The 72017-nt window shown below is 39.7% G+C and overlaps 2 protein-coding genes and 2 long non-coding RNA genes across 7 annotated transcripts; 3 read left to right on the plus strand and 1 right to left on the minus strand.

Moving 5' to 3' along the window:
• The first annotated feature begins 8309 nt into the window (after positions 1–8309).
• Positions 8310–29205, plus strand: tmem161b (transmembrane protein 161B). Its single transcript, XM_086314072.1, has 12 exons — positions 8310–8537; positions 15153–15256; positions 16783–16863; positions 18047–18144; positions 18244–18400; positions 21104–21255; positions 21330–21390; positions 21494–21634; positions 23640–23753; positions 24735–24909; positions 25848–25944; positions 26059–29205. The coding sequence occupies exons 1-12, from the start codon at positions 8535–8537 to the stop codon at positions 26340–26342; spliced, it is 1467 nt and encodes a 488-aa protein (XP_086170198.1). The 5' UTR covers positions 8310–8534; the 3' UTR covers positions 26343–29205.
• Positions 29206–36023: 6818 nt separating this feature from the next.
• LOC147317267 (uncharacterized) lies at positions 36024–42449 on the plus strand. 4 transcript variants are annotated; one of them, XM_086314071.1, is made up of 11 exons: positions 36024–36106; positions 37038–37135; positions 37296–37430; positions 37663–37811; positions 37912–38048; positions 38144–38237; positions 38373–38493; positions 38612–38829; positions 38910–39093; positions 39329–39453; positions 39625–42449. In XM_086314071.1, the coding sequence occupies exons 2-11, from the start codon at positions 37042–37044 to the stop codon at positions 39958–39960; spliced, it is 1593 nt and encodes a 530-aa protein (XP_086170197.1). In that variant the 5' UTR covers positions 36024–36106; positions 37038–37041; the 3' UTR covers positions 39961–42449. The 4 variants fall into 4 exon arrangements, with proteins under 4 accessions (XP_086170197.1, XP_086170196.1, XP_086170193.1 ...); XM_086314070.1 differs by lacking the exon at positions 37296–37430 and having other exon boundaries at positions 36039–36106; XM_086314067.1 differs by lacking the exon at positions 36024–36106 and having other exon boundaries at positions 36870–37135.
• Positions 42450–45759: 3310 nt separating this feature from the next.
• Positions 45760–53846, plus strand: LOC147317268 (uncharacterized). The gene is made up of 2 exons (XR_015131819.1): positions 45760–46270; positions 52274–53846. It is a non-coding gene; the product is annotated as an uncharacterized LOC147317268 (long non-coding RNA).
• Positions 48493–49817, minus strand: LOC147317269 (uncharacterized). The gene is made up of 2 exons (XR_015131818.1): positions 49681–49817; positions 48493–49169 (listed from the first exon to the last, which is right to left on the minus strand). It is a non-coding gene; the product is annotated as an uncharacterized LOC147317269 (long non-coding RNA).
• Positions 53847–72017: the final 18171 nt, after the last annotated feature.

Genomic DNA, 72017 nt, shown 5'->3' on the forward strand with positions numbered 1-72017 from the left:
ACTCCACATTTTTCTAGAAATAAAATGAACAATTATTGCAATATCTATAGTTCGTTTTTTTCATGTTGGCACACATAGAAGAATCTCTTGTTTTGCAGACACAATATTTAACAAAGCAGATAATGATATTATATAATTGTTTATAAATGCAACGCTCCAGTGACTAGCTTTATATGATATCGTTTGTTTTAGTTTTGTTTTTTTATAACAGATATTTTAGTCATCTATCTTAATTTCAGTATATAACTAGTACTCATGGGCAAGACTGTGATAGCCATATTTCATTCTGATTCAAAACAACCCTTAAAAGCATCACCTAGTGTTTCAGTACTTCTTGTAGAAAACCCTACTTCCTGTTCTTTGTCTTCCATTTTCTACCACCAAGCTAGCTGAGAGCTTTCAAGTTTAAATTATACACTAACCCTACCAATGCAGGGTTTTGCTTGCTTGCTTCCATTGTTCCGAGACTCCTTGTCCACCCCTTTCCATCTTCTGCCTCCCTATGGAGAGCCATGAAGTGTCTGAGTCATCGTCGATTACAGTTTGTATTTATAGATGAGAGTCAGGACCCGGGCCTTGCAAGCAAGTATGGATGTGCATGTGTGGGTGGATAGGTCTTTCCAGCTCACACTGCCTAAAACCAGTGCCCATGACTCACCTTAGCTACTGGACGCTGCCACAGGAGAGCTGACGTCACCTGTCCTGAGACAGAGTTACTGCTTGCAGTGACCTCACTCTGATCCAGGTTAGAGAAGAGTGCCAGAGGATGTCTGGTAGGTCAGTGCTTTAAGGCACCATCTCATATCCTCCTTTCTTGAGCACATGTCAAAGTAAACATGTAGCATTTCACTTTGTGACAACAAAGACTGTCGAGCCACCACTGTTTCAGCGCTCACGAACAGTCAGGTGAAGCTGTGCAAGAATTTTGTCTCTTTGTTTATCTGTTCTCTTTTTCATATCCGGATATTGAAATGTGCTAACACGCTTCAACACTCAAATTTGGAAATTTCAGTTAAATGAGCAGCCCATAATCGTATATTTGCACTCAAATGCACACACATAGGGCCTTCGGGTGATTGATGTAGGAAAATTTCTGATGTGTAGACTAGAGATGCCTGTCTTTTCCACTTGAATAGGAGGGACTTTATCTAGACGGGAAGGCAAGAAGGTGGTGAATGCTTTCCCAATGAGAGGTGAGGCATATTGAAAACTATATTAAATTACCCTGATTAACAATTTAACCACGATCAGGAAAGCCATGGGGGTGCTCTGTAGGGAGGCCCAAAGACTATTCATCCCCACAGCGCCAGGGTCGTAAGGTGCCCCAAGTTCACAGGCTCGGGCTTTTTGTTATGCTAACACCTTATCCCAAATCAGCTGCCTCCTCCATGGTCAGACACAAGCATTTCCCTGAGAACTTTCAATGATTTGTCATTCCACCGTTCATCTCACCCCCACCCCAGCACACATATATGCACGCTCAGGCACTTCCATGCACAAGTCTGCATTTTTGCAAGTAAGGAGAAAAGAGATGTGGGTTTTTGAACCTGTGCGTCCTTGAGAAAGCCATTAAAAGATGTCTTTTTATCTTTTGTATAATGCTAAAATATTCCACGTACAATCACATTTTTTTTTTTAATTTCGAGAAATCAAGCGTAGTGATCAGCATAACCTTACTGTGCACTCAACATACTAAACATAAAACTGAAGATGTAAAAGAAAAAAGAAACAAGACAGAGGATAACATGTTTCAGCATTTCTGTCTCATGGGAGAGCTAATCAATACACATTAAGAGGGGAGTTGATAACACATGTATTAGAGGTCAGGAGTCAAACTCTGGTCAAATACCCTTGACCTAAGGTCAAAGTCTTTAGCATGAACGTGCCTCTGGTGCATCATCACATAGGTCCCAAATCTGTGTAATCACAAAAATCTATTTAGCCAGATAAGCATTTCTACAAGAAGATGTCTTAAAAAAGGGGTTTTATTTTTTCACTTCACATTTTGAATTCTTAAAATTGTTTTGTCATTAACAAATTCTAATTTATGAAAAGGCTTGAACTGTATTACAGTTGCAATAATAAAAGCATACATCATGCACAAATACGCAAAATGCACAATACAGTCCCTTATTTTAAAATCTTTAGACATTGCCAACAATCACAGCAATTCACATCAAAGAAAAGAAAAGAAAAACGCATGCAATATAATGATATACCACTGATTGGAAGACAATTATTTGTGTACAGCCATGGTCCTGAGTTGTAGGCGTGTATGACTGCCCTCATCTCACACTCAGCCAAAACTCAACCAGGAGAGAAGGAAAAAAAAATCTCATCAATGCAAATTAGAGCCCACAACCTGAGGAGCCTTGCAGGACCCACCAGTTATCAAAAAAAAAAATAAAAAAATCACAGGCTTTCATTTCCAAATCTTGTTGTCACAGATTCTCCATATTAACACAGGATAGGCAGTCATATCCATGGATTAGTCTGCAGTTACTTAAAAAGCCGTATCCACACTCAGGCTGCCACAAGAGAAAATAAGGATGCTTCTAATTCTGCCAGCATAATTGCCTGATTATAATGAGCTTCTCTCTCTCGCTCTCTCTCTCTCTCGCTCTCTCTCTCTCTCCAGCACTGCCTTTATTTCTCAGTGTCTGCACACACACACACACACACACACACACACTGCAGCCTAATTCTGATATAAATCAGTCTTCAATTGAATAGAGGGGGGAAAAAAAATCAGCATTATTATTTTCTGGTGTTGCAATAGTGCTGTGCACAGTGAAACCTGGCATGAAACCTAACATTTTCCTGCGATTTCAATAGATAATAGAGTTTTGAGCAAAAATAAAAATAAAGCGCACAATAAAAACAACAATTTATGTTCAAATGAGGTATGCTGACATACCGCCTGACATTCAGTTAATTAATTTTGTGGAATCCAGACACAGTGCCAGTAAAGCAGGCTAATGTCATATCAATATGCTATAGTGCCTTATGTTTCCACTTTCTTTGTTTGAGATGCATTACAAGAAAAACCACTGAACATTTAGCTATGGCTTGAAATTATATATATGTATATTTTACCAGAGTTTGTAGCTCAGTATAATTTAAATATGAAATATCAGTATTCTGATAATTTTTTAAATTAAGCCACAAAAACCCCTGATATTTATTTAACTTATATCTGACTGCTTGGCTTAATAGCATTCAACTCACAGGTTACATGTCACCTCAAACATAATAATGACTTAATCTTGAGATTTTATTAGTCAGTTATTTTCAAATGACACCATTGCTTTAAGCTGTGTATTTATTTATTATTTTCATAGTGTTGTGCACTATAACCTCATCCCAAATCAACACCATGAGCAGTCTAAGCTGTCAGTTCACTCTGCACCAAAGTGACACTTTTAGTAAGAGCAGTAATAAAAATACATGCATCATTTTATACCTTTAGTTGTAAAAGTAAGTAAGAAGGATTAAGCCACACACACACACACACACACACACACACACACACACACACACACACACACACAAACACAGAAAGACACGCACCAGTACAGACAAAAAAAATGATATTCAATTAAAAACAAATAGAGAAGGCATTATAATATAATATTTTCTTTCAAAGTAAATATAATGTTACCACTCTTCTACTGTCGACAGAAAACTGCATTTGTCAATCATTAAAACACATGCACTCCCCATGATAGAATAGACGGGGAGGAGAAGAGGATATGGTGCAGACAATATAATGTCACTAACTTTTCGAGTCGTTGTTATTCTGCCCGCAGTGTTTTCGCTTTGGCGATAGCATACATCGCCTTGTTCCACCAGGATTTGTTCTTCCATCCCTTTAAAGCTGTCTAAACCCAAATGCAGGCTAAATGAGCATGCCCACTCATGAATGCTTTTGCTTAATTACAATCCCTGATGGAAAAACTGCTGAGGGAGAAGCCTGAACACATCCACGTGTTAGGATGGAGACAGAAGCTTTTTTTTCTCCCTTTTTTCTTTAAAGAAGACAAAACGTATGTGTTCAAGTGTGTATGAATGTCATTAATTAAAATAGGGGTATTCCCCCCCGCCTCGACACAAAAGACAAAGGCAAGCTGTATGTGCTTGAATTTCATTTAGCGAAATGATATTGATGTTTTGAATAGAGATCTTGAAAGGCCTTTTTCCTTTGTGGACTGGATGTGAGTTTTTACTTATCGGAGAACAGGACCTGACATCTAACTTGCCAAATGTGTGAGTTATTTAAATATTAGCTGCCTTAGTTATTATGGTTAGAAAAAAATATCATTGGACAGTTACTGGCTGTAACAGACTAACGGTAAATAATATGTCTACTATTCCTGTTTTGTGAAGTCATAACGAGCCAAAAATAAACTAAAGAGGGATGATGAGTGTAAATTTATATTTATGTTTTTTAACCAATAAGATAAAATGTTTCAAATCTGTGGTTGACTCTGTCCTGGATTCAGTAGTGTGGAGAACAGAGAGTACTGTGTTACATGATCCCAAAAAAAGGAGACTCCATCTCAGATATTAAATCCTGATTCGTGCAAACCTTGACAAAAATGTTGAACAGAATTTTACATAGTAAATTTCTGTGGTATATTCTGTGGTTAACCAAATGTGTGCTTCGAATGTCACATTGTTCTAGTTAAGCAGAAAGCGCCCGGTTTCTGTAAAGGAAGTCTACACTACATATAAATTATTCAGGAGTATTGCATTTGCATTGTAATTTGCATTCATGTAGATTACAGAGAATGAAGAAGGAGGCGCTGCACCAAAGAGAATTACATTCTGAACCATTTTCAGTCCTACTGGTGAGGAGTTGACATGGATTTTTGTTCTATTTTCCTCCTCTGCTTCGAGGTGTACTGCCGAGATCAGGGACACACATTTCAAACTGTTGTTTGATTAATAAAAGAAGGAAATGATGTAAAATGCTCGCCAGATCTCATGCACAAGAAGCCCTGCCATTAAAAATGAATCTTGACATTCAACAATGAGTCTATTTGATTGACTAGGCTGAGGTTTTTACTGTAATATTCTCATCATCTTTATTTATACTGTCAGGATTGTGAGTTGAAACTCAAAAGAACCAGTAGGCACAGAGGAGATGTCATATGGATTAAACACTAGGAAAATGTGTGAAACTCTCACAGTACACTGAAGATCCTGGCTATTATGTTTCATCTAAAAATAACAAGCCTGACTAAAAAGAACAGACAACACTGAATAAGAAAAGAAGAAGAAAAAAACACAAGCTCCAGAGAGAACAGAGTTCAAACAGCAGGAGCGATAGTGCTGAGTGTGATATGGAATACAACAGGGAGAATGTACAGTACGAGACTCCCTTCAATTATAAATGAAAAGGAAATCAGTGTGAAATGTATGGAATAACCCAGATTCTGAAAAAGCCCCCAACCCTATTTAAAGCTGCTTTAGCTGCTTTTGTGAAATGCTGATGATGAATTTCATGGGCATATATGTGTGCCATCATATGACTTCCTACTGCTTTAACGTGATTGTATTCATTTATATCACTATTAGTTTAGCAGCAATTATAACACCAATTATCAGAGAGACATTTCGGGGCCTTGGCCGAATGGAAAACGTGCCACAGAGTAGGCTGAGCCAGTGTGCCTGTACACCACTGGATTGTGTGTATCCATGTGTCGTGCCACGAGGGGCTAGCACAATGCATCAAGGGGGTGGGGTATGTATCCCTGCAATAAGAGAGGAGGGCTTAGTCAATATATGCGCATGTGCAAATACACCCTGGCTCTAATATACCCACATGTTGTCATACACGGCATTCCATATGTAAAGGTGCGCAAATGCACAGTTGTGTTATGTCTGATCACGCTACGACTCATGCCGTAAATAGAAAGTACCAAGTGTGTTTTATTTAATGATTAGAGCAACATAATTACATTTTGCACGTGGTATGTCTTGCTTATACCTAAATACTGTATGTGAAAGAAAAAAACTTAAACAAAATGTTAAAAATAATAAAGAAAAATGCTCTTTTTGTTTGATTTGACAGGACTGACAGTCTGCACCTGATTCAATTGTTTTTTATGTATTTATTAATATTTTTTATTGGGATCTATGCTATTTACCACCTTGGGAGGACTGTCAGCATTAATTATGAGACCAAATATATTTAAAGTTGAAAAAGCACTCTTTAAAAAATTCTGCATTATACTTCAAGTCCTGCATTTACAGGTGACCATGTAAGTTTATCTGCAGTGAGCTACAATTTAAGAGTGATATTGTGATCTATGGAGGCGAAGTAATGGGAGGACAACAACAACACCACAGCAGAAGAGACCTGTGGAGAAAAAAGTGTGCTATCTACTTGCACCATCCAGAAGAAATCGCCACCAAAAGAAAAAGAAATACAAACAGTTAGAAAACTTTGAGGGTAAACTTTCATTACAATTAAGTAAGTTAAGTATAATATTCACCTGTGCTTCATTTGAGACCAGAGAATTCTCTTTTCACCCATTATAAGTATTGCACAACAAGAGACTGTGACTTGTCCAGGCTGTATCCTGCATTTTGTCCTGTGACAGGTGGGATGGGCTTCAGCCTCGCCAGGACACTGAATCTGGAGCTGAAGAAAATGGATGAATGGATGTATAGATAGTCCCACCTTCCCAGATTAAGATAGCCAGCCAACGAATTGAGAACTCTAAAATGGCCTGGAAAACTTTTCAATAAATACACGTGTTGTTGTGTAGAAAAAATGGTGCAATTCATAGATTAAAAACTATATTTTGTTACTGAGGGCTTGCCCTCATTTGCAGTGTGTATGAGTACTCTTTATTGTTTACTCTTACCTATATTTAACTTCATCACGCAGCCACTATTCAATCAAATTTCAGAGCCTGCCAACTCACAGAACTCATTAAAAATTTGTTTTTGAGGTCTTAAAGCACAAGATTACCCAAACTTCAGACAGGTGAAGGGCGACATAATCTCTGATATGTTTTAACTTAAGAAATTAACTTATGTAAAGTTATTTTTTTTTAATTAATATGTGATCAATATTCACTGCCTAGAGATGGTACTTTTTATTTTTAAGTTATGAAAAGCACAATTTCTGAAAATATTCCCTTTTTAAATGTTTTATTATTTATAACAAACTTTATACACAGATGGGGTCAAGCAGGAGTTTGCAGATGATAAAGTGATATGTAGTGAGAATAAGGAGTCGATGGAAGACAGCCTGAAGAAGTGGAGGTAGGCACCAGAGAGAAGAGGAATGAAAGTTGCAGAAACAAGACAGAATACATATGAGTGAATGATAGGGAGAGAGTCAACACACAAGGAGCAGAGGTAGGTGAGTTTAAATACCTGAGGTCAACCATCCAAAGCAATGGACAGTGCACAAAAGAGTTGCAGAAGAGAGACGTGTCAGGGGTGATTTGTCACAAAAGTGTAGCGGCAAGAGTAAAGGGTAAGATTTAAAAGATGGTAGTGAAACCCGCTATGATACATGGCTTGGAACAATGGCAATGACACACAAAAAAAGACTGGAGTCAGAGCTGAAGACGCAAAAGTTTTTACTGGAACTGAACAGAATGAACAACATATGTAATATATACATCAGGGCGACAGCTCAGGTCGAGCACTGTTCCTGCCAGGCACGAGAAAAGGAGGAACAATGATGTAGTAAAAAAGACATGCAGACATGTTGGTGTGACAGAGGAGGATGCTAGGGATAGAGTGAGATGGAGGCAGATAATCTGCTGTGGCAGATACAATTTTCGCTGAAAAGAAAGACCCATACGCACGACACACATATTAATTATGAGTTTTATGATGTAGTTTAGCAAAAAATGCCAGCATAACTAAAAGGCGTGCTGATAATCTGTTGCATTATTTACCCCTCCTTTCATTCACTCATTTATATTTATGTAAAAGTAATAGGTGTAGTCTGCGAAGCTGTAAACGTTCCTCTGTTAACCTTAAACACAAACACGGTGTCCTCAGTTTCTTCTGTCCCGTGTACTACTGATTCTTTGCGCTTTTCCGGTTGGGGCGGTCCTGATATGTACGTATAGTCGCCTTGTCGAATCCTACAAAAAAGTACGGACTTTTTGTAGTGCTTTAGCGAAAGCTAAAATTTGAATTCACAATTATATCTTAGCACTTTTATAGTTTCGTTTTTATTTCAGTTTGTGATTATGTGAATAATTTCAGTTTTCCTACTTTACGTTCGGCACACAGGCACATCTGTGGACACCTCCTTACCCAGAGTTTTAATGTGACCTCTACTGCAGTTGAAAATACTTGGGAGCGGAGGCAGAATCCATTGATTTTTCTTGACAATGTAGGGGTGTATGAACAGATACGGTGACAAATTGAATGAGAAACCTCTTCTTTTTGTGTATTAGAATCGTAGGAAGCGCTTATGTGCTCCTCGCCGCTTGATTTCCGAGTCGGAGAGCTCAGTGTTGCCGGGGTAGAGTTCGTTTTAGCTGCACTGCATCAACATGGTGAGTATGACAGCGAGCACCTGAACGCAACGCTATATATGTTTTGTCTCACTTCTTTGATAGGTCTCCAGCCTCTAACATCAGCTTTCATGTAAATGTTTACCTTGACTCTGAAGCGTTTTACTTTTTGTGCCGTTTGCTATTGTGACTGCAGTGGGATGTTAGCTTAGCTTGCTAGCCAGAGCAAATGCTTGTAGTCGGCAGGTCAGTGTAGCTTGTAAGTTAAAACGGTGACAGCAGAGTAGTGAATGGAGTAGTACATATTATATAGTATATACATATATGTTATGCTGTTAAGTAGGGTCCACTCACATACACTGTTTGCAGTTATTGTCATTTACTAGTTTTGCATATGGGACTTTGAAGGTAGGTCGTATATACCATATAATTAGCAGTTAGCTTACCATTCAGCTGGCAAGATAATTTCGGGAAGGAGATGAAAACTACCCCCCAAAACATTTTTTTCACATTAAATTATAAATTCAACCCCGCTGTACGTACAATTGTAATGACATTTATATTTATATAAGTCAAGCGATTGGGCAGTCCTTATTGGATCAATAGCCGTGGATTTATAAAAGTATCTCAAGTTCTAACACAGCATCACCTAAGTAAAAGTAAGATGGAGTGTCAAACATGAAAATGTATTTCCTATTGAAAGCTATTGAAAGGATTTTGCCTTCTTTAAAAAAGAAACAGAGTAAAGGAAAGGTTTTTAAAATAATAGAGATAGAATTTGCATAACCTCCTGCAGGTACAATTTGTATCTTCATTGGTTAATGCAGCTGACTGTATCTGCTGTGATGTGCCTTAAAGGCACAGAACTGAGTCTGAACTTCTTGAACTAACCGTTAACAAGTGACTGACTCATTAAGTATTAACATGCTTATTAACAGTTCTATAACTATGTTTATCTATATTTGGTTAGTTGATAAGTTGTAGTAACCTTCAAAATACTTTCAAAGGTTGGCTCAAGGTTAAGAGCTGAATTGACTTTTACGCCCCCCCCTCACCACACCAATTTGACTTACAAGAGTCAACTTCCCGTCTCTTCATGATGGTGCTTACTGATAAGGGGAGGTAAACGTAGTGGAAGTTTACTTGCATGAGTAAAATGATGGACACCAGCATACAGGAATAATTAATTGGACGCATAATTAAAATTGAATATAATGACAACACAATGCAGCAAATATTGAAATTCACAAATATATTGCAGTGTATTATAGGTAATCATCATGTAGTGCATCAAGTATTGTGGATTTGCTGTATTGACACAATGAATAGGCATTGTACCGTCCTTGTATATTGCATTCTGTAATTCGCACCCTGATTCATTCATCAAGTATCTAGTGTTACTATTAGACTTGTTTTTATAATCAACATATGGAACATCTCTATCATATGCTGCAATGTTTATATTACAAACTTTGTTCTTGGACCTCTGGAACCCTCACTAGCTGAAGATTTTAAATACACCCAGCAGTATACAGTGAAGATGAATGACACTGGAGAAGTGCTGGTCAGTACAGGGTTTCACTGCTTCAAAGTTAGTTTCATCTGTAAAATAGTAGTGAGTAGGGCTGGGCGATATGACCCAAAATTCATATCTCGATATTTTTTAGCTGGATGGCGATATAAGATATATATCTCGATATTTTTTTTTAAAGCCATAAAGTAAGAACAAAAAGAGAGTTCTTAGTCAAAGCTGTGTCCCAGATGTCACACAGGCACTTTTATTAACATAGAGCAGATGTACATAAAATTTACTCAAAAATAAATTATGAGCATTTATTAAATAATAATGCTCCATAAATAAAAGAAAACAATGTTGTTTTTGTGCATAACAAAAAGCTCACAAATGTGCAGTCAAAATGTAAACTAAAAGACGAGCACTATAACAAGGACAGATTTCACAGCTGCTCTGTTCCCAACTTGTACTGCGTGACTGACAACCTGGAGTTTGAAATCCGCTTCGCAACCACGTCTCTTAACAGGTGCCATTTATGGTCCTTATACACAGTAAGGTAATATTACGTTGAAGCACAGTACGTATCACTCCGCGAGGCTCAGCCGTAATGCTCCGACAATCCATCAAGCGCTGCAGCTCCGTAGCTTACTAAAGTCGTACTAAAACATTTTTTGACAGATTGCTGAGCGCCGTGTTCCACATAAAATCGGTGCGCGGCCATCAAGCACAACCAGAATTCATACATAAGGCGCGCTGTCAACTTTTGAGAAAATGAAAGGATTTTAGTCCGTGCAGCACCTCTGGGCTGCATGGCGTTAGCGTGGTTAGCTCGTTAGCGTGGTTAGCTAGCTAACACGTTGACGCCGTCCAGCCCCACGCACGGGGCGATGCGCAGTAACTCGTTAACGGATTTGCCGTGTCCATCTTGTCGCTTCCTGCAGGTGAAGCGATGGGGGAGGAGGGGGAGTTGTGTTCAGTGAAGGAGAGGCGAGGCCGAGTAACGTTGCGTAAAGACGAAAGTGGACGAAAGAGAGGCAAACTTGCGGCTCCGCAAGTATAATTATAACGTAACATAGACTATATCGATATAAAGGATATGGTCACATCTTATATCTCGTATAAAAATATATCGATATTTTTTAAAAACTCGATATATCGCCCAGCTCTAGTAGTGAGGTTTTTGAGCTCTTACAGATAGTGTTTATCGCTGCAGTTCCCACTCCCCACCCCCTACAGATTTCATTTGGTTGTTCTGTGGAGGGGGTCAAGCGGACTGGGCAAGATAAGGGAGTCCATGCTGGCTCAATTTCCCTCAGGCCTGAGATCCTTGCAGGTCTCCCACAGAGTGTGGTCAGCATCCACCAAACTAAGAGTGTGTGCTTTTGACCTATATAGCATGACCATTACTCACATGAAAAAAAATGTCCCGAGTGAGAGAGGTTGTGTTTGGTCACGCGTCACATCTAAGTGAGAATAATTGCCAAATAAATGGCACCCACTCTCCTCTATGTGAGTCCAGAAGAGGTATTGACTTCAGCTTTTGAAGCTTACCCCATGCTGGGTGACACTAGGGATTCCCATGACCAATATAAAATCTAGGTCCAATGTATATGTCTGCCAGTATCACTTGTGCTGTCAAGGTGTTATTCATTTCCTCCTTACACACCAAGTTCACCCTGACATGGGTTTAACCATCACTCAGAGACAGGTGTGTTGCTATTTAGTCCGGTCCTGCTTGGCGATACATTTACTAGTAATATGTGTTGCTTTTTGTCATTGTGATAAATGTTTGTCGTCCAAACTTGGAAGCGGATGTCTGTTTAACACTTTCAGCTAGCTGTAAACAAAGCTCATCAAATGCTATTTATTTTCAGATACTTACATTGAGTTGTAACATTGCAGAAATTGCATGTTTGCATGTTTTGAAGGTTAAAATATAAAGAGAATCAGTTTGTTGTCATTGTTGCGGCTAAAACTCTTTGACCATTAGTATGTTAAAATAATCTTTATGGCTTTATGTAAATTTTAAGTGGATTCCAATCAGGGCACAGGGTTATGTTTAGCCTTAAATTGTTGATAATGTAAACTCAGATGACTTTAAAATATTTGAGGATTACCGTGTAAGCCCAAATGTGAATTCTTTGTCATTCTTAATCTCTGGTTGTCTAGCTATCAATTTCTAGTTGTTTTTCAGCATGCAGTTTTGTAAGTGAAACCTATTTCAAATTTAGTTTGAGCTCATAATATTTTTTTGATTTGATGTATTTGATACCTACAGGCCATTATAAGTGTATATAATGCATTTTTCTTTCTTGCTAATATTCCAAGTACATTTATTAGAAACTTTATTAATTAAAATATTTGAATGCGCCAGACAAAAACATTTTGGTGGGGAACCCCCTTTATGCTGCATCATGTTTGTTTCTACAAAAAACAAAAACAACACACAAAAGTCCCATCTGTCTGTGAGAAGAGACACTCGATTAGAACTTGGCAAGTGTTTGCAAACAAGTCAGTGTCTTCTATGTAAACTACTTTTTAGTCCCGGCAATATGTCAGTAACCAACCCAATTACACTCTTTTTGACCAGTTTTACCTGGCAACCACCAGCAGCCACTTGCCAGCTGGTCAAGATGTTATTCTGGAGATTGTATGTTGTCAAGGTTCCTCTTCCTCTAAATTCTCATCAGGCCTCTCATCTTCTTATTGAGTGTAGATCACTGAAAGATGTTAGTATGGTGGTTCACATCGTTTCTCTAAATAAACTGTCAAAGATTACTCAGCTCTGTAGATATAGTGCATACATTCATGTATGTATTTATATACATTATTCTTAGGCCATTAAGCGTACAGCTGATCTGTATAACTGTGACTTGCATCTCCATTTAATAAGTCATCAATACATCAATCGTGATCATTCCAAATGATTCACAAATCATTTGTTGTGAATGTACTTATAAAGTGATTGCCTATATTCTTTAGCAGTGTGAAAAAAGATATGTATTGGAAGAAAAATCAATAGGAGTATTGGTACAGTGGTGACAAATATTGACATTTTTATTGCAACAAGCAGACACTCCAAACAGATTCCCATTCCAAGTTGGATTATCAGAGTTACTGCTTCATAATCTACAATTTAAGTTATAATAAATTATCTTAAAGTAAACATTAAAAAATACAATAAGAGTAAATTAATTGCCACTTTTTCTGCACCATTTGTCATAATGTCTGTGTTGCCATGAGCCTTTGCTTCTGTGTAAGGTATCCAAAGATTAAGCAAGAAGCTTAATAGCAACCTGGCACACTTGGATCAATATTCACTTAGGCTTAAGGAGCCAGAATCGTTCCCATCATGCTGCGCTTTTATCCTCTCAATGTAGGCTTAGATCAGTGGGTTGGCTTCTCTTTGGCAATCAGTAGGAACCATTGATATCTGTGCCTGCACACGCTTGACCGCAATGACCCAGTACAGAAACTAATCTCAAATTAAATACCTTTAATAAAAAAAATGAAATGTCTGGAGTAGGCTAGCACTAATGAACCAAAACGCAATAAAATTCAACATCCGGCAACTAGAGCAAGAATTCAATAGCTTGTTGTGTTTTGTGTCAAGATAAAATTACATTTACACTAATATTATTATATTATATATTATAAACCTAGTAAAATATTAAAAAGATATCTGCTTTTAGGAAAATAAAATGTTCTAAACTGCAAAATCATTTTAAGCTTAATTGTGCATTCTTTGATTTTTACCATGTTCTGCACTGGGCTGGTGAACTATTGAGGGTGTACCCAGTATTCTGTAGCATGTGACCTAAATCAGCTAAGTGGTTAAGAAAGTGGATGCATGGATGATTTTTTCTGATTGGATGTTTAAGTAACAAATTAAAGAGTAACATTGTTTTGTTTTGTTTTTTATATGTTCCAAAAAGTGCTGCAGTTTTATGTCAGTTATTTTAAAATCACATCACAGTGAAGTAACCTAGGTTACTTACAGAGTACAACACTTTGTTAAAATGCTGTAAAACAAAATATTACTATTTTTGTTTTTAAATAAGCAGATATTTGAATTAGCCAGCCAGCTGGGGATGTATGCTGAAGTTACGAGAGTGCTTGAAGTTTTATGGGCTGGTGACTCTATATAAAACAATTTCAGTGACTTCCTTTTATTTCAGGTAAATGGTGGGGAACCTTTCATAAGGTGTTGATGCCATGAAATTACAAATGAGCAGAGATTTCAAAGAAAATACATATTTTCTTAGAAATCTTTGCAGTTTCAATTGAATTGTTGCCTTTGTGCTGCTTTCAAATAAAAATAGGCTTTAAAATTGTATCTGAAAAATTGTATTTGGAGTCTGCTTTATTTAAATGTTACACATCACCCCATATTTTTTATACTCTAGCTTCTATGTTCACTTAAGACATTACAAGATTGTGTTTAATTGTGATATAGAAGAAGAGACAGGCACAGTAAATGACTAATCAGTTCTGGTCATTATAAAATGTTTTACAAGCTTTCTTACAACCTTTAAATTTGCATAAATGCAATACATTTCTCTTTATTTCCTGATCTAATGAATTAAATAAATAACAAATACTAAACATCAAGCAGTACTATGAAATAATGCAACTGACTGGCTGGTTATGATGGCCTAATACAACCAGAGTTGTACATAAAAGGACTACTGCTTAGGTGGTAAACAGAGGAAAAAAAGGTTTTCAGTAACTATAAGATGAAGATTTCTCTGTCTGTCTTTACTGTTCCATCACATCTACCGCTGCTTGCAAATTGTAGCTTTACCAATCAAACAAGTGTTGAAGTAGCATTAACCAGAGTGTCAAAAAAGACACATAAATCAAGGTGTCAATGATGTTAAAGCACTTACGATGTCAGTATTCTGGTTTTAATGAACAGTAAAAGACTGCCACAGCGCCCCTTTGGTTGTAAATTTCTGTTGGCCTTTTAAATGATGTATTTTCGCATTCTACACATTTTGTAGCTTTAGGTGTAGCTTGGCTTGTCTAAATAATACTGAAGCGATGAACCTCTAGGTCATGCTGAGCTTGTTTTGTAGCGGCTGTATGGCATGCGTAATTATTCTTTCTTTAAATGTGATTTAAATCCAATCCTTTTTCCACAGGGTGTGATCGGTGTGCAGCTTGTGGTTACCATGGTAATGGCCAGTGTAATTCAGAAAATCATACCTCATTATTCCTTGGCAAGATGGCTACTCTGCAGTGGCAGGTAATGTAGACTCTCTTACATGCTGTTTCTTTAAGTGCTGCAGGCAGTTTAGTTGCCTCCTGGGAAGTTTATTTCAAAAAGGGTTCCAAACAATCGGGATCAAAATGTTTACTCAGACTCTAAAGCTTTCGGAAGCATTTTGATCAAAGACCAAAGGTCGGCAAAATATTGGGGTGACCTGAAAGGACAGAAATAGGGTGCGCTTCATTTCCTCTAACTAGTGCCACATATGTTTTTGAGAAAACTGCTTTTTGGAACATCTTTAATAATTAATAAGCTTTTTTTAGGGCACCGTTGCAACATTTTCAGAACTGTTTGCCCTAAGCAGAGCGTTGTCCCCTCAGAATATTTTGCAATTACTTTTTTCCATAATAAGTAAATAAATATAGAATGTAAAAAAAGCAAGCTTTGCTCCTTCTATCCTCCTCCACCTCACAGTAGTTCTCAAGATGCGCTAACAAGAGAGTTTCTAAACAAAGTTAAGGAGGGTCTTTGTCTTTAAAGGGATGCTCCTGAATTAGGTCTTATTTCAAGCTTAGTCCTTAAGGACAAATACTCTTTCTGTTGTAAAAGCTCTTATAAATGCATTTTAGATGTGTATTAGCGTCGCTTATGTGAAGTGAATCTTTGCGATATGTCTGGTTAGTGCGCGCTTTTGTGTTCTCTAAGTTCATCATAAAGCTTAGAGATGTTATAAATTGAGGCTTTGAGTCATGTTCATACAATCTAGACTTAATGTCACCACTTAAAAGAGCATTTTTGAAGAGTAATGTAAGGCAATTTAAAGTTTTAACAGTAGACGAATCGTCTTTGATTGTTGGGAAAGGGAAATGAATGAACAATTGATTATATAGTCCCCAGTTTTCTTATGGTACATGTTTAACCCCAAATTACTTGCCTATGCCTTCCATAGTTCATAGTCAACATATACTATTTTATGCTGGGTGTCTTAGCAAATGTACATCAAATCTAGCAACAGTCAGTCATTTTTTTTTCCTTTGTGCGTGCTTTTTTTCTCTTTTTCTTTCCTTTTTTTAAATCCTGTCCTGTCTGGCAGCTTTTACAATCAGAATTATGATTTAAATGTGCCAAACACATTTTGCTTTTGCAAGAACAGCAACATGTGAATCTTTTATCTGTTTATTTATTTCTATTTGTGTTATTTTGGTTATTCATTATATGTGGTATAGTATGACGATTTCTAAGGCAGGACAGGCAGGAAAAAAAGAAGGGGGGTATACTGGGGAAATTAACAAAATACAATAAAAGGATACATATAGAAATACACAGTGTAGCACCAACTGTTGCTCCTGTTAGAAAAAAAACTAACATACTGCACCTGGAACACATAAATTAGAAAATACATAGATACATAAATCAACAGTCTTCTTGTAGTGTGAGAGAGTGTGTTAGAATGGCTGTGTCTTTGTCACAAATGTACTTTGCACGTGCTTTAAAACTGTCTTTTTTCCCCGTCTACTACTCTGAGTACAAAGTCACATGGCTGTTCTTTTCTTTGTTCGCAGTTTGCGGTGGTACCAGCACCCTACGGAAGATGAGTTGAGGAGCTTAGCTGGGAAACAAAAAGGACAGAAAAGGAAAGACAGGTAGGTTGGAAGGAAGGGTGCGAATGAAGGCTATTGTTTGGTAGCGGGGAATAGCAGAGGCAAAGAGGAGGTGCCAAAGATGTGTTTATGTGGTTCATTTAAGGATTTTTTGAAGTAAGGAGATAAAATAGACAGATTTCCTTCTGGTTTGTTCCTCCATGGCTGTTCATTGGGTTTAAGAACAGCTCATGTAAGTGGTCCTGTCCAGTGGATATGAGGAAAGTTGGACATTTAAGGGGGGTAGGTGTTACTATTTGGACTGTTTTAGGGGAAAAGAATTGCATCATCTCTGAAATCTAAAAGGCATTATCAATTCAAAGGGGTCAGATGTCAAGCCTTAATACTAGAAGTGTCAAATTTTGCTTTGAGACTACTTTGCATTAAACAAACAAACAAAGAAAAAAACCCATGCTATTCATTTTTCTAGAGCTGCAGGTGTATGTTGGGCCATACAAACGAATTGCCTTTGTACTCTTCATTTTAAATGTGAATTTAAAGTCACCGGTGACGGTTAATCCTTACTGTTCCACATGGTGTCCATCTCTCAACTTAAGGCGGTTTTTGTAGCACAGTCCTTTCTTTGACCCTGTATGAGGCAGGTCAAGGCTATCATCACCACATGCTCAGTAATCTCTAGAAGAAAAAGAGGGACCACTGTCCTTTGGCCAGCTCGTGCCATGCAGCTCAATTCTCTTTGTTAAGCGTCCAACTCCCTCAGCCAGGGGTGTAGCTGAGCCCCTTTTTTCCTGTCAGGTGCCTCAGAAATTAAATCTATCTAGGGCATGTTTGGTCTTTGAGTCTTAGAATGGTATTGTTCAGCCAGCAGTCCAAAACTAAGGAGGCCCTCAGACAGTTTTTCAACATTAAAGAGCAGCTCTCCATTCACTTGTTATTAGCGATTTAGAGTTGCCTACATTTTGCCACACTGGGTCGTGGGAGAGTACATTAGTATTGGTAATGAAATTTTGAATGCTTGAGCTGCATTGGATCTCATAAGTAAAGCTTTTAGCTGTCATGGATTCTCTTCTTGCCTAAAAGAGAGTTCAGATGAGAGTTTTCAGTTCAGACTACTGTTATTCCGGTTTCTTTTCCTTTAAAAATGCTTTACCATAAATCTTGACTCTGTTCCAGTTTTTTTTCTCCCTTTCTCACCCAAGTTGTTGTTCTGTCACTCCTTTTCAAGGAAGTACAATGGTCACATAGACAGTAAGCCCCTAACAGTCCCCAAGGACATAGACTTACAGCTGGAGACGAAATGCATCACAGAAGTGGACACATTAGGTAACTTGACTGTTTGTTCCCACAGCCTGTAAATACTGTGCAATACAATCTGTTTTGTAATTGAAAGTGTTGATTTAATTATGTACTTTATGTCCGCAGCTTTGCACTACTTCCCAGAGTTCCAGTGGCTTGTGGATTTCACAGTAGCAGCAACTGTGGTTTATCTGATAACAGAGCTGTACTACAGTGTGGCTCAGCCCTCGGGAGAGATGAACATCAGTGTGGTCTGGTGCCTACTAGTACTCGCCTTTGTTGTGTATCCTTACATCAGTCAGTCTTTACGTTTTATTAATTCTTTTTTTTTTTTTCAGTGTTGTTGTGTGAACTAGCTTTTTATTTGATAATATGCTGACAGTAAGAAAATGTTACACAATTATAAAATTTAGCATAACAAAAATATTCTTTCATTCATTAGCACATTTCAACTTTATATGCAGACTGTCATAGGCAATCATCAGTACAGCACCTGCTGTTCATCATGTTGCACCGGTTTTTTTAAGCAATTTTCTATTTTACGTTTAGTGCTTGCTGGTGTTGCCCGGTTACACATACTGTGTTGCCTTTACTTAGACTTTTGTTAAAAATAATAATGCAGTCCAAACTCTTTATTTCCTGTTAACTGTGACATTAGACCACCGAATGTAAACATGTCAGAAGATCAAACCTAACACTTGATAGTGGCTGCTTTGTCATTAGGATTCATTAGAACTCGTTAGACGGTGTTATGATTATACATCGTTATCAAGACTTTTGTGTTCTGACACCACAAATGATAGTCTGACATCAAATGATGGTCAGTTCAACATTAGCAGTATTGTTACAAGTGTGCTATCTTGGGCAAAAAACGTGAAGAAACAGTGTTTTTTTTGTTCCCCCCCCCCCCTTTTGTAGCTTCTGTCAGTGTTTTACTTCCTCCAGCCAGCTAAAAACAGCAAGCTTCTGTTTTTTGTGAGGATCTGATGTATGTGTTTATTTAGATGTAGATTGGGCAGCTCAGATCCGATCATAAGTGGCCACTCAAGAAATATGTAGGTCAACATAGGTTAACATGTCTATAACAGAGATTCAATGTGCTATGTAAATGCAACAGAGGAGACTAATGGCACTGAAATGAGAGGTAAAGATTCTCCTGGTTCGAATTCCCATTGCCTTTATCGTCCTCCTGCTATTTGCTGTGCTGAATAATATACATTATCCTTGCCACCGACCAAGGGGATCACTCTTTCCAGTTCTCCAGGTCAGATGTGGCTCACTGTGGTCAGACGGTGTGTCATTTCCTGCCTGCACTGGCGATTGGAGGCCCAATTTTCACAGCCCAACATACTGGTATGCCTGGGGAAAAGGAAACTGATGAAAGCTGAAGATGAGGGGATATGTGTTAATTCGACACATGATTTCAGTTTTTTCCCCATTTCAGCCCTGGTGACAAGTTTAAATACTCTCATAACCTCTCCTTTTCATTAATCTGACAGCATCCGCACACGTCAGCTTCATGTCTGAATGAGGACCTGGTCAACAGTCTTATGAGGGCGGACCTTGTAAAATTTACATATCACTTTCAACACAGGGTTAAACTGCATGCATTCAATTTTACAGGCAAGCTCATGATTACGATTCCTGCTGTCTGTACATTTCTCCGTTGCATCCCTGTGAGTTGCTCATCTTACACAGAGCGAAAGACAAGTTGTATGCTTTCAGCTGCCAGAGGTATACACGGACAACTCCAGAATCACAGAATGCCTTTCAAGTATGATGTTGGTGAAATTTAAGTATTTTTTTCTGAGTTTATGACATTTCTACAGCATCAAACGGGGAGCCATCTGTGAGGGTTTCCAAAGCAAAAGTGCTGCATATATTTACACATGTAGGAGTAGATCAGTAAATCTGTTCTATCTCTAACAGCAGATCACCTTGTGTGTTTTTCTTCACATTAGACAGGTGAACTGTCACAGTTTAGAAGCTACAGTTAAATAATTTGTTTCAAAGTGGCCATCTGTAGTCCAGAGCTCCATCACAGCTGTCAGAGTATGCATGGCCTTTAATTAACGAAAGTAGGCCAAACTACATGTGGCTGCCATACTGTAGAACAGCTCTGATCTCATACATAATGTCACTTGATGTCACTTATACATATAGCAAATGTGCACACATGCTGTGAACTCTGTGGAGTTCACGTTATGTTCAAAGTAATGCCTTTAATTTTTTTCTGATAGAGTCCTTAAGACTCTTGCCTTGGAGGTCAGCTGCACAGCTCTCTCAACTATTTACTGAAAGTAATGGAATTACTGGAATTCTGCAAGTATGCACATTTGATGGTATTTAACTTTTAAATCTATTTACTAAAATGTAAATTCCTGCTTAAAAATCTCCCTTTTATCCTCCCAGTGTTAGCAAGCCACCTTTGATTGTAACGCACTACATCATAGTTCAAACTTATTCCTCTTAGAGCCTCATGCTAACTTTTATCTAGTGAGCATTATAGTACAAATGAAGGTTGGAGAGGTAAAAAGAAAACCCACTTGTTTGAATGCTATTCTTGATTTTGAGTGAAAGAGATTGAATGCCACACTGTAACCTTATATGTTCCAGAATCCAAGGATTTCATCTCTGTGAACATCAGAGCAAAGTCACTGCAAAATAGTATAAATATTTTCATCACTTCAGTCATATGCAGCGGTGCCAAAGCACCAGAGATCCACTCTCCACACATACCAGCTAGCAGGGTTTGTGTGACTTTAAATGAGTGAGGGTTCACACGGGTCTTTCAGTATCCACAGACTGTGTTCTTCTGTAAAGAGGAAAAATAGTTTGCATGGTGAATATCCACGTTGTTCATCGCATATTGTTGTGTATTTCTTTTGAATTTGACAAAAGGATAAAGTTTAGGCAAAGTAGTTTGTCTTAGCTGATTATGTCATTGTGCTTCTTGAGATGTTTTCCTTAACTGTGCACTGTACAGTAAGACGCTTTTTTCTCTAACTGCCCATTACTTCAAGCTGGAAGAAAGCGGCGAGCGCTCACTCTGCATTACTTTTGCTTTCTTCTTTTTTGTTAAAGCCATGGCCATTCTCATTGTCACTGAAAACTACTTGGAGTTTGGTCTGGAGACAGGTCAGTTCTGCACCATAGCTTTCTTTTTGTGTAATAAAAATATTGCTCACCGTTGAACACGCCTTCCTTTCTAGGTTTTGAAAACTTTTCTGACAGCGCTCAACAGTTTCTGGAGCACCAAGGCCTCGACTCCCAGTAAGTGTAACATCAGTGTTGTTGTTTCTTTCCTCCGCTGTCATAGATTCTTTACGACTTGTAAAATGACCGTTATAAGTAACGTGGATTTTCTCTTTCACAGGGGTCCCATATCTAAGCTCACCTTCAAGTTGATCCTGGCACTGCTTTGCTCTCTGATCGGAGCGTTTCTAACTTTCCCTGGTCTACGGTTGGCCCAAATGCACCTAGATGCACTCAACCTAACTACAACCAAATTTACACAGTGAGTCTTCTGTGCTTTGTAGATACATCAGTAGCCCTTTTTATAGACAGCAATAATACGTATACCCCTTAGATGTTAAATGTTTGATCTTAAAACTAGAAATACAAAGAACCAATACTCCGTTTTACAGTTTTAAAAAAAGTATCACTAGAGTTTATAAAATTTTTCCTTTTAGTTTTTATGTAGCATTGCTGGCAGACAAATATCAATTAAAAATATGCTTCTTTGTTTCACCTGGTAAGATAACTGTGCTATTCGGAGCTGTAAAGTATTTAATCTCGTGTAGAGTTACAAACAAAACGGATAGATAGAAAGTTGATTCTGTTCATCTGGACGTAGCGTATTCAGTGGGAAAAACGTTTCGTCGCTCATCCAAGTGACTTCTTCAGTCTCAGCTGACTGCAGGTTTCCCCAATCTTATAAACAGTACATTTGCACAATGCCTGAAACTAGCACCACTAAAGGAACAATAGGCTGGGAGGTCAGTTCCTTCATCATAATTAAGCAAATTCTCATAACCATTGATCAATGACCCTGAGCACCATCACAGAGAGTTGGGGAATGGCTGCAATCACAGCATTGTAAGATGGCGAAAGATGTACCCTCAGACCCCCTCCTCGATTCAGAGATGGTCTTTCCCTTTTCACGTAAACGGCCTCCTTGACTCCGCGCTCGAACCAGCGTTCCTCCCTGTCCAGGATGTGTACATCCTCATCATTGAAAGCGTGTCCACTGGCCTGTAGGTGTAAATAGACTGCAGAGTCCTGGCCTGACGAGGTAGCTCTTCAAGGATAGATGTACAAATTCAGTACTCAAAGTAGCAAACTGAAAAAGAAAGTGGCTGCTGGAACAAGATAGTTTACAATTAAGGTCATATGGTTATAAAGAACCTTCTGTTACCGCAGTTTTCTCATTTTTGACCTTGTTTAGTCTGCTTTCATTAATCTGTAAGCCCTGAGCTACTCAGTTCTCTACTCCGTAGATGATACTGAGCAAATGTTGGAGCAGAAGTTGCATTAGAGTTTTTGATTACCTAGTATTGTTTGCAAGATTAAACTTTGCAGACAGTCATGAAACGAAGCCTGCTTCATATTGGCAGCCTATTCTTTGGGCAGATTAAACCAAAATGAATTTGTTTGGATCAGATGGGGCCCGTCGTGTTTAACGTGGACCTTGCAAGGAACACTTGTGGCTGTGTCGTGCAGAATCCCTCCAGTGAAGAACAGATAGAGATGAGCCTGTAAACAATGGCTGAAGGTCTCTATACAGATTTTTTTGCCACTCTGGTGTCATTACAAAATATACAAAATATATTAATAAATGAAAGAATGGACCTTCCAGATGTAGTTACTCGTTGCCTTGAGGTAAGACAGTGTTTTTGATTTCCTCTAACCTTTGTTTAATGTATTTGTTACGTTAGACCTGTTTCATATGGGATGTGCTTAAATTGGCCACAAAAACAATGCTTAACTATTAAACTATCCTATCTTGGACTATCAAGAGGACAAGTGCAGCCCGGTAATACTTGTCTCCTACTATTCAGAGTGTGTCAAATTTAAGAGAGCACCCTGCAAGTCAGATGAAGGCTTGCTCAATTGAGGCAGATTTCCATTTCAGAACTCACTGGGTGGGATGCCTCTGACCATGATAGGGGGTACAGAGCAGGGAGCACATCGCATTCAGATAATCCACTTTGGCATAGCAGACTCCCCAAAATGGCTTCCTCTTCCATTCCCCTACTTAAGTGTCATGAGCTTACATCTTCAGACCCTGTCACCAACAGGGATTATCTCCATTCCTTCGAAATGTGTGTCTTGGTTATCTTCTCACCACTCGCGGGGAAAGTTATGTTCGTAGTGTGGACTTTATTTCTCGCAGTCTTAACATTTAAAAATTGATTATTTCATTGATGTCTTCAGTTTTCTATAATGTATGAATTCATAGATGATTCTGAAGGGGGGAAAATGAGTTTCCTTGGTTTTAAGTATTGTGTTTATTTCTGTAGGACTCTGCTTCATATCAACTTCCTGTCCCCTCTCATCATGGTCCTGCTGTGGGTGAAGCCTATTACCAAGGATTACATAATGAACCCCACTCTGGGAAAGGAGAGTGTGCCTTTGTAAGTAAAGATATGGGACACGTTGTGTAGTAACATGTTCCGTGCTCGTAAATACAGTTTAAGCTTTGTGTTGTAACTGGATGAATTAGAGCCGTAAGGAATGATTTTTTTACTTCAACATCAAATAAGTAGTTTAGTAATTGGACCGGTTTGAACATCATCATAGTCCAAAGTTGACTTTGTAAATAAAACACAGTGCTGGCTGAATATGAACAAAACTCGGATGTAAACTAGTTTGTTGCCCACATTTTAGTCTGTGTAAACAGTTCATCATGATTCTCCCGGAAGTCTATAGTCTCACACATCACGTTGACGGATCCGTACTCTGGAAGGGAAGTCAGTTCAACTGCCTTGATATCTAGAAAGCTAATTACCTGGCACTCAGAGATGAGACGTCATTGTCAAGGTATAAAAAAAATAAATAAATAAATAAAAGCAATTGTGTCCTTTTGTAGTGCGAAACAGATGTAAACAAAGCAACGCCATTTGTGAGAAAGGAATGTACAAAAATGAGATAACGATTGTATTCAGTGCAAAGATAAAGTGACAACAAGTACACGCATTTTCTGTTTGGACTTTAAACAAATTTAGTCACGCCTGACAGAAGGCCCTTTTTTTCCACCTTCTCTTTGTTTATTTTGAGTTTGTGTATTTCATTTGTGGCACAAGTTTGAATTCTGTCATGTCTTGAACTTTCTCCTGCTGTTGACAGCGACTCAAACCTGATTAAGTCCTATTTCATGTTACAGTGCCCCCTTTTCATTATTTTTTTAATTTCTCAATTTCACCCTCTCTTACTTTTCTTTTTTTGTTGTGTATTACTCTTTTTGCTCTTACAGTCTTTCCTTTCTGTCTCAGCATTCTTACCTACCATCCAAATGGCACAGCGGCTACATGATGTATTGAGTTTGTGTGCCAGGGGGGGGGACTGCCATCCTTTCATCCCCCCTCTTCTCACTCCTGTCTTTCTGTTACTGTCAGGATGACTGAACAGACGTATGATACTTTGCGGTTATGGGCGATCGTACTGATGTGTGTGCTGCGGCTTGCTATGATGAGACATCACTTGCAGGCTTACCTCAACTTGGCCCAGAAGGGTGTGGATCAGATGAAGAAGGAAGCTGGACGGATAAGTACTGTGGACCTGCAGAAGATGGTGGGCAATTTTTGTTTTTCCCATGATATTAGTCATAATTATTGATCATTATTAATCAATTACGACTCTGTTTTTTTAATGTAAGAAAATGCAACTACCCGTTTCGACTTAAGGTGAGCACTGAAACGAGGGATTCAGAGTGTTTAGATTACATCACCTATGGCATATGGAATGAAATGAGTAGTTGCCCAGTCATTGCTTTGAATTTTTTCCCATTGGGTGCAGTCTCAAACTGCAGTCACTCTCAGACAGATTTCTGGTTTACACAACAGATGTGCAACAGGTGATTTTCACCAGTTTATCAAAGTTATTGCAATTTCCAACTTGACTCCGTTCAGCTGCAGACTGATAGCAGACTGATTGCTGTTACTTTGGTGCATCAAGACAGAAATTTAACTTTGAAGATCGCACAGATTGCGAATAGTTGCAGTCTACAAAGCAGCCATTGTGAAGGCAGCAGGTTCACTGCACACGATCCTATTAATTTTGGTTTTGCCAAGGTTTGCAATCACTGTTCTCCTTAGTGCGACTGTGTTGTTAAGGTTGATCTAAGATGCTGGTTTTGCAGAGGCGAAGCAATTAAGAAGCCTGAATAATATACTACAACTACAGATAGAACAAAACGCTTTATCCCGTTAAGATTTTTAGATTCAAGTCTACAACAGACAAAAAAACTGATCCCTGTAGTTAACTAATATTTTTATTTATGACTGAAATGCTCTTAAAATGTGAAGATGTTTTATTGCTGATGTTGCTTGATCTATCAATTCATTATTACTGTTGCGATGTGTCCTTGCCCTACATGAAATAGGGCTTAGAGAAACAAAAGCTGCTGTGAGTTTATGAGCTTAGTTGAAAACATTTGGAACGATATTGTGTTAACATTTTGTGTAAAAAGCTTATTGTAACGGTGCTTTTCTTGTCTACTTTTCACCTAGGTTGCACGTGTTTTTTACTATTTGTGTGTTATTGCACTACAATATGTGGCACCCCTGGTGATGTTGCTACACACAACCTTGCTGCTAAAAACCTTAGGTGAGTCATCTACTGCTTGGTAAATATATATTTTTTCATGTTTAAAATATCACATTTTCCTCCAACTTCAGGTTATATTTCCTTTTCCCCTCCCATTTTCCTCAATTATTACAGGTGGTCACTCCTGGTGGGTTTATCATGAAGAAGACCTGCCTTGCACCCATGAAATGAACTCGGACTCTATAATGGGTGAAGCACCAACAGCAGCTACGGTGATAGAAACAGGAGCCCGAGCATCAGTAGCTCAGCTCTCAGTGGCCCTGGGAGGCCTGCGGACTGTTTTCAGCCCCTTGCTTTTCCGGGGCCTCTTCTCCTTCTTCACTTGGTGGATTGCTGCCTGCCTTTTCTCCACCTCCCTGTTTGGCCTCTTCTACCATCAGTATCTCATGGCGGCATAGCATCACCAGGCCACTGGTGTCATCAACCCCCCCCCCCCTCCAGCTGCACACACACACACAACCGCAGTGCAACTAATGTGTACAGCCTGATCAAAAAGGACTGAGTGGGGGGGGGGGGCAAATGGAGGCCTACTTACAGCTCAACATCCGCCCCCCTTTCCCTTCCTTCTTCTCTCTGACCACCAGTACAATAACTTCAGTCATATCCTCAGAGCTCCTGGTTCAACTTCCAGTGCTTCCTCCATAGACCATGAACTCTGACATTGTTTTTACATGTGACCACAACTTTTGATCTGGTCAAGAACATTTCTAAACCTTAACAAGACTGTAAGAGTAATCGGTATCAGCAGTGTGTCGGAAGAGCTGTAAAAATAAATAAATACAATAGAATTAATTAATTTTACTAGGTGAAAATCGGTGTGGCAATTCTGATCAGTTACATCATTTTTTTGTGAGGGGAGTTGAATCCATGGTAACTGTTCACAACAGAGCACATGCAATGAGTTTAATTCATCAGCATCTTCAGGTTTTTGACATCTTCTGCTTAGAAAATGCAGGTTCTTTGCAGCATTGTGCACATCAGCAAGAGTCTGGCTTATTTAAACCACAGAGTGCATACATGCTGCTAGGGGCCTGGATGCTAAGAGTCCTTCGGGCATATTCAAGGTCCTAAACCCAATGCACGTTAAAGAAGCTGCATTTAAACCAAAGGATGTCACTGAATCTAGATCTACAATCACCTCAGCTGTTTATGTGTGTGCGTGTGTGCTTTTACATTTGTGGGAAACTGATGATTGCCACACTTAGTCCACATTTGTCTCTTGATTGAAACTTTTAACATATTTTTCAAACTTAATATAATTTGTTGGTTTGTTTTGTTTTTTCCTGCAATGCCTCAGAGAAGAGTCTTACTGTTTGTTGCTAACCGGTGAGCGTCTGTGTTAGAGGAGGGAGGGACAGGCTGGGATGTTCCCAGAATAGCTGCTCGGGTTGTGGCGTCCGTAATAAAAGCAGCGAGAAGCAGTGTTCGACTCAAAGGGTGACATCTCGCTGACTCAAAGCTGATTTCTTTAAATGTGTCTAAATGAACTGAGATAGAGGAGAGACTCTTTTAAAGAAAGGCATAGTTTTGATATCATACTTGCATTGGAATCTTCCTGGTTTTAACTGAGCCATTTTTAGAAGATGTGGGAGATGTGAAGATGATTCAATGGGAGGGACAGGGTCAGGGTTCACGCTTGTGTCTGCATCTACAGCACAAGGCTCTGTGCTGAAGGTCAGGTGAGGAGACGATGTCAGCAACGGTTGATAAGCTACTGCCTTTATATTGTTTCTTTTTACTTCTATCCATTCATTGATTTTAACCTCGTGAGAACAATCTTTGATTTGTATTCTTTTTTTTTCCAACAGAACAAATGTTTTGTTTTTTTAATTTTAAAAATGTGTGCCAAGTGAGTCTGACCCCGAGCCCCACCGCGCCTCCTGCTTTTTCTTTTTTCCCCCCACAGGAAAAAGGACAAAAAAAAGAGGGAATCGCTAGTTCTGCTTCACGTAACGATATTGAAGTATTTACCGTTCCTTTGTATGCTGTAATTCTCGGGGGTGGGTGATTTTAAACGCACAAGCAGTCGTTGTGCAGATGACACACTGGCCAATGCGATTGTCCAGTTTATTCAGGAATGTTGGGTACGTGGCGCCAGATTAATCGCACGGTGCTGCGGTTCTCTGGCCTGTCATTTCCTTTTGCTTTTAATAAACAATCGAGCTGTAATTTCAAAATTCCAGCTCAGTTTTGTACAGAACCACCATATCAGCGTTTCTAAGCTCCTGATGTCAAAAGTCTTAGCTTTAGTTGTGTGTTTTTAAAGGATGGAGAATATGCACATAATGAATGTATCAATCCTGCCTAATTTCTAGATTTTCTGTTTGTTTTTTATGGAAATTATTTGTTTGATGACTTGATTTAACACCCCTCACTCCTTGTACTTCTTAAACTCCTGTCTAATCTGTCTAAATCTGCCCCTCAAGCAAATTGTAATTTATCCTAATGACCAGTTTAATTGATTGATCTGTATTTTTTTTGTATTTATTACACATATTGAGGCCTGTAAACATTTCTCATTTGAATGGCAAACTCTTTTCTTTCGTTGTCGGAGTGTGGTGGGCTAAAATCAGCTTTGAACCTGTGTTTGACGGCGTGGTTCTGATCGGTTGCGAAAGAGTACTGGATGCCTTATCGGGCATCGCTCCTTCAGTTTGTGTTACCATTGAAAGTGTTTGTTATTCATTGCTGGGTTCACAAAGCAAATTACACACACTGTTGTTCTTTCATGTATTTATTTCTGCTTTGGAGTTTAGTCTTAAATAAATTATGTTCTTTAATTCGTCCTTTTTAGTACGTCCTTGTAGCTTCATACACAACTTTACACAACTAGGACGTCGGTTAATGATCAAAACTTAAGATGCAGTTGACTCATTATGGTCAGAAGATCAGACCAAGCTCTGAAAAGTTAAAAGACGACCTTGTGCATTTTGTTTTGTCTGATTTTCTGGCCATGCCACCTTCTGAAACTTGTTTCCAGATGACCAAAGATGGAAACTCATTTTTTTTACAGGACATTTCTGGTGATATCCCATACTGTAGTAGAGGAACGTGCTCAACACAGACTACACTTTTGTGGACTCTCTCTTCCAAAGGATGCCAGCAGGAACCCTAGAAAGAATAATAAGCATTTTATTATGTGTTTCACTCCCAGTTTAGCTCGTTCTCACAGGCAAATAACTTTTTTTTTGGTGATGGAAAAAGGTGTGGTTTCTGGTAAACTGCTAAATTAATAAATTGCTGATGTTTTTATACACCTTGGCTTTTGCTGCAGAGCTGTTTTTGTGGTGTGGCCTTCATGATTGCATGGGGGGAGGCGGGGGATACAGAGGCTGCTTCATCTGCACTTGAAGACTGTAAGCACATAAGGTCCTCTGTCCAAATCAGTGCTCCAATTGCTTTGGAAGTAAAAGCTTTCCTCTGCATTTACAGTGTCTCAGTTTTGAATCTTCAAGGTCTTCGGAAAGATTAAGTTAAAAATAATTCTTTTTTTATTTCTAGCTTAAAAGGGCTTCGTATGAGAGTGTTTACTCATACTGTAATTGTGTTTAAGGATCTCTCTAATTATAAAATATGTCCTCGTGTAAGCAGGCATTGATTAAGGCAGTCAACGGCCATCGATTTGCTTTTCTTAGTTTGGGGGTCTCCATTCTTGTGGGAATCGTTATCGGAGTAGATGGAGGGATGAAATGACAAATGCTCCCAAACTCTCTTTTCTCTGGGAACAACATCAGGCCAGTTAATACAGGCCTTGAGTGCCATTATCCGCATGAGCGGGAAAACTGGGCCATGGCATTCATTCATAGGTAGACAGATCAATAAGACAGCTTCCAAAACAAACCAGTGGAGAGGTTCCTTTATTCCTCTTGAGTGGGTCCTATTCACAGACGTCCCTTCTCCATAGAGCGGCATGGAGCTCCGATTCAGGAAAGGGAGCATTGATTCCCCCCGCCACACCCCTCCATCCCTAACACAGCCAGAAGAACTGTGAAGCTTCTGAAGGGGCGAAGCTATAATAGTGAGCTTTCTGTCCCGCACAGACAAGTGATCCCATCCTCACGCTGATTGTGAGATGCGGCCGCCATACTTGCGTGATCGACCTGACCTTGTGCCATGAATGGCCTAAAAGAGAGCACTCCACGTGTCTTGAACACTCCCGACCTATTTTTACTTTGGTGGTTTCTTTTTTCTTTTTACATTCTTTATAGCGATACCTCCAAATCATAAACGAGATAAGAAAAACAGAGGTTCCCTGCTGAACTGAATGCTGATTACAGCTTGATTGTCTGATATTAGCATGAAATAAACATCTTAAATGCAATTATTGTCTTTTTATTAGCATGACAACAACTGGATAACAATAAAATAAATTAAAAACCCAGACATTTCAGAGAAAGGGGAGGTCATTTTAACATAAAAACAAACTTGTCCTTAAATTTCACAAAGTCAGGTATTTTATAAGAGACCTTTAAAGATCACATAACGATTCAAACACTTTTATTGACACGTAAGATAAAAGAACATAAACAGGACAGGAGATTTCAGGCAACTTAATTTACATCGATTTCAGGAAATCATAAAGCAAAACATTCAGAATTTTTATTCTCCGAGTCACTGACAAGGCAAATAACACAACTCACAGAAACCCAACATTCAGGCGTAACGCTGTGGATAACTTTGTGCAGTTTTTCACTGATCGTCATCATTGTTCACGTCCCAGCACATAATTAGTATTCTTTGATAAGCTTTCCATGTACCATGACATAATTTAGTTAAAATTCCACTGGTTACCAGTGCAACGCAATAAAGCGCAAGTGGGGGGACTGGAACGATGAAAATCCTACATTTAAATCTCGTCATGGTTAAAAATTTGAGGTCCGCTGCCTTGTGCTAGAAATATAAAACGGCTGACTGCCCTCGTGGTAATCACCACTGCTCCTACATTAATTCATCTCAGATGAGCACTGTTCCTCTGAGGTTTCCATGCTTCATTGTTGTAGGCCTTTAATTAGCAGCCTCCTGATAGACACTATGCCACAGACACACTGCCACAGTATAGCTCCTTCAAATCTGTGTGTGTGTGTCGACATATCATGGGTTTAATGGAATTTCTTCTCTTGAATATTAATGTAAAAAACAGGAATGTTTCACCCCCCCCCCCCCCCTTTTTTTTATCAATTAATATTCCTATAGTGAAAGAAGATGTATGGACAGATGGACACATTAATACTGTTGTGTACTACTGAGTTGTAGTATTGGTCTTTTAAGTGTAACACATGGGCAAAATATGCGATTATGAATCTTCTGCCCATTCACTGTACAGTTTTGCATCATCTTTTCTAAGGTGAGCTAACAGATGTGTCAGTATGTTCGTGAATCCGAGACACTATGGCATCTTAACTCACCAAAAGCGAGTGAATTTCATACTCTGTGTCTTGCATATGTAATCCACTCTTTGCGAGACAAACTTTGCTTAGTCGAAGATTAACAGTTCATTCCGAATTAATTAGCAAAAGCTTAATGTCTTGTGGTGAAAAAAAAGCAGTGCATTAAGCAGAAATGTAATAGATTTTTTTTCCTAAAAGGATTCACATGAATAAATCAATTAATTATATATTTAAAAAAAAAAATTCTGTGTCCCGTTTTTTCCTCAGGGCAAATTCTACTGTATGTAGATGCCTTAACAATACAAACCAACAGAGTGGACTGCCCTCTAGTGCCACCAGCTGAGTGTGACAGTATGTGGAGCTGAGGGGGGGGGGGGGGGGGGCGTCTTGGGGGTGGGTGGTGGAAGTGGGAGAGCCTGCTTGTTTGGAGCATTAGCAGAGTGCCTGTTTTTCAGTGCCATCCAATGAGAGAGCACCTGGGTAACTCGTTCACACATCCACTGGAACAAGGTGGAGAATGCAAATGCTCCGAGATCAAGGTTTCTCCTTGGCAGCGGTGCGGCACTTGTTTCTCTCCTTTCATGTCCGAATGATGATGGTGATAATACGAGGGGAGGACAGGCCTCAGATTGAGCAAAAGGGAGGCTGGGGAAGGATGGTGGGGTGCAGGGGGAGGGATGAGCAGTGGTGATATCTTTGATATGGAATGCTGCATCATATGATATTAGTGTCATTCATGCAGCTTTTTGATTGACACTTTATTAGGAAAATTGTGAGAAATGCACTATTGTCTTCATCTATTTTTCATCTTTGAGTTGCTGACACTCTGATGCACTTTGGCAAATGTGGCGCTCGAACTAGGACAAAGCAGCTGCAAGTATGCATCACACTTTCTTCTTGGGGATTTTCTCCCTTCTACTCCAATAAAGGAAGTAATATAGTAACAAACATTTTTTTTTACATAATTGCTCCCTTTGTGGTTGAGCATTCACAAATGCATTTATATAAACACACACACACATACACACGTCCGCACGCGTAGACTCGCACACGCCACTAAAACCTGCATCACTTTAGCTCAGTGGACCCTGTTGTTTTGCGTGCCTCAGGTCGAACAGAGTTAATTTTCGGAGTTATATTTTATTAGGATGATGATGCACATTGCATTCACGGAGCACTTCAACCTCCAGGTCCTCCCACACATTGCTGTAAAGCCAGCCTATGTTCCTAATTAAGACAATGTGGCTGCGCGCTGTTTTCAGGAACTAAGACTGATTTGAATGAAGGCTGCAAATTCTGAACATTGCTCCGGGTAAAAGCGAGAAATTTATTTTAAGCCGGTCAATTAGCAGAAATGCAATGAGTGGCTTCTGCAGGTTTCCTCACGGATCTGTTAAGATTCATAAACATGCAGTCGATGTGTAGTTGTCAAGGTGGGAGGGTGTCGAAACTATTCACAATCAGAGAATACTTTGTGGTGTTGACTTGGTGATATATTGTCTAATATTGAAAGGATATTTCAACAGTAATATCTTGGCTGTCGCTGTATGTCTCTAATATAAAAAGGAGAAAGGTTTTGTATTTTTACTACCGTGTCACCTATTTTCTGCAAAACTCACTGACCGAATAACCACAAACTAGGTCATTTTCATACATTTTTAACCCCCCTGCCCAAAAAAAGGAAAATCAAAGCACCGCCGTGTTCGGGGAGCGAATTTGAACCTGTTTGCACGGAGATCACACGCTGACATCCTGTTGCTCCAAGTGACCTCTGACCCCTCGCCATGACCTGCATTTGAAGGAGATAGGAAGGTCAGTGGAGTATTTTAGAGTGCTCCCAAGGGAAACCGGGCCCTGGACACTGGAACCCAGCCTCTTTTCACACACACACAAACACATACCGAAGCTCCAGCCTCCTTTACCACACAGTCTGCTGAGAAGACATGGAAGTGTGAATTTACAAGAGAAATTGCTGTTTGTGAGGGAGACATGGAATACATATTTATGCTGTATATGCATCAAGACTAGATGTTTTTGCAAAAAGATTTCTGCAAAATTATTTGTGTGTGTGTGTGTGTGTGTGTGGTTTTCTCCCCCTGTTCTTAAGCAGGCTGCATATACACTCAAGAGACTACCTATGGGAGAAAAAGAAAAGCGAACTTTCCCCCCCTCGTGCAATATTTCACTTAAGAACATGAAAAAAGAAGAAAAGCTATAGAAAAATGTAGCACACTTTCATCATTATCAATTTTGTTTCTAATGAAAGATTGAAAATTATACATCACTTTTAGCACATTATGGAGAAGGGATATAACATAAAAATGCTAAAAAAAAATTTGAGGGTATTTCTTTTATTATTCCTACAAAAAGACTATTATCTGGTAGTGGTGAATGCATATTAAGCAAGAAAAGCAACTATCATTCATCTTCTACAATGCATAGCTGTAAATTATGGCATTATCTCTGCTGCCATAGAGGAGAAGAAAGGAAGGGCTGGGGCGCAGATGAGGGAGGGTGTTAAAAGTAAAGAAAATGGTGTAGTAAAATAGGACAAACCGCTCCACACGTACACACTTCAGCGTGAGGCCAATGAGAAATATAATGCTTGGCCTTATCCATCCGGGCCTGTCAGATTTATTTCCAACATCAAGGGGTTCTCTGCGCTCTCCTACTCCATCCATCAGTGACCTGTCTGGAGGTTGTGGACGAAGGCTCGGGGTGGACGGCTAAAGGAGGCTGGAGGAGGGTGCGCGTATTCCCAGAGTACGCTGTGGAGCGAGGGAGGCATCTAAAGCAGGAACGGTTGCCAGGGCGCACGGGCCTGTGGCATTCTGCTCTGTCTGGCATCCCAGTGTGCAATAGGAGCACCAGTCACCAGTGGAGGTGAAAAGCGCTGTCACAGAGATGAAAGGGGGCTTCCCCCCGTCCTCTGATCTGCGAGAGGAAAAAAATGAAAAAGACAGACGAATATGGGGAGAGCGAGCGAGAGAGCTGGAGAGAGTTTTAGAGAGCGTAAAATCGCTCTCACTGTATTTCATGTCAATATGTCTCACATTTGAAATCCTTATTATAGATTGGGTGTGGGGGAAAAAAAGGGATGTGCTTTCTTTGTTGAGGGACATGTTCCATCACACACGAATATTCACGCGTGCACACACCCTTGCCCAGGCGCCTGTGCCACACCACCCACCTCTGTCGTTCTGCAATGTGTAACCTAGCAACTATTTAATTAAAATAGCATCAGCAAGGATAGAGGGCCCCCCCCCCCGCAAGGATTTCCTCCAATCTCAATGCTCTTCAGCACACCATGAATCAAAAGTGACGCCATGTCTGCCACTATTTTGTACCCTTCACGTCCCCTTCTTTGTTTCTCCATTTGGTTTATTTCCACAAAACTGGCTTGCCTCCGTGACACTTGATTGGTCGAATGTGCCTTAGGTCATACATCTAACGCACCCACACCACATCTACGCCTTAACTGGCCAGAGATTTAACGCAGGACATTATTATGCCACAGAGTTGTACAAACAAGGCCATCACCTTTCTGTCCTTCAGAGTAGTCTATCAGGAATAATAGAGCGCTCTCCTCTTCCAGCCCTTCTCCACCTCCTCCTCCTCGTCCTGCTCTTCTTCTTACCCCCTGTGCCTCCTTTTCTCTTTGTATGCCAAATCACAGCATTCCCCGTTTCAACCTAAAAAGAGGCGCCTCTTACCATGCTCTACATGTGTGCCAAGATCGGGCAATGTGGAGCAATTAGAGGAAATGTGAATCAGCTCTGCGCGTCAGCGTACATCACACTCACTGTCACTCAAACCACATCCATGACTCCTTGTCTCTGAGAAACAAACAATGGAGCGATATTCCGGTCTATGGCTGTCAAAACAGAAGGCCCGCTCTCTGTTTCGCTCTCCTTTTCTCTCCCGTGCTCTCCTGCAGCTAATGGATACCCTGATGTGTCACAGAGAGGTGAAGTTATCTATCCTTTCTTGATTTTCTTTAATATAACACTCCATATAGGGCAGGTGCAGCAGAAGGATACACATAGCTCTTTTCACTCGCTCTCAATAGGAAGACCTCCGTCATTACTTAAAAAGCAATGCAATGAAAGCCATAGTAAATGGCTTTAATGATTCAACCTCCAAATGGGTACATTATAGCTTTGACCTCTATCTTAGGTACCTTGACGCTTTCCAGAGAAAAAAAAAAATTTACATATTTCTATCTTTTTACATCCCTTTCCTCCTCTTTTCTCACATACACTACTTCCATTTCTGCAGAACTACAAAACTACCCCTGACACTGCAATTCAAACACAGGCATTTAAAAAGGGAAAGAGTTAAGAAATGTAAAAGGATAAAAATCTCATGTGCACTTCTAACAGCCACTGAGAAAAATTGCTTTAAACCCAATGTAAGGGCCTACCGCCATTGAACCATTTCAATAAAATGTATCAGTGAATGAAAATCCTCTCGAGATGAACACAGCAAAAACTGGAGTGTTAAAATTTCAGGGTTGATTTCCACTCTCAAAGTGTCATTTTAACACATTCTGATTCAAATAGTGTTCAGTGTTGGAGTTATTAAACAGTGTTATTCAAGTCCAAGCAAATGAACTCTGAAGAGAGTTATTTAACTTGGTAGGCCCCTGGGCTTCTGCCCAGGTAAACCCGTGGATCAATTAATAGTTTGCTCTGCCGGGCCGATTTTCCATGTGCTTCTGCTGGTTACACCGTGGTGGATCCCTGCCGTGCTGCTTGGAGTATTTTACACAAACGGTAAGTTATTCAAACTTATATAAAATTCACGGTATTCTATCGGCGCAGTGAGGTTTTCTTGATGTTTCTTGGTGTTCGGTTGCTGAAAACGAGCTTTAATAGAGGAGGAGATGTGTCGAAAATTCTATTTAGCCTCCAATGCTAATGTTAATGTTGCAGTCTTTTTACTCGTAAGTGACGGTAGACACTGCACGTGGAAGCGCCGCGCCACGTTCAGCTTTTCCCCTGTTCACACAGACACGTCTTTCTCCACGCCAGTTCATGAGCGTTTTTGCTTCTCTGTTTATTCAGAGTAATTTTTTCACAATTGATAAGTAAATAACATCCCAAAATAATTGAAGGGAGCTTGTTTTAGTCACTCCTGCTTTTACTTTGACATCGTTCATCGCTGACTTGTCTCTAATCTGTCTCTCTCTCTGTCTCACTCTCTTCTCCCTTTGAGACACCCGCCCCAAACATAGTCAGTTAGGCTGTCCCCTCCTTTGCTATGTGTTCATTTTCATCTCTATTGTCTCTTTTCATACACAAATCTGATCGCATTTGACAATCGCAGTATTTTATTTTGGAGAATAGCTTTTATCTTCAAAATTGCCTGGATTGTCTTGTGTGTCTTGGTGTAACTTCCTGCGGAACATGCGTGGCCCACGCAAAAAATAGACCAGATACCGAAACAATCGCTTCGTAGCACTCCGTGTCTGGTGTAAACTACACCATAGATTAACGTGTATTTTGTATTGTGTTATGTATCAATTGGACTCCTGCATGGACAGACACAGGTTTATTTGATAACATTAAATGTTATTGCAGTGAAATTCAAACGCATGGTCAGTATTAATCACCATGTACGGTATATGTCAGTGTTTTAATCATTTGTGCTTGAATTGCTCTAAATGTCAAATACTATGCCATCTTTGTTATTATTTTATCCCAGTAAAATGCTGGTCCAGGTTCGATACTGCCAACAGCAGAAGTATGTGAAGTTGGAAGAGGTTGATGGGCGTTTTGAGTTTATGCAGTTTCATGAAAAAGGTTTGTTTATATCTTACCTAATTTTAGTTGGGGGGACAGAATTTTTTGTAGGGCGTTTCGCCAAGTCTCTTGAATCATACAGTGGTGTATCACTTTAGTGAATGTGAGGCAAGAACAGTTTACTTAAAAGGTGCACTCAGATATATCTTATCTTTTCCAGTCATCGAGAGATTTTGCCTGCCACCTGATGCAAAAGTAGTGTACAAAGATGCAACAGGGACAGAAGTTGATGAAGTGATTTTCAGTGATCTTATCAGCCAAGGCACTGTGGTCCTAACAGTTTTCTCAAGTGATGGTGAGAAATTTAAAGGGGCAAGCTCAACACCAGACATGGGGAAGGGCTGTGTGGCTGCTGGTTGTTCCAAATAATCAGGAGCACACAATTTGACCAATCAGCTGTTTGAACATTGAGATCAGTTAATTTAAATGAGTCAGGTCTGCAGTGTGATGTTGCCTTGTTAGTTAAAAATCTGCAGCCAGATTTGTTTTTCTACACCTTACAGAATAATGTTGTTTTTTCCTTTTAGAATTTTCTGATTACTCCTTGTCTTCTGCATCTGATTGTTCTGACTCAAGCTTCAGCTCAAATGCAAGTACATCAACTATACTTCTAGATGAGGGTCCCAGGAAGAAAACAAGAGTTGAGGGTACTGTTGATGCAGCATCTGCTAAAAAGGTTGTGACAAAACTCAGTTCTCATAGTATTTTTTCTACTTCATTATTCTTAATATGTAGAAAAGCTATTCCTCACTTTTTGCATCTTTTTTTTTCTCAAGTTAATTGAAGGTGTACTTGGAACCAATTCAGGTGGTGAAGAGGTTCTCCAGGAATATCACACAACACAAACTCTAACAGATGCTACCAGAAGAAAAATGGTCAATATAATAGTGGCTCACATGATTGATTGCCATGGGTATGTGTGTTCTATTTGTGCATTTTATTTTTTTTTTAAATACAAGTTACTATTTTGCCATTACTTAAGCATGTTAATTTAAAATCGTTTTTCAGGCACCTCCCCACCAAAGCTGTTAGAGAACAGTACGCGCTAGGGGTAGTGACATTGTTCCCATCCCTGAAAGACCCATACTCCAAGAAAGGCTATGTATAGTCACTACTATTGCACTTTGTTTACATAATTTTCATGCTGTGCATCATTGGGATTTGTGTGTGTTGACATTTAAGTTCTAAAAATTTTCAGATTGACAACACATTATTTTTGAATGTATTTACATTTTAGGAACACTTCTATGATGCTGCAAGCAGCACTGGATACATTTCTTGGCGTTTGAAAACGATACAGAGAAAGACTAGAAGAGGATCTGCACCACCAAGTAGCTCCACTGGCTTTACTCAAGGAGGTAAGAAATTAAGTGTCCACAAACTAGATAATGTGCTCATTTACATTAGATACTATTTTGTTTTCATTTACCTATCTGATCAGCACCTATGCTTTTATGTTTGTGTGTTTTTCTTCAGGGGGCCCAAATTACCAAAGGCCCATTAATGTCGACATGCAGCTTGATGGAGATGCTTGCCAGGAGGCCATCTCTTTGCTGAAACATACATCCGACACTTCCTTGATTTTCCAGAAGATGAGAGAGACCTTTCAGCATCGTCAGAAGGTCATCAATGATCCTGACAAAAGTCTTGATATCCTGTCTATCTTCCCAAGATTCTTGGATACAAGAGGATTGGTGAGAATATTCAGTGGAATTTTTAATATCACTTTAAATTTCAAGATGAATGTGGCAGTAGTAGATTTTCTTTCTTAAAGGTGAATCAAGACTTCACTCTCCTGTTTGATGATGAGATATCTACCAGGCTGCTTCAGAAATGGGATCCAATCTTTAGGTATCAAATCATCAAAGAGGCCAAGCAGCTCACCTCAACAGTAGAGTTGCGTCAATTGGTGCAGTCAGCAGAGAGTCCACCAGGAAGTGATCTTGATGAGGCAGCAAGTGAGTTTGTTAAATATGATTTGCTATAAGCAGTTAAAGTTCAATAGCATCAGGATTCTATTAATAAATACCAATTCATTCACCTGTTAGCTTTGCTTCATCAGTTTTCTTTAGCTGTTAGTTTAATGTTTATGACAGCACATTTCAACTTTCTTAGGAAGTGTTTCTAGTTCTCCTTAAAAATTGCATTTGAAAGATTTGCTGTCAATTGATTCTTGTGACTCTTTGGCCGCAGCCTTTGACCAAGACATGGCCTCCCTGTTGTTACTGTTACATCTACTTCCGCCACCCCCAGGAGGACCAAAGTATCAAAAAATCAGCGCCTCTGATGCTGTTGAGAGACTTGTAGTCTTTCATAAGGTAATTTAATATTTATAGTTTTTGTCATAAGTTGTCATGTCACTGGTTAAGAGGTGAATGAAACAAATTACAGTTGAGCTTACAAAGGAGGTTTACATACTCATTTCTGTGATGCTATTATCTCTGACTTGCTCCTGTGTCTAATGCTCAGTATCTTTGTCTCAACTCCAGTCTTGCTGCAGTTTGGAAGAGCATCTCCAGAATCAGCAGAGTCAGCAGCCATACCTCCTGGCTGTTGGGCGCCAGAAGAGGAAGGTCGACAGCTTCTATGTTGCCATAGACAAGCGTCTCATCCCCTGCCAGGCCAGCCGCTCCCTTGGGGCATTTGATGAGCTTCTTAAAGCTCATTTTGTGTTCAATGTGTCTTATGATGCTGCACTTGTGAATTTCTACACATTTCTGCAGACAACAGTATACAATATTGATATGGGGAAAATGAAGGAGTCCCCAAGAGTGCGTGACTTGAGAGCCAAAATCCTTAACCAGGAAATTCTTCTCACAACCTAAGTAAAAATCATTAAAATGCTGACATGTTTTTTGTGTAAGAGCGCTTATCTCAGCCGTCAGCAGCTGATTTCACATTTAAGAGGTGAACATGGTTATTATCCTGGACCTAAGTTTAAGTTATGTTGTTGGCAGCCAGGCTGCAGGCTTCAGTTCCAAACTTATGCAGGCTTTAGGAAGCACCTCAGTTTTCACAGCAATGTTGACCACAATGATCGAACTTCAGCCATTGCTTCTTTTTCTAATGACACAGTTTCACCTGCTTTGGAGGACCAGTTTAATTCCTCTTATCTTCCTCACAGTTCTCCCAGTGTTCTTCCAGAGTCTAGTTCTTCCAGTGTTCCAGTGAGCATTGATTCAGTACTTACAAGGGATTCATCCAAAGAAATCTGTGCATCCATTGTGGCCAAACTGCAGGGTAGTGGCCTTTCTAACAGTTTAGTATCCTCACTTGTAGGCGATTTGGAGGAATTAACAAGTGAGCTTCGCTCAGAAGCAAAGCAGGCCATTCTTTCTGCGTTACCCACAAAGGACTCCAGCATATCTTTAATAAATGAATGTTTTGAAAATTTTGAAAACCCTTTCACCAATCTGAACACAGAATGGAAACGAAATAAATACTTCAATCTAAAATGGGGAGTTGTAGAACCTAGAGAAATAACACTTGGAGTGAGGTATGACATCAGGCGAAATCAGAAGTTTGGTACTTATGATCAAGTACCTGTGAAGGATACTTTTATATATGTACCTATTTTGGAGTCTTTGAAGTTCATGTTTAGAAATCCAGAGATTTGTGTTTTCCTGCAGAGAGAGTGTAGCTCAGAGCCTGATGCTTATCATGACTTTTGTGATGGAAGTTACTTTAAAACTCACCCTTTGTTTTCAGCCAAAAGGCATGCATTACAAATTCAGCTATACTATGATGACTTTGAAACAGCCAATCCTCTTGGCTCTAAACGCGGAATTCACAAAATTGGCTGTATTTATTTTGTTATAAGAAACTTGCCCCCAAAATTTAATTCCATTTTGATGAACATTCATTTAGTGTCACTTTTCCACACACCAGATCTGCAAAAGTATGGTTTTGATGTTATACTGGAACCACTGATAAATGATGTCAAAAAACTGGAAAGCCAAGGGCTAAGTCTTCCATTTTCTGATGAGCAGGTATATGGCACAATATCACAGATCACTGGAGATAACCTAGGGATGCACTCAATTCTTGGTTTTAATGAGTCGTTCAGTAGCCGTCATTTCTGTCGCCTTTGTTTGATTGAGAAGAATGATTGTCAAATGGTGTACAGTGAGGATGATCCTAAAATTATTCTTCGTGGGAAAGATTTGTTTGACATACATTGCCAGTCTCTTCGGGAAGATCCTAAATTGAAGTCACTGTATGGGTTGAAAAGAAATTCTGCACTCAATTCATTACAGTATTACCATATTTGCAATAACTACTCATTTGATATAATGCATGACCTTCTTGAAGGTGTGGCTCAGTATGAGGTCAAATTGCTTTTTGAGTATCTTACGCAACACTTCATATCAGAACAGAACTTGCTTTCTAGGATTTATGGGTTTGACTATGGATTTTTAGAAAGAAAAAACCGGCCCACTAAAATCATATTGGACAGTGCTGGCAATAGCATTGGTTTGAACTCTATCCAGACATTCTGTCTTGTGAAAAACATCCCACTTTTGTTTGGTGACATTATTCCTGCAGGGAACAGACACTGGAATTTGTTATTGTTGTTACTTCAAATAATGAACATTGTTTTTTCACCTTGTCTCACTCTGGGAATGACTATATATTTGAAGAATTTGATTATTGACCACCACAAACTATTTAAGCACACGTATCCACACAGAAACTTGATTCCTAAGCATCATTTTATGATTCATTACCCATCCTGTATTTGAAAAATTGGCCCTTTACTGTATATGTGGAGTATGAGGTTTGAAGCTAAGCACAAGTTGTTCAAAGATTATTTCAAAAATTTCAAAAACCTCACCAAATCGCTTGCTAAACGGCATCAGATGGCCATTGCTTATCACTGGGAAACCTTTTCTCTTAAACAGAAGGAGTTTGGGCCAATTAAATCATTTTCTTTAAGAGGTGAAAGTGTGGTCAATAGTGAAATGCTATTATCAAAAGATGTTTTCTCAACAAGTTGGGTTAAAATTGATGGTGTAGAGTACAAAGCTGGACTCGTTGTTTGCAGTACAATAGAGGAAGACATTTTTTTGTTGACACACAAACTCTTTACTGAAAACTTTGATGAACATCACCATGCATTCAAAGTAGTACAAACTGAAGAACGGTGTGTCATAAAAATAACTGAACTCAAATGTCACAGACCATTTGATATTCAAAACTCATACAGTGCTGCAGATGAAAGTTTGTACATTATATCTTCATTTATTATGTTTTGATTCACTTTCTGGGAAAAAGAAGCATGATAATAAATGTTTTTGGACAATGTACAGTTTTCTTGAAATTATTCTCATGATTGTACTTGTTGTCGTTAAAAAGTTATGTTAATCTATTACATAAATAGTTCTTTTAGGGATTAAAACTACCTTAATAAAAGATTAAAGAGTTAAAGTAGTGTTATTTTTCAATCTGTGTAGTGTTAATTTAACCCGGTTTTAAGAGTTAAAAATTAACTCAGACATGGTGTTAATAATAATTTGCTCAGTGTTAATTTAACCCGGTTTTAAGAGTTAAAAATTAACTCAGACATGGTGTTAATAATAATTTGCTCAGTGTTAATTTAACCCAGTTTTAAGAGTTAAAGAAGGAACTCTGACAAAGTGTTAAATAATTAACTATTTTGAAAATGTTAATTCAACTCTGTAGAGTGTGGAGCTATATAAACCCTGAAAAAATGTTAAAATCAACTCTGTGGGAGTTGATTCAACACTACAGTTTTTGCTGTGAAGAATATAGTGGAATTTGGGAATTTATCCGAGTTCAATAGGAATTAAAACTAAACCGATTTTTTTTTCCATGAAGTTATTTGCTTCAAATACTGATATTAAAAAGTTTTAGATTTCTATGAGCCTCTTTGATCCATATGTTTTGTTTTTTTTCAAAATCCGCTTTCATTTTCTGCTTAGAAATCATGAATGTTACATTAATGACCTTTTATATAAAGAGAAAGGGAAAAACATGGGATGCTGCTTAAATAATACATGTAACACAATGATAATGTTTCCAAGGGGCAGTGTAAAATGTTCACGTGTTCATAAATGTACATGTGCATTTTGTATTTCTATGATTAAGTCTGCAATCATCTGAATTCACTCTTGCCCGTAGCCCATATAGCCTGTGTAAATCTCAGAGAATGTATGTTCACACACTGATTTGCATAATAGCACATGATTTTGACAGGCAGGACGAGAAAGAGGGACCCCTTGACATTTTTATAATGGCACTTTACAGGGCAGACAAGGTTGGGGGTAGGGTGGAATATGAGAGGCAGCACTAGTGGAACACAATATAGGCACCTCGAGTGTAGCTGGCACTCCTGAAGCTGGACAGTGACCTATGGAACGTGTGAACGTTTTGTTAATCAGAACGGTACGTCTCACTTGAAAATTGCGAGAAAAAAAACAAACCAAAAACATAAAGGGTATTTTTTTTTTTTTAAATTAAAGCAAATTTCACGTGTTTTCGTTTTGCTGTTTAATCCAAAGAAAAACTTTTCTCTTTTTTTTTCTGCTGAGCATGTAGAAACAGGCTGTTTAAAATTGCGCGCGAGCTGACTGATGAAGGAAAAGTAGCTCATAATTCGTTAGTGTATCACCTCCGCACTGGGTTACATCTCCGGAGATATTAGTTTTGATGCCCTGGAAAATAATTCTAATTCTTCACAGATGAGAATTTCACATTTCAGGCAAAATAAGCAAGTCTCTCAGAGGCCCTAACCTCGAAACGTTTAAGACTGAACCTAATTCGTCTGTGCTCTGATTGTGGAAATGATATAGTTCATACGTGTTGAATAAAGAATTTTACAAGAAACCTCAGCACATGCATTTACCACCATGATTGCATCAGTTTGCGTCAAACTGAGTCCCTTGTCGATACCAGCGACATTGATCGAGTTCCCAATCACAGAATGGGGGCATGTATGGCCGATACTGTGGTCTGTGGGAGAGGCCACCAGCAAATTAAAAGGTCACAGACTTTGATGGCTTTCTCTTTGTCCTTGACACACGCCCCTACGTCTTGTCTGGGTGACACGTGCAACAATGCAGTTTCTTTTAGTCGTTCCCAAACAAGCTCAGACAATGCTGCGGCCTAAGGCCATATGCTTTGCCTGTGGCCATCCACAAGTTCCCCCACCCACCCACCCACCCAGCCCCAGCTATTCATCCGTGGGAACGTGGGGTATAGACAGAAAGGGTTGTCTGGAATGAGACCCTTCACACATCTCCAAAGATAATTATTAGTCATATAGTCTGAGACTTGGCAGACACAAAAGCGCCGATCAACAGAAGCCAGTGTGATGTAGCCAGCCACGAGAAAGTAAATCAGACAGGATTGTTTCCACAGTAGTGATGGAGACAGCAGACGGCAGCTGAAGAAGAATCTGTAGTTTAATAGATAAAACTACTCTAATGTATTAATTACAGGCTGTTATCTGATTCCATTGTGTGTGCTTTCAATTAAAATTTGAAACGATCTTTTAACAGAGCAGTAAGATGATGTTGCTGGCAGACTCGCGTCTTGATTTCACATAATACCCAACAAATTATCTCCATCCTGTTTCTAGATGCATCTGCTTTATTCTGCACTCTTGAGCCCCTATTTTTAAACCTGGTCGCACATCCGTCTCACTCCACGATTCGAATCCCACTCATCCCAACAAGCATGCACACTCTCACACGTACACAGACACCTCATTAAAATGCATAAAACCCGTACATGAACACACACACACAGCCCTGGCACATGCATTAATTAGCACACTGGTAACAAGCTAGCCTCTCCATTCACACCCTGAGCCTCTTTCATTAGCATGACAGTTGCTAGCAGCGTTCAGGGGCCCCCAGGCTGCAAGGTTCTCTCCTCTGGGCCCCTGATTAAAGGGTGAACTCCTAGGACGCAAAGCTCCCGATTCCTTTCATCATCGCACCCATGCAGAGTCTCTTGGATGATCCCGAGACCGCAAACTGTCAAGTGTACCTGTTTCTATGGGTCCGTCCCCCTTTTCCATCTCTTTCTCCTACATCTTTCCGTCCTGCATCGTTCCTCATCTCACTCACTCAGACCCACTACAGTGTACTTTCTTCCATCTTGGTCTAATTGTCACCTCACCTCCTATGTCTCTACAGACCCTTATGGGCTTCTAATATATGTATGCAAAAGGGGGAGGCCTGGCTGGTGTCAGTCTTCTCTTTGCACATTGATGCAGATCACAGGGGCATATTATTTCAGATTGGCTCTTGGATTCACAATGGCAGCCCAGGTGACCCAGAGAAGAGTGCTCATTCTACGAAGGCTTATCCTTATTTCTCACTCCTATAGAACCACCTTTCCCCTTCACAGTGGTGAGAGATCCGGACAGCCTTACACCTGACATACAAGGTGGCTATCATCTCCAGGCCTTGCCCATCAGGGTCTCCCTCATCCAGTCTGGATTTCAAGGCAAAACGTCTCATTAGCCGTGGTCCTTGAAAGAAGGGCACTCAATTTCAAATTCAGTTACACATTCCCTTTGAATGGAACTGGAAGGCAAAGAAGAAGAGAGGGAGAGGGGATGGAGAGAAAGAAGGCTTGGGAGACAGTCTCAGTCGAAGGCTGAGGCCTTGGACCCAGAGGGAGGGAGTGCAGAGAGGGGAATAAGGTCTGCTGAGGCAGCCATAATTTCACGCCATCATTACCTCTATGGGCTGGAGAGTTATGCTAATGCTATTTCAGAGAAGTAGTGCTGGACAAAACGGGTTTAGAGGGTCAAAAGGAGCTGTGTAGTTGCCTGTACACTGAAAAAAGTGATATTGTCTCCTTTTAAATATAGCATATTATATTTTGGTATATCTTTTCAATTCAAATGAGTAATTCCTGTCTACATATATAATTCGAGTAACTCCAGAATACATTCCCTGCGTTTTAATCCAATTAATTTTAGTTAATTAAATGTAGCTCAAAATGCTTAAGTATGTTTTTCATAGCCTCCTGCTGGGCCATTTTGCGCATGCGTTAGGACAGGCCACCATTTTGCGCGCGGACTGAAGAAGCGGACTCTTTGTGTGCTGCAAGCGGGCTCAAGTTAATTGCACAACTTCATATAAAGGTGGTCTAGCTTCGGTAAGTAAACCTTTTACGGTCGTTTTTGTTTTATTTTTTTACCTCAGTCAAAGCATGTTGACTCTTTAAGACGTGTGCACATGGAGAAAGAAGTCTAAGTAGTTGTACACCTCTGAACTTTGTCATGAATTTGACTTAAGCTAGCTATGTGCTCTATTAGCTACTGCTCTATTAAAAGAGTAATTGTATTGATGCGTTAAAATGTCATATGTTTTTAGCTTAGTTCTTGTGGCACACTTTGTACTATATGGAACGAGGCAATTTCTCTGTAGTTAGCTGTAAAGTTCACTGTACAGTCGCCTGCAGTTTTAAGTTGAGAAATCGTCCCTCCCGCCACAACATTGGCATTAAGGAATAGTCGGGCGGGGGAGGGGGCTTCTGAACGCACCTGCACAGTCAGGGGTGCAGTAGGAAATAAGTAGGATTGGCGTTGCACAACGTCTTTTGTGCAGAAAAAAATAATGGTTGATGGTTGTAAACTGTGGAGGAGAATAACTCAGTGGTTGCCAAAAATGTGAGATCAAAAGGCACTGAGAGTGATGTTTGTCAGAACTGAAATTAACTCAGAAAAGAAGTTGCTTCACTTGATAGAGCTGTTGAGTGCAAGACCTGTCAGCGGTCTGGTTTAGCATTTAAAGCCTCGCTACGTGCTTCCAAACCGCTGCATTTAATCTCAGAGAAAACTAACACAGAGAAGTAAAGCAAGTGTGTAAGTTCATCTCTTTATGTTTGCATAGTATTTCCATGTTGAGCTTAACAACCGATGTATGGAGCCACAGCTGGACTGGCTGTCGGAGTTTTGTATTGAGGGGGAAAGGAAGCGATTTGTTTTATACTTCAGCTAGAATGAAAAAAGACACAAAGCTGGAGTTATTCGGTGTCTTCATGCTGAACAGCTAAAACTTCTTCCCTCATTCTCCCCCCTCCCTCTCCTGTTGCTACTTCAATCATGAAACTGATCGATTATCAGGTGATCGGCTTTTCTGTCGCTAGTCTCTCTCATTTGTTAGTCACCCAGTTTGCGCTAGAAAGAGGAAAACGGCAGATAAACAACAGCAGCACGTTTAAGCTTGATAAGCTGTTGCTAGAATTTTTTTAATATTACTTCTAGTATCCGCTTGTTTCCTGGAGCCACAGCCGTAATAGCTGCTGGTCATGATAGTTTGGATATGTGGTGAGAAGGAAACATGAAGGTGAAACCAGGAGAAGTTTTTACTGAATCATTAGAGCTGAACAGGTAATGAAGAAACAGGTTTACATTTTAGGTCACATGAATGAGTTGAAGGGAAGTTATGAACTGTTTCTGAGAGACAAATAACTCCAGGATCCTTTTTTAGGTAGCTGACATCTGGTAACTGTGCAGGGGCGGATCTAGCAAAGTTTTGCCAGGGGCCAGGTAGGGCATTAACAGGGAAAGGGAGACACAAAGACATAATTTTCTTTCTTATTCTCATTTAAAATGTCTAGCTTTTAATAAATAATTATTCTAAATCTTACTACCAAAGTGGTGATCTGGTTAAATGTATAGAGATCCATTATTGTATGTAGTAAATATTAAGTCTAATATATGCCCTAGTAATAGTAGTACATATAGCACTTTTTCCTTTGGGAAGGTACGCTGTCTGCGCTGTCTGCAACTGTATTGAAGAAAAATGTTGAATCAAATTATTATAGAAAAATAATTGATTTCTGTGCATTAAAGTAGATTACGTCAATTAAGCATTATCAGGCGGAGGGTGCGGGGTGGTTTCCTACACTGTAAAAAAAAAACGTGCTGTTTTTACAGGAAAACCCTGGCAGCTGGGGTTACCAGGGACTTCCTGTAAAAACGCTTTACAGATGCAACTTGTAAATTGATTTACAGTGAATGAATCTCAGATTAAAACTGTTAAATCTACAGGAAAAAGAAGTTAATTTCACACAGATGTGATATATAAATACACTATTTCCTGTATCTTTTACAAGTAATAAATGCTTTTTGTGGATCCATAAACTGCAAAATTAACAGGGAAATATCGTACAAAGAACTAATTTAAAATGGTAGAACTACGGTGAAACTGTGCATATTAAATGGAGCTGCTCTGTAAATTATACATAAAATCTATGCTGAATATTATATGTTTTAATGTAAAATTTTAACCATAACCCAGCAAATTTCTTACTGCTACGCCTACACCCAAACATGCAAAAATACACATGAGAAAACACAAGAGAGGAAAATATCACTTTTGGGAAATTTATTTTGCAGCCACATTAGCAAAATGACAGCAAATGGATCCATTTTTCCAACTAACACAATATGCAAGGCACACAGCAACTACACAATTCAATCAAAATATAGGCTATAAAAGCTGTGGAACATTCCTGCAAAGCAAGAACCATGTTCATGAAACAAGCATTTGTTAGACCCTCCACCAGAAAAAGTTAAATAACCTGTTAAGACTTTAAAACAAAAAACACATATTGTGCCAAAAATGATCATAATCACCGTGCAACGCAACGCGCACCCTGCTGTCACCACAACCATGGCCCTGGTCAGAAAACATCAGCAAAACCACGTGGTGAAACAAACCTACACATGTGGTCTAGAAACACTGCAGTAGCAGCATGTTGTTTTTTTCTTTTCTTATGTAAATAAAGAACATTCCTACAAAGAAAGAACATCTTCATGAATTGGCTTCATGCATTCGACCAGTAAAAGGTTCCAGTACACATTGTGGAACAAAATTAACAAAGTAAAACTAACAGTCCACAGAGAGTCAAGATTTAGGCTTAGCGCCACTCGTGGTCGGCGAGATCCTAAATCAGGGTGAGGACTCGAGGGTTCACACTGAGACGACGCTTTGAGTTTTTGTTCTCTACTTTGGTTCCTTTTTCTGGGTTTATGGAGAAGAAACACCTGTAGAATAACAATCATATAAAAGTTTATTAAGCATTTTTATAATTGATCAGTTAAAATACACGTACAAAGTAAGTAAAAATTAAGTATATACATATATATACAGTCATGGCCATGACCACGTTCAAGACAAAGTATAACCAAAATGCTGTGGGGAAGTGAACAATGCATGGTCAAAAGTATTGGCACCCTTCACGAGTGTCTTCTGCAGTGATATGTCACACTTTAGCATTGTTAAAATCCAAAGCAAAGGTTATAGGTAGTCAGACGTCAGTTGACGCTTGGTCTAGCCCTGAGTCTCGGCCAGGCTTGGACCCAGATTCAGACTGTTAATGTATTTAAAAAAACCAAACAAACAAAAAAAACAACAACAAAAAACAGAAAAAACAACTGAAACCGGCTCCAAAGCCGACCGAGACTCAGAGCCAGACCTGGACTCGAACCACATCAAAGCCAGACTCCAGATCCCAGAGTCTCAGTTATGAGAAATAACAAAGCCATATTTGTTCACCTCTGAAGAAACTCTAAAGTGGAAGCCAGCTCAGATGGATAATGGATGTTGAAATTGTAGTAGCTCCCGAACATGAGGCACAGTGCAGAAATGAAGGAGGATATGTTTGTGCTGACGAGGTGCCGATCAACACTCAGCATGTATCTTCTTGAGGAATAGCAGGACTGTCCTGTGAAGAAATTATTTAACAGGTTATATCAATAAACACGGCAGTCACATGACATTCTATAAAAAATGCACTTTAAAAAAAAAAGAGAGAGAGAGAGAGCTATGAAACAGACTTACCACACATGATAATAGTGGGTGTCAGAGGCACTTGCTCCAGTTGTACCTCATCTGCCAGACATGTATCTTCAACACAGAGAAGCATGGACTCCAACTTCTCTTCAAAGTAGCTGAGTAGCTGTTTAAGGTAAAAGAGACATGTTTCTGAGATAAGAATGACTATCCTTCTCTGGCATATCACTGGCTGAACTAGCAGATGCCATGGTTTCATGTGTGTTTTCTGAATATTCTGTACTGTCATTTGGGGGCTGAGGACGAGATTCCTTGTACATGTCATCAATACCATCTGGGGAACAAGCTTTATGCTTCCTACACATGTGAGAAGTAAATGATGACTTTTTTGTAAACATATGCTTACAACCACTTACTGGACATGACACAGACCTGCCCCCTGCAATATGATCATTTAAGTGAGACACTAGCTCTTTCACTGTTTGAAAATGGCAGGCACATAATGAAACTGCACATTTTAAATCTGCAACAAGAGCTTTAGGAGTAGCTTGAAGTGCAGGTGCATTGTGCACACGATAAAAATGCCCCTTGAAAGCAGAGTACGTGGTGAATGTTTGGCTGCAATTGGCGCCAACACATTTAAAAATACAACAAGGCTCATTCTTATGCACTCTGCAATGTAGTACATAGCCTCTTAATGTGACCAATACCTTTTTACAAAAGACGCAGATGATCATTTTTAGTATTTCTAAAGTTTGCCTGTGCTTTTCAGCTGAACTAGCATGCTAGCGCTAGGTTATGAGCCTTGGTCTAAATATCAACTGGTGCTTTTATCTCGAAAAAACGTCGCCAAGATATTGAACTTACCGTGCAGACTTTCTGACGAACAAACACAGATCCTCAAAAAACACTTGAAATCGTATGTTTGTAATTTGTCCTAACAACGTAGTTGCTGAAAGTTCGATGTTTTCTTCTCCCGTCTTCTCTCTCGTGCTGGCTCGTTAGCTATAGTCGTGAACTAGGCGCTCTTCTCCTCCCGCCCTCACGTCATTATCCAATCAGAGACGAGCTTCAGATGCACATTCAAAATTAGGCGCGCTCAGTGCAACTGTGAGTGGCCTGAAGTAGCTTACAGCTCTGTGGAGATGAGGCACCATAGAGATCCTATGGGAGGCACTGTAAGTTTGTTTAGCCTTTAATAATGAGACATTGCTGACCTAACCCAAAAAAGTATTCTAGTCTAAGTATCACATTGCAATTAAAAGAAACATAAAGAATACAAGCATTATGACAGAAGCATTACTTAGTCGTTAAATAATAATTTCTTATTGGTTACCCTACAATAGGCTGCAAATGATTTAAGAAAAAAACATGATGTAAACAATTTTAATTGTATATTTTTATATAGCCTATAAATGGAGAGGCAACCTCTCAGGTTCACAATGACATCTTCTGTGAAAACATTTTTATTAGTCCTATCCATGACTTTGCATCATTTCATGAATCATGTTAAAAGTAGGCCCAGTACATCCATGCAGTTGTAAAGTGACTTACATATACGTCATGTGTTTTTAAGAAAAACTGACTAAAACTGTGATTTTTACAGTATTTGCATGTCAAATTAACATGATTGTTTGGTTATGAGTATTACGGTGTTTCACTGTTTTTATTCACAGTATTTGTAGTTTTAACCAATAAATTTGATTATAATCACACATTCATGTTGTAAATATAACAGGAACATTCTGTTTAAAGGTTTACAATAATTCACTGTGATCGAAACAGGAAAGTTGTGTTTTGGGGTTTACTATACATTTCTGTAGGGGTTTTACATGGTTTTTATGTCAATTTCACTGCCCTTTTTTACAGTGTAATATTTTTGCTGGGAGTTGGCAGTCCTATTAGTTAGTTTAATATTTCTATGTACTGTTTAGAATACCTGAATAAGGAGGATGGTGTAAGTTTTTTAGGTTGATCAGTATTGCTGAAGTATAAAATATTTTGGGTGCAGTGTATTTTTTGCATACAGGTATAACAGAATAGCTTTAATGTTTTGTTTTTAAAACTGAGTATGAACTTATACAAAATGCAGTAAAATATTTATAAAAACAGTTTTATTTATTATAAAATACACTATATCGGATTCATATCGGCATCGGCAGATAATCAAATTTATGATATCGGTATCGGACATAAAAAAGTGGTATCGTGCCATCTGTAGTTTGCACAGAGGCACAAGTAAGATTTGTTTTGTTACAAGGGAGTATCATGAAGTAATGCACTAATGGCTTGGAAACGGTAATTGTTTGTCTTTCTAAAGTTTTTTTTTTTTTTATTTGTCTTCCTTTTCTGGCAGATTTTCTTCCCCTTATGTGTTACTGTTTATTCAAGAAGATGGTGTTATTTTGGTAAGTACATGCAAATTCCTTACATATTTATCACAACAGTATTTGTCACAGTATTGCAGGGACAAGTTTATCTATCTCATCTTAAGGGTTCTTGTGATTATTAATATTGATATTAATTAATATCAATTAATATATATGATTAAATTTCTTTTATCCAGGACAAAAGAAAAAAAAAACTTGCGAAAGTGAAATGAAAAACAGGAATTTAGTTCTTGTGAGTTAAGAGGATGCAGAGCATAGGGTTAGATGGAGGTGGATCATTCACTGTGGTGATCCCTGAAGGAAACAGCCAAGAGAAAAAGGATCAGATTGCAAAAAAAAAAGTGGTTTGTTTGCATACATGAGTCTTTACGGTACCCACAGGACTCCTGAAGTATAAGTACTCTGAAGTTTGCAGAGCAATTTCAGAGATGTTTGGGGCTTACATGGCAAGCATGTTTTTAGTTGCACATCTAAATTTTCTCTGCTCTCTGTTGCTGATGGCAGAGTTCTGCCCCGCTGACCTCACAGGTGAGACACTCCCACCAGTGGACAAAGAGCACAGGAAAATGTGTTGCCAACCACCTGAAACAGACAAATATCTGCTTTTTAAAACCCTTTAAACCCGTTAAATGGACTGATGCCATTCATTTCTTCTTTGATTAACAGTAGTAACATCCTTCATGCACTGTATACTAACCCATATGATAATCATGCTTTATGAAGTGATGGCAATTGCATTGTAGCATTTAATGAAGAAATAACATCAAGAGAATGCTGTTATGTAAATTACCAATGACTGGTGCTCTTGTGAATAGGAGTGAAACTCTTGTACAACCATCATTTGTTCTGTGTTATGTTTCGATTGAACATTTTAACTTTCAATAATGAATGTTTCACGTGTGGTACATTTGAGTAGCTTGAAGAGCAACTTTGTAATTATTCAGTTATAGCTGCTGCCCTGCGTATAATCAGTGTTAACTCAACTGGATAAAAAAAAAAAAAAAAAAACATTCATGATTACCACACTGCAGCACACTGGTAACACTTTAAAGACTATTAATTGTTTTGAAGCGAGTATGTTACGTCAGAAAATATGTAAAACATTCAGAATCTTCAAGGAAGGACTAGAATGGAAAGACAGTGGTCAATAAGCAGTAAGGAAAACACAAGTTTAATTTTAAGTCTAATTACCTTATTAAAATGCAATTTCTAAATATGGATCGCAGAACAGCAAGTCTGAAACTGGTTAGTTTGTGGATGCATCAGTTTCTAATTGTGATACATTATACTGCTGGTAGTGTTTTATTCTTTTATGTAAGGAGTTTGTTTTTTTTTTCTTTTTTTAGAGGAAGAGAAACATTGGTTAACATTTCTCTTGTCTGTTGTTTCTGTTTTGTTTGAATACAGCTTTTTAAAGCTACTAGTTCATAGGCAAAAGTTTTGTAATTTGTATTATACAAATTGCAGCAATTTCCCTTAGAGATGTGGATTCTTATTCTGTTTGCAACAAATTTTGCATTAATAAATGATGTGAAAGAATGTTGTAGTTTTCATTATTGACGTTTTTAAAAACTACAAATCAGGGTAAGCAATATTTTTTAAGTAAACTTAACTTAATTGAAATAGAGAGAAATTAACAATTTGATTGATTTGAATATAAGTTTGGGACATAAGTGTAAAGGAAACAAATTATTCTGGTACATTTAACACGACCTTAGTTGGACTTACTAATAATATTTGACTAAGACGTATCCACAACAGTTAAGTTAAAGTAGCTTAAAAATATATGTTGGTTTTACTCGCTTAAATTAAATTCAGTGTACTTAAAAAATATTTCTGGATTCAAACAAATTTATTTCGTGCAACCACTTGTCATAAAAAAATTGAGTAAATTGAACAAAACATTTTTTTCAGTGTACCTGGTTTTCAGTTGGTTAAGCTAGTATTGCATGTGGGGGGCTGTTTTGTTTGTTTGTTTTTTAGAGGTCCACTCTGACTAATTTATAGTCTGGGTTTTTTCTTTTTTTGGCCTTTGCCAGATTAAAAGGAAAAGTTTGCCATGGGAGACAACACTCCCCAATCACTCATGTCTTAAATAGACAATGACTGTGCTAAATAAGACACGGTACTCTATTTAAGCTTACCACTGACATCCATTTCATCCGCTCATGTCACTACACTTCTCAGACAAGTCAAAACTCCATCAGAGCTTCACACCATCCTAGACAGAGGTGAAAATCAGATTTGGCCCCATCCTCTTCCCATGAAGAGCCGAGAGCACAGGTGAACGTCTTGCCAGGATTGCTCTCGGCCGAGCGGTCTAAGATTCAAGATTTGGACCCCACAAAGCTCCACGATAGCCTCCTGGAGTTCAAGAAGGCTGGTCGGAGCGCCGCGCAGCAACCGCGTACACCCACTATCAGTCACTAATGATGGTTGCATGGCAGAGGTTACATGCAGCAGGGGGGCAAGCAGACTTTCCTCCTAACAAGGAACAGTCACAGAGAGAGACAGGTCAGAGTTTGCGAGGGCTGTGCAGATAAGATAACACATCGCGCGCAGATGAAGAAAATGTCACGGCCGGCCTCTTCTGCCAGAGCAGAGCGAATAATTAGGATCGGTTGATGTTATTAAAAATACACAGGGGTTCTGATATCCCGCAACACTCAACAAGACGCAGCAGCACAGAGGGTGCAGCACAATAATGTGGGAATCAATTAGCGCTGACCTTTCAGCACGTTCTCATTCTGACCTATCGATCATGACACCTCTTGATCCTTCTTTTCACCGCGTTCTGATGCAACTGCAGACATCAGAGATGAGATCAGTGACACAGGGTCGCACCATAGTGAGACAGAAGGTGGCGGATGGATAGTTATCACGAGGACCACCTGTCACTCCTCCAGCCTTCCTTCGTGAACGTCATCACTGACAAGCGCCACAGGAGGTCAGGCCGTGATAAAGCTGAACCTGTTAGTTAAGGGTAATGACACAGGAACTTTAGATTTAGCCTTTAACAGGTTTCAGAGCAAACACTAAAAGCTATTTTGACATTGTAAACAGGGGAAGTTCTTCTGTCTGCACCAGGGGTGTCAAACATAAGGCCCAGGGGCTAGAAGGAGCCTGACAAAGATTCCAGTCCAGCCTGTTGAAAAGATTTGGAAAACATGAAGGAGGGCCTAAATTTCTTAACTCTATTGTTATAAGTTTAACAGCTTTTCCTGCTGATAAAGATCTTGCCCATATCTATTCATACTACATACTTAAAATGTGTTTTACAGTCTACTATAGAAATTTCAGTTTTAACAAAAGGAAAAAAAAACTTTATGCTTTATAAATATGGGACAAAGTGCACCAAAACATGTTCTGTAATTTTACACATTTATCATGTAGAAAAACTGAAATGTGCTGTAAATGTGGAGTTTCACTCATTTGGCCCACTTAGATCAAAGTGGGCTTTATGTTTGACATCTGAGGTCGACACCATCAGCTACACCTGGATAATTACACAAGCATGACTATTATTAAAGTATTTGTTAAATTACATAATTCAGGAATAATAATACGGAATTTATATTAAAAATAATAATAATGTGTTACAGATCAAGACCAGCGTTTCAGTACAGTGTGCCCATGTTCTAACATTTACGGCTCTAACTGCTTTTTGTCACTTTTAAAAGTTGGAGACACACTAGTACCCAGCAGCCGAGCGCACATCAAAAATCTGTTTCTGCTTTGTTAAGAATACAGCGGAACTTTGGACAATCTCCCTTGCTGATTATTTTAAGTGATGCATTTTCATGCACATACCGAACAAAGCTTTTCATGTTGGGCCGAAGTCATTTGTCACTTGCGGGGCCTGGATTGAGCGCCGAGGACGTCTGCGTGACATTTGGCTTCTCTATCAGTATGTTTTACCCACTGTATTTCTCCGCTTTTGCACAACCGACTGCCAATCAAGATAAGGCTATACATTAAGTAGATGATTTGATTTTCAGGCAGAAGAGTGCTCTTCACCTCCGGATACTGATACAAATTTGTGGAAGTGTGTATACTTTAACATAATGGCTGTCAAAAGTCAATTTCTCCCTCCTTAAGCCATCTCTCATTGCTGCAAATCGAACTGTGCCACACAGACAGAAATAGAGAGAGAGAGAGAGTGAAGAAGAAAGTGTGTCGGTGCTGCAACAGCTGCTGTCTGTTAGCAGTACGGGAGGGTGAGCACTTTTGCCCTACGGCACACTGCAGGGGCTAAAACGTTCCTCCACATCTACGCAGGCAGCTAAGAGACTGGAGGCATACACGGGATTACATCCTGTGCTATTGCCCTAGGCAGTCACCAGGAGAGGCCCTCACACATACTGCAAAAACGCGCGCACACACAAACACACAAACATGCAACATAGTAGCAGTGAAGTGAAGCCACATAAATGCTCACCAATGTGCACAAATTGCTAAATTGTGTACTTACTGCATATTCTAATTTTTTAAAACACACACACAGGCACACACACATCTATCGTAAGGCGCATCCACATTTTGATTTCTTTTGGTCATCAATGACACTTCATATGAGACTCTTTTCCTGAGGCAGTCTGCAGGTTAATAAATAAAAAAAGGAATTCTCACAGGAAGAAGTGAGTGTGCGACTTTTAAAAGGGTTTTATTTGAGGAACACTTGATACAAAGTTCAGAGACTTACTTAAATATTGTGAAAGCTGTATATCAAGTACCAAATTAGGACTAGTTACTGTATCTGTAATGCAAGAAGAGAAAAAAAAAGTAGTTTCCTCCCTGTGTTGCAGTGCCCAAGGTGACATATCTGCCTCCTTTACAGCTCAGAGACACACCACAAACACACACATACATTCACACACACACACCCAGCAGGAGTTTGGTGGTGAACAGATGAAAGTATCTTGCCTGCACTTTTCTTGGCATTGTGCAGGCGGGCCCAGGGGGGTATTCTCAACTATCTGGTACATATACAACACTCCTCAGACAATCACACACAACCGCGCAGAAGCAGAGTAGTGTGGGCTATATATTGTAAAGAGAAAAAAAAACTTTCACTAAGTCCCGAAAGGTCAAATCGGGTCAAAAAATGTGCACTAGTTAGTAACTCGAGCCAGGAGAGAAAACTCATTTCTACATTTTAAACACATACTCATTATGTAAGAAACTGTCCCCAGCGGAGGGAAAGATTAAAATCCAGCGAAAAGATTAAATTCCTTGGCTGTGATTTCAGGTACAGTTCAATATTGCACATCTTTGAAATGAATCCTCATCCTGGTTTAGGTGAGTTTATGCCTCACCTTGCACCTTTTGATGTGTTCTCTTCCACGCTCAAAGAGAGATATAAAAAGAAATGTCAGAAACATTTCTCTTACTCTTTCAACCCTTGTGCCCATTAACAGTTAGTGCTCGGAGTAATTGTGATTTGAATGTAACCCCAAATCTGTTTAATGAGAATAATGATCCATAGAGGGAGCACAGGTAAAGTGCTTTTAACGAGAGGGCCCTTATTTTACCAGACGGAGAGGAGCAGAGAGGAGCGGTGCTGCCATTTCACTTTCAGCTACAAAGCAGCGCTTCAAATTGTGCAGACGAGACTTCATTTGCTCTTATCTGAGAGTGTATAGGTCCTCCAGAGTGAGAGTGCACGGAGTGAAAATGTGAGGGGATGGTGGGTGAAGATGTATAGAGCGCACAGCACCACGGAGAGATGTAAAAACTCAAATTAGCTGAATATGAGAAACGGAGGAAGTTGTTAGACATTGCAGCTGCACGCTCAGGAGCGCCGGCTCCACAGTTATGTCCTTCTCCAGACAAACCTCGAAAGATATTCTGTCGTGAGGAAACAGCTATGATATTCATTTCACTGGGACTCTATACATAGACTTTACATTAAGGGTGTCAAACATGTGACCCAGTGGCCAGAACTGGCCTACCACCTGGCTTTGTAAGCACGAAAATTGCAGTGAAGCTATTAATAGTTACGATTTTTCAATAAGATACACGATATTCACTGTGAGATGAATATAGATTCACTACATATGTACCAAAATGTATGTAAAGTTAAACACATTTGTAGATCTTGATAAATTGTTTACATAAAAAAAAAACAACAACAACAATATAATATATTTGTTTAGTTTATTTGAAGGTTTTATACTTTGTGTAGAGCCACTATGCTCTGTTATGAACATGTAATAAGACATAATATTGAAAAATAAAAATATTTCAGCCTATTTTACACGTGGTTCATTAAATTTGAATGTCTATTTTTAGCTCATTGAATTAAAAGAAAGGTAAGTGATTATGCATTCATTTAAAAGTAAGTTTGATGCACCTGTGTATCATATATCATAACATAATCATTTGAGGGTTCTTAGTATCCCAGTAAATGTGTTTGCATTACTGCAGTGTAGCAGCCATCACCACAAACCAAGTGTTACATCTACTAAATTTTAAAGAACAAAAATATACATTACATACATTACATGAAAATTGTGTCTCCACTACACTTACACACATTTTGCTACTATAACAGAGAAACTGATAAAGCATAACCAAGCATTGTTCTTTTAATTCATCCGCTTCATCCTAGTGTGATGTGTTTATCGTTATAACATTTCAGTGCTTTATATTAAACCTTATACCATATATTTTATATATAAATATATTTATGCTATTTTTATAGTGAAAGCTCCATATATTGAAATGAAACATTTGCCAGCAAACAAAAGTCTGGCTGTTTCTCTATGAGGAGCTCTCAAATCAATATATGTATATAATTACGTGCTTTATCTGATTGTTGGGGTTATCCTTCAATATTGTGTAGTAACTAAAACTTTTTAAGACAAGAATCTATTACAAAGTGTTTTACAAGGGTATTAAAAATACATCACACAGAAACACCATAATTCACAAGAACATTATCCAAACGCCTGTCGAAATAGATGTGTTTTCAGCTGTGTGTGTGTTTTTTTAAAGAAGCACACTGGTTTTCATGAATTGGTGTTATGAGGGGAAAAACTGGATTGGACTGAATTGCAGTGCCTTTGGATTGATTTTCATGTTGTAATAAAACCAAACAGATGACTTAGCAAACTCGTCATTTAGCAGTCACCCTTGGTAGAATTCCTGGACTTGAGGATCAGGATGCTGAAGACCTCAGTACCTTTGTCAAGCCCTGACAGCTACTACCGTACATAAAAAAACAATATCAAATAATGAAAATAATGAAGCCAAACAGATTAATTAGTGAGCCCTAACACTCAGTACAGTTCCTGGAATAGGGGCCTAAAATGTGTAATATTCATTATTTTCTACTGACAGTGCTGGCCTCACCTGGGCTACAATGTGGTATTGGTGTTATTGTGACACTGAGTTGTGCGTCCGAGTGGATGCATGTGTGTATACAGATACGTGCACCAGTGCATCTTTGTGTTTTTCACTTCAGAGGAAAAAAACTCAGAATTATAGCAATATAGTGCAATCTGTGCTTCAGTCATAGCAGATGTAAATATATATATATATATATATCTCTGTGTGTGTATATATAGCCCTGTATATTTTAGTCAGTGCCATCCTTGTCTAAATCTCCTGGTCTTCCATTACCCAGGGATAGAAATCCTACTGAGGAACTACAGCCAACTTGAATGCCCTCCCCCTATACAACAAAGCATCTTGGACAAGAGAAATACTGCAGGAAACCTTTGAGGTTGGATTGAATGAATGAAAAAAGAGAAAATGTCACCAATTCCATCTTCGAAGATTTGAGATAGAGGGTCTGACAATGAAGGTACATCAAAGGGAAATGCAGACCCCACAGTCTTCAAAAGCCACCGTGAGCACATGCAGGGTTATTAAATAGATGAATATTGACAGTGGTTTTCCTATTTGAGGTGAACGGCACCTCAGCTATCTCCACAGATCCAACAGGACCAAGGAGATGGCAAGCGCAGCCTGGAGCTCTCCACCTCCTAGCCATTCACAGCAGCCTTAATTGACAGGCGAAACCGTAGAACGGCTCGTCCCCCCCCCCCACCCTCCCCTTAACCGCACCCCCTCACCCCACCTCCACCCCCCGTGCAGCCAACTTTGCTCACTGGACCAAGCTGCTGCTGCTGAGCCAATCGGAGGATGTTTTGTTTGCTGAACTCCGATACGTCCTTCAGCACTTTGGCCCCATTCATCTCCCCAAACAATCCCCTTAAGAATTTAACTGGTGGGCAAACACACAGCACATGGGTAATGAAGGGGGCACCTTGGCTGTCTGTGTGAATATTTACCCTGCCATCAAAGGAGGGGCATGCATATAAATCTCTGCCTGCACTCCCAAGTTCAGGTTCAGGCTTTGGGAGTGCGGGAGGCGAAGCGAGAAAGACGGCTAGTGAATAGTCTTCAGATCTCACAGCCTATGGGATGTGATAGAGCTTTAAACGTATGGAATATGATAGCAAATTAGCTTGGTTTGTAACTCTGCAGGCACACAGAGGTTGTTTAAAATGTCAGATCCATGAATAAATACATCTGAAAATAAAATGGCACCCTCCCACGCATCAGGACTGCTCAACAAGAAATACTGTAGTGCATCCAAAGCAGCCAGGACTTCTTCTTTTTTTTCATATCTAAAGGTTTTGTGGCCTCATCCCGCAATGAAAATGAAACAAAGTTTGGTTTTGAGTTTGCGAGAAGTTGTGACCTTTTCTGCGATGTTCTATTCAGTTGTTTAACACCTGATAAACCAGCGCGATTCCATTGTTCAACACCTGATAAACTCAATTCGAAAGGGGCCAGGAAACAATTCTGCTAAAGAGAGCAGCAAGAAAATAGCTGCAATCAGCCACTAGATTGCAATGTTTTGTCTCCGATTTGGAAGAGTGGAGAGATTCTATCAGGCCAGTTCTTGTGGCTGATATGCTACTGGTAATACGTTCAGCCCAGGTAAACTCACAATGGGATGAATGGACATTTTATTGAAACTTTTATATATAGCATTCAGGAACCGGCATGGTCTGCTGGAGACAAACAAACTGTGCTATTCGCTTTTTCTTCATGTGTAAAAATTCCAATCTTTACCTGTTCTCTTCCTCTCCTCCGTCAACCTTGAGCAATATGTATGTGCACCATTAGTCTTTGTTAGGAAGAAAACAATCGTGAATTAAATGGACTAAATGGAGTTGTGATGAACGTAACAAGCAAACGTTGTAGAAACGAGAAGAAATAACAGAACAGAATTTTTTTCCACATTCATAATATTCTCTGGCGATGACCTAAAACAATGTAAAATATCTTTTTTTAAATTTTAGTTTAGTTTTTGTTTATAAAAAACAAAACGGCTGCCATTCTTAACCACGCATTCAAGAGGAAAAAAGGAGGAAGAGACGTGACACCATCCGAGTGACTCTCCCTCAAGATCCTCAGCTGCTCCTACCTTTGCTCTCAGCGCTAGTCATGTGTGTATCCGTGTTATGTAAGGCCATCCTTTCTTATTCTTTTCTCAATGCTGGCAAGCTCTGAAATTCTCACATAAAGAATATTAAAATAATTTAGGATTTGTAGACAATCCCAAACCTTCGATGCTGGTTTCTACCATTGCTGATTCATCATTTTCAAATCTTTACACACTTTTTTCCTGCACTGGCCAAAGCTACGTAAAAGCCCTGTGACATCATTGATCTTCCTTACCCAATAATATAATTAGCCGATAATATAATCAAAAGACAAGAATTTATTGCCGTCATGTAAAATATTCATTGTGATATTCATATATACCTGCTGAGGTGTGGAGTCACCCACACATTTTCTCCCTCTTTCTCTCTCACACACACACACATATGCACACACACGCACAAACAAAGCCCTTTATACAGTCTTCCACACCAACACTCCTCTTGGGGCCAATACTGCAATACTGTGCTCCAAAGCCCTTTAGAGGGGCAGCAAGCCGGAAAATGACCCCATGCTGTCCCCGCTCGTCTCAGCCCTGCCTGGTTACGCCCGTTTCCCAGGGACCCGCTGAGGGTCCAACGCCCCTAGGCCTCCCTCTCACGCCACTCTACCTCCCAGGGCCAAACGTTAATGGTGTGGGGGGGAGGAGGGCTGCTCCATGGACAATGGCTGCCAGGAAACGTGGGAAAGAAATGTCACAAGGCTCTCTGACAACCAAGGTTCGACCCCCTGACCTCAGGGGCTGGTCCCACTGGGCCTCTTTATGTAAACAGAGGGTCTCCAAAGAAAAGAAAACCCTACGCTAATCAGATTCATAACCCGTGTGAGAAAATGTATAGAAGCCAAGGTGTGATGGACTTAAGTCTTAACTGGTGGCTGCTTATTAGTATATTCTTTTCTTGCATCACGTTTGTATTTACAAACTGCTGCTGAACACGTTTATACTTTACTGCAATCACTGGTTCAGTATTGTTTAAATATAACACTGGAAATGCACTGTAGTCTTTAACTGGGGTCACTGGAGTCATTAACAGGCTGAGGACAAAAAAATTTACAAGAGCCTGATGTTTGAACTCCTTGTAAACAGTCCTGGTCATTTAACCTCTGACCTTTCAACAGTGTCTTCTCAATCTAGCCACTGCCTCTCTCCATATGGTCAAAGAAGGTCAAGTGAGGGTATGGTCAGCCGCACTTGCCCTCAAAGATTTTGGTTTGAAAGGGCCGGAGTTACTGGGTGGACACAGGCAGGGTGGTTACTGTGTAATGGTAGGGGACAAATTGCTGTGCTGTGGGGGTTAAGGAGAAAATGAAAAACCCAGACCCCCTTGCAAAGTGTTGCTGGTGAGAATGGTGTTTCTTTGTCGTCGTGCCACAAAGCTCACACCATTTAAATTCTTTTAAGTGCCACTGTTATTGGTTTGCGTAAAACATTTCACATTGCTTCAATTGTTGGGCTTTAAAAATTGTAAAAATTTTAGATTTGCGCTCTCGATTTTTTTTTAACAAGATTGTTAAAATCCCCCCCCACCCCACCGTACATTAACATCTTACCAAGTAATTCCTTTAAATGACAGTACCTCTTCAGTCCCCAATAAACTAGTACTTGTGTTTTCTTTTTCACGGGTCACGTAATTATCGTGATGGGCAGTGAGGCAGCTGGTCATCCTATTTACAGACAACGGGCCTAATCTGTTTGCTTAAGACCCTTGACGTGGTTCTATTGGTGACCGCATTGTTGCAGGAGCACATGTGCGGGTAAGACCACTATGGTCACTAGAGGTCAGAGTTCGCAAACCAGACATTATAACCTCATTCCCAGGAGACGCCTGCTGATGAACTCCCAGGCTAGTTAATGGACATCATTGAAAACTTGGGCCTGACACGTTAAGGATAGGTTAGGATTAGGGCTCAAATAAATACCGGCATGGGGTTTAGTGAGGTTAGGTTTAGGATACGTTTCACAATGAAATGGTAATTTTCAGTCAATAATTAGGACCAAAAAAGCAAAACAAATGATATCAAATAGTCAAGTGGTGGTAGCCACAGATGCACTTATATGCATTAGTGCTGTGCGCACCTGTATCATAACAGTAGTTGCACATGTCCATGCTTAATAACAGTCAGATGTACAAGCGACCTTGGTGGACTGTGATGTTACAGTACAAGCAAATACACTGGGTCTTCTAGCAACTAAAGCAGTTAAACCAAGGAATCCCCAGTCCAGCACCAGTTAACTCAAAGGACTATGATGGAAAGCAGTGTGGAAGCAATTTGACAAGAGGGCAGTCATTTTCACTGCAGAACTATGAGTGGGAAACAATAATTAACTCTCGTGATAGGGTCTTTAGAGGGACAACCTTTGAGGATTATCTTCTTCCATCAAGGATAGCAAGGCTAACAGTTATGCATGGAAATAAGAGGCCAACATTTCCTGACCACTAGCTACATTCAGAATTAGCATCTTAATATGTGTTTTTTATTCATATGCACATTTTTCACTGTACTTTTTATTTGAATTAGCAATGAGTCGGTTGTGTTATCCATCAAACGCATCTACGAAAACTTCCTGCACTTTCCACCTCACTCCTGCCTTCTTGTCATCTCAGCCATCAGTGTCCGCACCACCACCGTGACAGCATTCAAACTCAGAACCTACGCAGCTTATGAGCATAGATGAGACACTGCATTGTCCCGCAGCTCCTTTTAACCCCCATGATCATAAATCTGCCTGCATGGCCTGTGATCGTTTATGAGCACTTTACATGAAGATCGCTCTCACAAACAACGCCCTTCAGCTAGTAATGAAAGCCAAGGATCAAAGCTGAAGATCAATGTCAGGTTACAGGATTCGTGACAGGGACTGTTTTCATGCATATGATCCCATACGTGATGAGGATCTCCAAGAGATCTTGTTTATATCAGAATGTGAGACACAGCACATTGACACAGGGTGGTTAGAAGTAAAAAAAAAATGTTTTTCAAGCGTCGGTGAGGCCAGCTGAAAAACGGGCAAAGAACGAAATGATTACTAGTTTCCGTAAACTGTGAAATGCTTTGGCCCATAGCTGAGGTTAAAGGTTAAATGGTGGGGTCAGACGGTCATGACTCAATGTCTAGAGCTTTCTTAGATCAATAAAAGGCTGTTGAAGACATGGATGAATTAATGAAGGGAAGTATCACAGGCTCATTGTTTCTACTTTAGAGATTAATAATGCAACTGCAAGCAAATTAAAGAAAAAAAAATGTAAATATATGAAATATTGAAAAGGTCTCATAAAGGTATACAAAATAAACCATTTGATTTTTAATCTGTGCTAAAAGTCACACTTACATAAAAGGTCATTCTACACTGAACTCATCTAAAAGTCGCTTTGAATTTAGCAGCAAAATATGCCCACAGTTAAGTTGCTCCGTTTCTTTTGCTTCCTTAAAATCTTGACAGCCTGACTTTGACCTACTGTGACCTTGCTCTTCCCTGGCTGCGCCTAGGCAGGTAAGGTTTCAGATAAGCACTCTGCTCTTTGGCCTAGGCCACAGATTAAAACTCGTGTCCCCTTTGCCCACTTTCATCTATGGCCAGCTGTCCAACCAAGCATACCCTATGCCTCCTCACCCTGCTTTCTCTCATCCTCTTCCTCCAACAGCTTCTGCTTTCCCTCTCATGCACGGGGGACCAAGAGTGGCATGCAGGGACAAACTGGAGACCTTACAAAAAAAAAAGAAGAAGAAGAAGAAAAACAGGAGGGGAAGGACGTTGAGGGGTGGGGATGGTGAGGAAGAAAAAGAAGCGAGGAGAAAAAGAGAAATGCACATTGTACTTTTCAAATGGATGGGAAATGATTCGCTAGGATTTGCTGACAATTATACGGTGGGGTTTAATCAATTCGGACCATTCACAGCGTGGAGAGGGCTGATCCCCCAGTACAAAGGCACAGACAGTGGGAGGGCGGTACCTAGGAAAGCGCCGGCCTGGTGTAAGTAACATGAGGCAACACTCCCCTCCCCACACATTGCACCGCAGCATATGGCTCCTCTCTGAACTTATTAGCTGGCGGATTAAGGCCAATCGCAGAGACCAAAGGGCCTGTGGCTGCCTCTGTTGCACCCTCCCTCTCCCCTCTTCACCCCCAGGAATGAGGCTGACTGACAAGGGGCATTGTGTTAGGCACCTAGATCGCCCCACCTCTCACTTACCTTGTCATACAGTACAGGTTGATGAGGTTATTTGGTAGCAGGAGCAGGATCTAACCATTAACCATAAAGTAGTAGAACATATTGTGCATAGGCTTAGAAATTACTCCTTTAAATGTATCCCAGCAGCTACCTTCAAACATCTCTACATCATATTTCATCAAATAAAATAATCTTACCCTTTTCCCTTGACCAGTATATGGTAATACTACCTGCAAATTAGCAAGCTGCTCGGCTATGGAGTGGATTAAAAGCACCTGAATGTGAACACACAGATTAGCCCTGTAGATATGAAGTCTAATTAGCATCTCATTGCAACTCGACATGCAAGCTCAACATGAGTGCAGACATGCTGAGAGAAAAGGCTCCATTGGACAGGGGTTGATTATAGGTCCATTATGCACAGAGTACTTAGTGATGGGCTGAGAGTAGGAATTAAGAGCTTGATGGCTACTGTGAGGGGACCTGGGTGAAGTACAGGGGTGTTAGCAGTCAACAGGGTCTTGGGTCTACAGGAGGCCAAGACTGGGGGAGGCTATACAGTAGTCTCTGGTCTTCCTGAGTATTCATGGAGAGAGATTTGACAAGAGAAGAACCCCCTATTTAAGCCCTCATTTGATCTAGAAAGCGGCAGGTGATCTTCTGCCTCTTTTTTGTGTAAGACCACAGGGGTTTGCCGACCCCTTGCGACTTGTCTTACCTGGCGCCCCTCAAGACACCTCATTTAGGGAGGAAGAGAGAGGCTAATTCAGTCCTCGGTATCCACCCACTGCACAGCTCCACCTGGCCACAGGGTTGTGGGTCAGCTCTACACTGAGACAGCAGGGATGCTAGAGGCCTGCTTTACTAATCCTCTCACATACTGGGAGGTGTTGAAGGACCCAAAGGTCAGAGAGAGAGAGCAGAGAAGCCATCTTCCTGGTTCATTTAGACAGGATTAGAGGGCCAACAGGGGTTGGCCTTCAGGAGCAAGGCCCCTCGTTCGGAGATCATGAAGGCATTTCTGTGAAAAGCACAAGAAGGCCCAGCTTTGGTTTGCCCTCCCTGCTGAGACCACCTGTGACCTCTGACCCCACAGAGATCCACAACGAATGCTGACAAGTGTGACAGCAATGAGTATATCACAGATGTTACAGCTGATAATATGCAGAATGTTTGGTGGCAAAACTGTTCTTCATTATACGGTTATCGCTATATGAGGGTTTGTTTGCTTGCTTTTTCATTAGACAGAAAGCAAGGATTTGACCTTAAACGTGAGGGGAAGCTTTGTTCTGTACAATTATTCTGTATTCCTTATGGAGTGGGGTTGGGGTGGGGGACTGTACCTTCTTTACATATAAAGCAAAAAAAGTCTGCTTTTTCCTTCGATGCTACAGGGAAAGTCTCTGTAACAAAAAAAATCACAGATCCAAATGGGCATCCTAATAGTCAGATTCCCCCCCCCCCCCCCCTGCATCTCCAAATGCACCCACCTCAGCCCAATCAACGCTTTGTGTCTCACCATTTCTGGCACTCTGACACCTCTGAGAACACCCCCAGAAGCCTGGACTTGCTCATCAAAAGCTCTTCTCACAACAAAATTAACCACAGCGCCGGCGAGAAAAAAACATTTTATCTGTGAATGTATTCAAAGCTAAACAAATACAGTAAGAGGGATGGACATCGACACAAAAAATATAAAATTCCAATCATCGCTAGGAAACACACAGACATAATGTGTTCACATTTTAATGCCTCCCTTTAGTGAATAACAATCACATCAGATAACACTTAATGACCCTGTCAATGATAGCCACATTAAATGCTTGTAATGCTCAAGAGCAGTTAGCAGAGGCTATTAGATAACCATAGTGATAAAACCTGCAATAGTGTGCAATGCAAGGCCAACTGTTAGCATTTTAGATTAGCTCTGTGCTGAACCTTTGGGTTCATTTGGCTGCATTTGTGTCCATTATCGACTGAATAAGCAGATCGGGCTGGCAGGGATCCATTTTTCTCCACACACCGTAGCTCTTTATCTTTGTCTGAGCTCACTCAAATCACGTTAGCCAGTCAAATCAGGTTAGCTCCTCTTTAGCATCAAACGCACTTCTAATTCAAAGCATCACTTCATCGACACCAGGCGTGTTGGCATGCCAGAGACAGAGTTGTCAGTGCCTCTGCACTGATCCACATCCACCAGGGTCAGGCAGGCTGGGATACTGAGCCAATCTGTCTGAGTGTGCGTGTGTGTGTGTGTGTGTGTGTGAGGAGCCGGAGTTGGACTGAGATATTTTAGGGTTGGATGAAAAGAGTTACTGACAATCTGGCAGCCCTTCACAATGACATGTGTGTTTGATGGTACACACAGCCCATCATCGGCTTCCGTGACCCAGTGCTGTCATGGGGGGTCGAGTGCGTGACAACGTGCTTCTGTTTGTGCTGTGGAGGACTACAGTTTGTTAAGGGTGGGTTGGTGGGGGCAAGGACAAGGGTGGGGGTTGAGGCTGAGGACAGGGGTTGTGTCGAGACTGCCAGTCTTGTGCTTACCGTAGGACCTGGAAATACAGTCATCGTAAGAGTTTGTCATAACACTGATTATCAGACTTATCCAGAAAAACAAATAAATCAGAGCAATTAAATAATGTATGTGTATATCAAAATTACTTTTTTTTTCCCTTTTTCACAGCACAATCCTTTCATTTTTAATCCATATGTTACTCATTACATGGACTTTCGTTTGTGACTGGCAGCAAATTCTCGTGAAAAGTAGAATTCTAGGGAGAGATTAATGTCATGTTCTCTCTATAATAAATCACCAGGGTGAATGCAGTACCTAAGTGGAACACAAGACCTGTATTTCATAGCTTCGTGCAGATATCAACAAACCCTGCTTGTCCCACTGCCTGCAAGGACGACTAACATCCAAAAGCAAAACGTTTCTGAAGCACAAAGTGGTGCACCAGGTGAAAGAAATACAGACTCCCAGTTAGAAGTTTAAGTTTAATTTCATAAGCCTGAGGCCACATATGTCTCATATAAAACTAAAAAAAGCATAGTCTACACATAAGTCTCAGGACTTGGGAATAGGTTTTGCAAGAATAAAAGCAAAACTCCTACAACTGTGTTTAAAAACATAGCACACCATGTGCTTCTTCGCCATGCTAATTCCTTATTTTGTACTAGTGTCTTTTCCCAGTTCGATTCCTTTGATTTTGCAGTGGCGAAACTGTACGCATGGCCTAACTACGGCTCGTGAAAATAACTGAGTTGCATATTGTTCTGACTCATATACATGCCAGGAGCTGGAGTCAGGTATTGTGATTGCGTGAGGCTAATAACAGTAGAGTGGGAGGAAGAGGTGTACATAAGAAGTTAAAAAGGCTATAAGGCTTACAGCAGGCGTAGGCGTACGTCTGGGTCTAAACGTGTGTGTGTGTTTGCATGAGCATACAGTGTAAGTGCAGGCACTATGTGGTACAGTAACCCTGCACTGATAAATGTGTGGGATGTGAGGATCGTTGTGGAGCCCCAAAGCCAATCTGTCCAGGACCCTCACAGCAGCCTGAGGGCCTCCTCAGTGCCTTCCTCTACCTGTCTGTCTCTATTTTTTTGCCTTCCTGCTACTCAGAGACTCCAGGAATGTCTGTGTGATGTTTTTTCTGGTAGTTTCCAGTCTTTGAACACATTTTTAAATGAAATATTGCAAAATTAACATGCAGTTATTTGAAAAAAACAAAACAAAACAAAACTGCACAGACTGAAAATATTAATGAATAAATATTAGCTTGCAATTTGATTAATTATGCATCGCTCCTATTTGATCAATTTGACATCTTCAGCAGTATCGTTCACTTAATTCACACATCTATAAGCAAAAATAACCAGCAAAAAAAAGAAAAGAAAAGATTCACCTCTTCCAGCCATCGCTACCATTATTTTGCCGCCACGTCCATCGTTAACAAAAGCCTTAATTTCATGAAATTCCCTTCAGTGTCGGATCTGTGAATGAGCTGCTTTGCTACAGTACTAAGAACGAAACCTTTATGACAATCACTGCGCTGCAACACTGTAATAACTCAGATGCATCGACAAATAGACATTACAAAATCTGTGAAATATACATGACACGGACGCTTTATAAATGCAATTTTTTTTGCATTTGAGCAGATGAGTGGTGGAGTACACATATCTGGAATCAAATAAAGACTGTGTGCGGGAAGGAAAAGAGTGATGCGGAATCAGTGTGTGACGGAGCTGAGCAGCAGAGAGAATAAGGTGGTTTTGATCAGGAGTTTCTCTGGGATAATTGTCAGGATCTGCTGTTTGGAAGATGACTGACAAAAGGAAAAATATGACAGTGGAATTTGTTAAGGAAGCATGAAAATGCGTCAAACATCCATCAAACAAAGAAATGCAATATTTATGGGTTCAAGAAGACCCCCCCCCCCCTTTTTTTCCCCCTCTAGATGCACACACACGCATATTGTTAAAGCCTTCTCAGCGTCTTCTCCACAAATCATTTCCCATGTCGTCATGCACCTCGCTAATGTTCTCTCGTAAAAGGATTAACATGCAAAAAAGGCTGTTTACATAACAATGACGAGCGTGAGCGTTTAAAAATCTTCAGTCGAAAGCCTGATTATGATAAGTGTGTGAAAGTTTGCACAGGCTGAAGGCATATTTGGGATACAGTTTTATTCTTTTATTAAAGGAAAACAACCCCAATTTAACACAAATTAATCACTTGAAGTAATGTTAAGTATTTAAAAAAAAACTCCACTGCACTTTATAATATATATATTTCAAACACATTAAAGGTGTATGCAATCCTATATCTCTATTTAATAGATTTTAAGCCAAAGAAACATTTTTTCTTAATCATCTCCTTTTACTGTGTTGACATACACATTTACGGATATGCATACACAATCCCAATGTGCACGTCTACAGACACTACAGAAAGAAAGAAAGTTTTGTTGTCTTTTCTTAGAAAGCCCGTTGATTAATTACAACTATCAGCCCGAAGACCTCCTGGTATGGTTAGACAACCTCTCCTCCCTAACCCTTCTCTCTTTTTCTCTAACACACACACTCACTCACACGCACACACACTCTCACACCTACTAAGAAAACAAAACCCCACTAATCATTTGAAGCCTGTGCTTTGTAGGTGGGGCCCAGTCATTATCAGGCCTCAGCAGTGCGGGTTTTTGTTGGTTTTAGTTTTGCATCCTCAATCAATCGCTAACAGGAAGAGCTTTAATCAGGGTTTTAATGCAGCAGTACAAGAGGTGGGCTGGCCCATTGTCTGGGTCTGAAAGGCTGATCAGAGGGGAGTCCTCTCACGTTTCTTTACATTCACCTGCTGGGCCCTATTGGGTCTCTTTCTGAAAGAAAGGGACAAGGGAAATGAATAAAGAACACAGGCAAAGTGTGGGTCTGCTGAACCAGCCTATGGGTTAATCAAGGAGCTACTTGTCATCTCCACAGAGTCTCACAGTTCTGGCGGTTAAGCTCGCCCCTTCTCTTTCGTATGCCAATTCAAACACACTGAGGAGCTGGGCTGGGATGAACAACAGCGGCCCTAACACAAGCATGAGCTAATGGTACTCTGAAATGAATGTATGAAGCGAGGGTGGGAGGGTGCTGATAAAGAAGGAGGACAGAGAGAAAACTTTATGAGTTGCAGAGAAACACAATTTTGAGAGACTGAATATATGAGAAAAAGAATGAAATGAAATCTAAAATAGATTCAAAAATATTGTACAGCAGGAAGATGTGTTTTTCTGAGAGTTATTCTGTTAAAAACAAACACTGCAAATATTCAGAGTAGCTCGGCCCAGACTGCAGCAGAAGCTTTGCAAATCATCTCTATATCCAGTTTGCAAAATGCTTTGGAGAAGCAAAGCAGAACTGATATTTCAGTATGAACCAGTATTCCAATATTTTGTACATTTTGTGATATTCCGATTTTTCTTTGCATCTGAGGCACTTTGGTAAGTGCTGCTTATGGCCCAAAGGGAAGAAAGTTCAGTACTTTAAGCAAAACCTGCAAAGCTGACACCATTTTAGACTTTG

Source organism: Aulonocara sp. 'chitande type north' Nkhata Bay, linkage group LG12 (assembly GCF_057382095.1).
Source record: "Aulonocara sp. 'chitande type north' Nkhata Bay isolate Kocher_YH1m ecotype deep benthic linkage group LG12, A_spYH_male_GT1.1, whole genome shotgun sequence".
NCBI classification, from domain to species: Eukaryota; Metazoa; Chordata; class Actinopteri; order Cichliformes; family Cichlidae; genus Aulonocara; species Aulonocara sp. 'chitande type north' Nkhata Bay.

Excerpts from the sequence above, each read along its gene's own strand:
- tmem161b (XM_086314072.1), top strand. Across the intron at positions 15,257-16,782 it reads TGGCTACTCTGCAGTGGCAG|TTTGCGGTGGTACCAGCACC; the intron begins GTAATGTAGACT and ends CTTTGTTCGCAG. Across the intron at positions 18,145-18,243 it reads CACAGAAGTGGACACATTAG|CTTTGCACTACTTCCCAGAG; the intron begins GTAACTTGACTG and ends TTATGTCCGCAG.
- LOC147317267 (XM_086314067.1), top strand. The coding sequence starts at position 36,997 with ATGTCAAATACTATGCCATCTTTGTTATTATTTTATCCCAGTAAAATG. Across the intron at positions 37,136-37,295 it reads TATGCAGTTTCATGAAAAAG|TCATCGAGAGATTTTGCCTG; the intron begins GTTTGTTTATAT and ends TATCTTTTCCAG. Across the intron at positions 38,494-38,611 it reads CACTGGCTTTACTCAAGGAG|GGGGCCCAAATTACCAAAGG; the intron begins GTAAGAAATTAA and ends GTTTTTCTTCAG.